The following is a 72,089-nucleotide window of genomic DNA, read 5'->3' as shown; positions in this document are numbered from 1 at the left end:
TGGGTACAGATGATATCATCCAAGGAGAATGAAAAGAAGTTGTAGTCAAGAGTAGGGATGTAGGTGACACCCATGTTAAGGACCTGGGAAGCAGGAGCTGCCAAAGCAGGCAGAGAAGATGGAGGGAAAGAGGACCATCTCAGAAACCAGAGTGGCAGAAATCTTCTAGAAGGAGGAAGAGAGCAAAAACTTGTGATGAAATTCTCATGTTGAATCACTCATTATCAGAGAAATGCAAATCAAAGCCACAATGAGGTACCATCTCACGCTGGTCAGAATGGCTGCTATCCAAAAGTTTACAAACAATTAATGCTGGAGAGGGTGCGGAGAAAAAGGAACCCTCTTACACTGTTGGTGGGAATGCAAACTAGTACAGCCACGATGGAGAACAATGTGGAGATTCCTTACAAAACTGGAAATAGAATTGCCTTATGACCCAGCAATCCCACTGCTGGGCATATACACCGAGGAAACCAAAATTGAAAGAGACACGTGTACCCCAGTGTTCATCGCAGCACTGTTTACAGCAGCCAGGACATGGAAGCAACCTAGATGTCCATCAGCAGACGAATGGATAAGAAAGCTGTGGTACATATACACAATGGAATATTACTCGGCTATTAAAAAGAATGCATTTGAATCAGTTCTAATGAGGTGGATGAAACTGGAGCCTATTATACAGAGTGAAGTAAGTCAGAAAGAAAAACACCAATACAGTATATTAACGCAAACACATGGAATTTAGAAAGATGGTAACAATGACCCTATATGCGAGACAGCGAAAGAGACACAGATGTAAAGAACAGACTTTTGGACTCTGTGGGAGAAAGCAAGGGTGGGATGATTCGAGAGAATAGCATTGAAACATGTATATTACCATATGTGAAACAGATCGCCAGTCCAGATTTGATGCATGAGACAGGGTGCTCAGGGCTGGTGCACTGGGATGACCCTGAAGGATGGGATGGGGAGGAAGGTGGGAGGGGGGTTCAGGATGGGGAACACATGTACACCCATGGCTGATTCATGTGAATTTATGGCAAAAACCACCACAATATTGTAAAGTAATTAGCCTCCAATTAAAATTAAAAAAACATTATGTTAAAGCTTGATCCATTTTAAAGAATATTCCATTGTGCTTTTACTGTGTTCATCATGGTAAAACTCATGTATCTTTTAAAATATCCTCTCAGGCTCCCCCAAATTCATGTACTTGAGCACTATGGGGTATTCTGAACTGGACTCCTCTAAATTGGAAATTGAGGTCATGTAATGGAATATGCTTGGCTGTGCCCAGATTCATTGGGAAAAGAAAGACTGGGAGACTGTTGCTATCTCTCAAAGATGGAATCTACTTTGGGGCACCCCATCCTTTGTTGAAAAAATTAATCCATAAATAGTTTATTAAGGTTGGAAAGGCTGCCAGCGACCCTTTGAAAACAGATACAACATCTTTAAGAGATTGCAAAGGTAAATCTTATTGTCTGGGGAAATGACTTCTGCACAGTTATTTCTTTTATTGCTCTGCTGAATGTGATGGCATTACTCAGTTTAATAAATCCTAGGGTATCTCTCAGTCCATGTAGGTTGATATAAATATCTCCAGTTATGTCACATTACCACCTTTGTACAGCTATACTGGGCCCTGATGACTGGGGTCTGATAAATGCAAAACCTCATTTGGTTTGTGAGTGATTGAGCGCTAACACTGTTTAGATTTCTTAATATACTTGTATTAGCATGAATAAGTAATGAGCATGCCAGGCTTTTTTGAATATTTGATTGTATCTTTGTAATGGATTTGTGTCTCTCTCTTTGTGCTAATGTCATTGTAACTTTGTTGGTGTCATAACTCCAAGCCCTGGCAATTGATCTTTATCGCCCCATCTTAAGTCAATCACCCTCTCCTTGCTGAATTGCAGCATGCTTGTGCCTTTCTCTCCTGCACAATTCTGCATATTATCTCTTTGAGAAGAGGGGCTGGTCACCAACTTACCCTCAGGGAATGCCTTTCCTGCTTCACATAGAGCAGGTTTTAGATTTTTCACAAGAGGTCAGTGGAGCCAAGTCTTGAAAGTTGACCATGTTGATGTTGTTCAGTTGTCCAGTCATGTCTGACTTTGCAACCCCATGGACTGCAGCACGCCAGGCCTCCCTGTCCCTCACCATCTCCCAGAGTTTGCCCAAGTTCATGTCCATTGCATTGGTGATGCCTTCCAGCCATGTCATCCTCTGATGCCCTCTTCTCCTTCTGCCCTCAATCTTTCCCAGCATCAGGGACTTTTCCAATAGTTGGCTGTTATCAACAGGTCATGCTTAGTCAGTTAGTCAGTTCAGTCACTCAGTCGTGTCTGACTCTTTGTGACACCATGAATTGTAGCACGCCAGGCCTCCCTGTCCATCACCAACTCCTGGAGTTCACCCAAACCCACGTCCATCGAGTTGGTGATGCCATCCAGCTGTCTCATCCTCTGTCGTCCTCTTTTCCTCCTGCCCCAAATCCCTCCCAGCATCAGTCTTTTCCAATGAGTTAACTCTTCGCATCAGGTGGCTAAAGTACTGGAGTTTCAGCTTTAGCATCATTCCTTCCAAAGAAATCCCAGGGCTGATCTCCTTTAAAATGGACTGGTTGGATCTCCTTGCAGTCCAAGGGACTCTCAAGAGTCTTCTCCAACACCACAGTTCAAAAGCATCAATTCTTCGGTGCTCAGCTTTCTTCACAGTCCAACTCTCACATCCATACATGACCACTGGAAAAACCATAGCCTTGACTAGATGGACCTTTGTTGGCAAAGTAATGTCTCTGCTTTTGAATATGCTATCTAGGTTGGTCATAACTTTCCTTCCAAGGAGTAAGCATCTTTTAATTTCATGGCTGCAATCAGCAGCGGCAGTGATTTTGGAGACCCCAAAAAATAAAGTCTGATACTGTTTCCACTGTTTCCCCATCTATTTCCCGTGAAGTGATGGGACCAGATGCCATGATCTTCATTTTCTGAATGTTGAGCTTTAAGCCAACTTTTTCACTCTCCACTTTCACTTTCATCAAGAGCCTTTTTAGTTCCTCTTCACTTTCTGCCATAAGGGTAGTGTCATCTGCATATCTGAGGTTATTGATATTTCTCCCAGCAATCTTGATTCCAGCTTGTGCTTCTTCCAGGCCAGCGTTTCTCATGATGTACTCTGCATATAAGTTAAGGTCATGCTTTAAGTAAGGTCATGCTTAAAATCTTGCATGCTAGGATTCAGCATTATGTGAACCAAGAACTTCCAGACATCTAAGCTGGGTTTAGAAAAGGCAGAGGAGATCAAATTGCCAACATTCGCAGGATCACAGAAAAAATTTACCATGCCCTCATGTAAAACCACCAAATAGGAGTCATGTCCATACTTTACCTCCAGAAAAATTCTATCAACCTGTTCATTACTGTGGGGTTGATGGGTCCACCATTGTACAAGCAGCTTCTATAACCTGGAGGCTCTGAGGCAGAGAGGATTCCTTTTTAAATATAGGAAGGGCCTATAACACTTATTAAAACCTGCTCTTTTGATCAGCACTTTCCTGCCTGAATAGAGAAAAAAAAATTGTCCTTATATGAAATGGCCAATATTTTATGCATGTGGGAGTCACCTTCTTATGGAAGATTAGATAATTTGTTTGACCTGTTAGCAACCGATATCCCAGGTCAAACACCTAGCAAGCCAGTTCACATATTTCAAACTTGAACCGATTTGCAAGTGTGCCTACCTGGATTACCAGTTCCCTGAGTGCCCTCCAAGAATGTCAGTGATACAGCAGTGCCATGCACCCATGGAGCAGGGAAGTGGCATGGAGATAGTGACCTGAATTTGGGAAGAACCATGAGCACATTTCAAGTACAGAGACCTGCTTGTATTTCCATTGTCCTGCTAAGTCACTTAGTTAAGTGGAAGTGGTGGCTCGAACCAAGCCCATTAGTGCTGATGAGGACATAAAATGTGTTTGGGGTATTCCTATCCTCTAAGACAAAGCAGAAATCCAGGGAGAGATGGTACTTTCATGAAATGGTAACTGTAATGTGCTCATTGAATCTCTAATAAACAAGTCACGATTATTATTATAGTGATCATTCTAATAAACCTGGTTTGAACTTCTAATTGCTTTGCTCTACACTAATATTTTTTGGTTTCTAGACTCAGTGCATATGAATTGAATAAATAATATTAGTTTGGCTTTTTATTTTGTTTCTTCTGGAACAATTATCCTCTCTCACCCCAATACTCAGTATCCTCGACCTGACCCTCTCCATTGGCCTCCTTTTATTTTGATCATTCAGGCCTCTGTTTTCCCCTCCTGTTAGCCACTGAGACCACAGTAATCCACCTTCTGTGTCCACACTGCTGACTCCACTTTGCAGAGGTACCAGGGCCAAGTACAGGGGAAGCTTGATTGCCGGGTCTCAGGCTTTCCTCTCTGCTCTCACTCAGCTTGTCTGCCTCATAGCGCTAGTTGCTAGGGATCAGCCTCCCCTGCTTGACACACTCCAGTCTTGGCTTTGGGAACCCAATCTCCTTTGCTCCTCTTCCCAGACTGCTGGGATTCCCCAGGACCTCCTGCTTTCCTTTTCACACTAGTTGCATGCAGTTTGCACTACCTCAACTGCAAGAATGGGCTGAATTGTGTCCTCACAAATTCACATGTTGAAGTCCCCAATATTTCAGGATGCAAGTGTATATAAAGGACTTTAAAGAGGTCATTAAGTTAAAATGAGGTCATTAGCTTGGGTCCTAAACTGACTGCTGTCCTTATAAAGGAAGAAAATCTGGACACACACAGAGACACCAGGGCTGTGCACACACGGAGGAAAGACCCAGATGAATAAGATGGTCACTTGCAAACTGAAGAGAGAAGCCTCAGGAGAAACCAAACCTGCTGACACCTGGATCTTGAACTTCCAGATTCCAGAGCTGTGAGAAGATAAATACCTGTTGTTAAAGCCGCCCAGTGGATGTATTTTGATATGACAGCTCTGGAAGACTAATACACCTGTCTTCTGAGCTCTCAGGTTCTGGGAGGCATGTGAACTGCAGGTGTCTCTCTTGGATCCTGTCCTGAATATCCAGTGGATTGTTGGGCCTCTAAGATGCTGAGCTGAGGGAATTTTTATTCCTTTTGAAGACAGAATTAATCTGAGCATGCCAAGAGACAGGAGAAGGAACTAGTAGGAAGAAGGAGATTGAAGCTGCAGGGAAGAGGGGGCATTTAGAGATTTGGAGAAAGGCTCAGAGAGGGGATGGAGTATAAGGGCAAGAGATTTTGACTGGTAAGGTAGAAAACACCTTTTTCTTTAGGATGGGAGCTTCTTCTTGGACTGATTCTGTTAGTGATGAAGAGAACATAAAAATGAGTTTGGAAGTTTCCCAAGGCTTCCAATTTACAGCAGAAATCCAGGTAGAGAAGGGACACCTGTATAGAGTATAGGTGACAGGGTGTGGTAGGAAGGAGCTTGATGCCTTTGCTCTTTCCAGGAAGTAAGGTTGGAGTCTTGGGAGACACAGGGGATAGATGTGTGGTCTCTGGGTACTGTTCATAGCCCCCTCTGGCTGGGGGGATGGATGCGACTCAGCTGGAAAGAGAGTCAGGATGGTGTTGTATAACATAGATGTGCAGAGGGCATGAGTCAGCTCTGAGAACTTACAAAATGCTTGTGGCCCAAGGCCAGAATAGGGTGGCAGGTGCCTTGGGTCAAAGAAGAACTAATACCCTTAGTGCAATCGGGGGTCCCAGAGGAGAACTTCGGCATCAGAATAAACCAGCTATCCCTTCCCTGATGAATGAAAGGAGTTAAAGGGACCCTGACCCCAGGAGGGGCTGAGTCATCGGAGGTCCCAAGGGAGTAAATAAAAAGTAGCTTGGTCTGGGGGAGGGGCAGAGGTGAACAGTGATAAGTCCTTTGTGAGAAAAGAGGCAAATAAGCTGAATGTCAGAGGAGAAATTATAGGATGACAAAGTTCAAGGAGAAAGATCAAAGCAGGATGAACGGGAACTTTCTGGAGTGGATCAGGAATTCCACAGAAAAACAGCCAGCGATGGGGACTCAACAGGGCAATCCTACTTCATCTCCTCAAGATTCCAAACAAGGAGGGTGATAAGACCCCGCCGTTAAGAGTCATTTATGTCAATAGACCCCAAATGCTGCTGTCTGGAGCCTGAACGCTGCTTTCCAAAAAAGTGACAGCGGCTGAAATTCATCTCTTCTTTCTCCTTCAAACCACACAGTGAGTTTTCTAGCAAAATAGTCAAGGATCGTTTGAGACCAACAGGAAACTGTCCATGCATAGTTCATTTTTTTAAAAAAAGCACGTAACGGCATGACTCAAGTCCCATGTTTTGGTGTCATCATTTCTGCTTTGCTTGGGGTAGGAGTAACTTCCCCCGCCATTTTCATTTTTACCATGTAAGTGAATTAGTCACCCTGAACCTTGGTGTCATCCTTTTCTCTTTTTCTCTGTTTCTAAATAGTCTTTTCCTCTGGTGCAGTAGAGGAAATGCACACACACACACACACCCCACACACCTCACACCTCACACACATACACACGCACACAACACAGCCTGATGCATTCTGATTTCTTCTTTTACTGAAATCAGGTCTCTCCCACTATATGTCATGTGATGATGGGGAAGAATGTGTTAAAACAAACTACCATTTGTGTGTATCTCCTTCTCTCTGAACCATCAGTAGAGTTGAATGCCTATGGCAAGCCAATTGCTCTGTAGATTTTGTCCTGATTATTAAACACTGGATGTGAAAAGCTAAGCATACAGAAGAAGAGTTATCCTCTAGTTTATGTAAAGTCAGCAGTGAAAATAAAAATTGTGGCGTGTACGTAGATGTTTCTATCCTTTACCTTATAGTCTTACCGCAGAGCTTTGTCTTCTGCGCCAAAGTTTTTTTTTTCCCCCAGCGATGACAATGGATTATTTCTGTAAGCAAGTGCTCTATCCATTATTAAATTGATTATTCAAATCTCATTTAAAAAAAGAAGCCAGATGGCAATTTTCCATTATTTGTTGCTACTGACAACCACCAACACTAAACTGAAAGATTTTCCTTTTTTCTTTCTTCTGCTGGCTAAAGACCCTCCTGCATTTCCACGCAGACCAAATGTAGATCCCATATTGGAAACAAATAGCCAATTACCGAACAAGATTGTCGTTATTGATTATTTTAGAATCATCTTTGCATTGACAGAGCTGTTGTTCTTTTGATGATTCCATAATTAACTTATCTATATTCAGGCAGAATAACTTTGTTCCCTGTAGTCATTCGGATGTGAGCATTATTGTTGTTATTTAGTTGTCATGACAGCAAGAAACATGTTTTTACATGTCCAGCATCCTGGTTATTTTAAGATCCTAATAAGTATGCCTTGCTAATGAATCAGAATAATGGCGATCTTGCAAAATAATGATTTTTAAAATTCTAAGGGAGGCTTAAAATCTAAATGCGAGATAATTGCTTGCACTTGTGATAATCATGAAGTATGTTCCTTTCACTATGCTGACTCGGTTGCGTGCTCACACACGTGACCCCTTCTTTTTTTCTAGGTGAATGCATTTGTATATTTCTGTTTGGGGGTTAGCATCTTTTGTGGCGATGGGACTTCCACTGAAGTATCTTTCAAAACCAGAGTTTGTCAGATCATCTTATGGCTGGGGCCACGCTTAGTGTGTTTATTCTCTTAGAAACCTACCGTGGGAATCTATCTCCAAACTCGAATGGCTAATTTTTAACACTTTGTGTGTGTGTGTGTGTGTGTGTGTGTGTGTGTTTGTGTCAATTTACCTCTGTAGGTGTCTTCTGCATGTGTACAAGTTGCTTGTTTTAAATCACTGAAACTAAGAAGACTGTGCTCTGATTGAGTGGATTCTTGCAGGTCAACATGTGGTCTCTCTCATGACTCCAGCCCCAGCCAATGTTTTGGGTCTCTTGAAGAAGAACATTCTAGTTACATAAAAGAGACTGGCCTTCGATATGAAATATATGGATGCAAAAGTCCTTGGATGCATCCTCAGGATTAAAACTGTGGCCTTTGTAAGTTCAAGAGGATTTTTGAAACTTTCCAATTCACAGCCAGCTAATTCCCTAGGTATGGGGAGGAAACTGATAAACACTGGCCAGTACTGCTAAATCCAAATTCTGGCCAAAAGAATAAGAAAACTCTGCCCCTTTCTGCCTTCATAACATCGGGATTGTTCTGTCTTTTTGGAGAATGTCTAGTTATTAGAGGAGGGCCAGGCAGGGAGATGGACTGCCCCCTTTCCTGGTGGCTTCTGGAGAACTCCCCAATAATTTGATAGCTAACAACCAGTACCATACTGAACGTAAACCGTGGGCTATCTCCCTTCACCCCCCAAAAGTGAAACACCTCTTTAGCATCAAAAAATACTTCCTGGTAGAAATATTGTTTATGTATTGCTCACCAGAAACACATTTTGGATCTGCATTTCAGGATCTCAATTCTGGCAATTGTAAGAAACAGCATCTAAACATGTAAATGCTGTAATGGTAAAAATATGCTAGCATACATGTTAAGTTTCTAATCAAACATTGCAAAAATGCATTAATCAGTATTTCATAGTTCATTACAGTCTGACTAATTTTAAAATCCCTCATGTAAATTGATTAAATGTCTTCTGCAGGCAGATAAATGGGCTTTTGTTTTAAGCAACCTTTACTGAGAAAACCATAATTCTCAATGACTTGAATTTTTCCACATTTGTGACCAGGCTTGCTCTAGACAGTCTAGAATTTTCCTGTTTGCAACTGGACCTAGAAGCCCATTGTAACATACTTTACAGGCTTAAGTATCTAGTGTGTGTCTACTTGGTGCCCAAGCTTGTGCTAAGTGCCAAGAGAGGTGAGGGACTCATGAGACATGATTTTTCCCTTATGGAAAGAGATGACGTATATATGTGCACAAGTAAAAGCAAAAAATATACAACCTAATCAAGATTGGCTATGGAGCACAGCCTATAAGCTTTCTCTACTTTATAAAACTATAAACCAACTCTGGATAGCTTTAAAAAAGAAGACTCTTTGTGACCCTTATGGACTGTAGTGCACCCAGGCTCCTCTGTCCATGGGATTCTCCAGGCAAGAATACTGGAATGGGTAGCCATTCCTTTCTTCAAGGGTTCTTCCTGACCCAGGGATCAAACCCAGGTCTCCTGCATTGCAGGCAGATTTTTTACCATCTGAGACACTGAAGAAACCCCCAAAATAAGCAGGGTTATTGGCAGGATTTTGGAGGCTTTTTCAAGCTAAAGCGTAGAGAGGGAAGGAACCAGAGAGTCAAAACTCTCAGCACTTTGTTTATATCTTTGACCTGTTTCCATGAGTGCCAGACTCTCCACAAGGCTGGTAAATCCTCCCAGTGAGTTTTGAGCTTGCCTTCCCAGTGGAAAAAAGTTTTCCCCATCAGTTCCAGTTAGAAACTCCCCATAAATGACTCTGATTTGTTCAGTTAACTCATTTGGACCAATCCCCTGTGGTCTCTAGAAGGATTCTGACTGGTTCACCTGAATTACTTGGACCAATCACTGAGGTTGCCCAAAGACTGTGGTTGGTTTATCTAGGTCTTTTTTCCACAACCTCAGGCAAAGAGGCAGGGACAGTTAATGAATCTAGGTATCCTGCCAACTTCCTGGCCCAGGTGGGGAGCAGTGGGAGACAGATGTGCTACTTGAATAGGAGGACTTGGTCTTATAACTATGAAGGGATCTGTAGAGCAGACAGTGGTGAGAGCAATGAAGGATGTACAGAGGTGGTCTAAGCATATCCATTTTTGGAGCAGGAGAAAGATCTGTCCAAGGAAGACAGTGTATTGGGGGACATTACGAGATGCAGGACACAGGACTATGTGAGACCAAATATAACTGGACTTGAAAGTCTTTCAGAGAGCTTGTTCTTGAGTAGCCAGGGAATGCATGTAATAATTAAAGATTTTAAAATTAAAAAAATAAAAAACTAATAAAAAATAAAAAAATAAAATAAAATAAAATATGGGCTATTCCAGAGCAGAGGAACAGAAAGTTGATGTAGATTAAATGGATGGGTGGGGTAAGAGACACATTTTGCTGGAGGCTGATACTGAGACCTAGTGATATGAACAGAGACGGGTCCAAGTGTGGCAGGAAGTTGGAAATCAGAGGGTGATGTGTATATGGCAATCCCAGTCTCCCAGTTTATCTCTCCCCCCCTTTTCCCAGGTAACCATAAAATTGTTTCATATATCTGTAACTCTATTTCTGTTTTGTTAATAAATTCCTTTGTATAGTTTTTCTAGATTCCGCATATAAGGAATATCATACAATATTTGTCCTTCTCTGTTTGACTTTCTTCACTCAGAATGACAATCTCTAGGTCCATTCATATTGTTGCAAATGACGTTATTTCATTCTTTTTTATGGCTGAATAATAATATTCCATTGTATATACGTATCACATCTTCTACACATTACTGTATGTAAAATAGATAATTAATGAGACCTACTGTATAGCACAGGGAACTCTATGTAATACTCTATAATGACCTATGTGGAAAAAGAATCTGAAAAAGAATAGATAGGTGGATATGCATGAGTGTGCTGTGCAGCAGAAACTAGTACAACACTGTAAATCAACTATACTCCGAGAAGAAATTTTTAAAATGTCACATGACAATCATTTCTCAATAAAACTGATAAAATATAATAATGAAAAAACAAAAAGAGAGGATAGGTCCAGTGGCCTCCTCCCAGGAAGAGATAGCAGAGCTGGGTAGAAGACAGGAGGATGGGGATTGAATTTGAGACCTTTGAAGAATGGGGTGCTTCAGAAAGAGATTTAATGTAGTGGGGTATAATAATAAATCATAGCTGTAGTGATAGCTCACATATATTGAGAATGTTTATGTTCCACATACTGTTCTAAATGTTTACATGCGGGAACTCATTTCTTCAACCCTATCAGGAAGATGGGGCTTCCCAGGTGGAAAGAACACTACTGCCAATGCAGGAGACACAAGAGACATGGGTGCGGTCTCTGGGTCAGGAAGATCCCCTGGAGGAGGGCATGGCAACCCACTCCAGTACTCTTGCCTGGAGAATCCCATGGTCAGAGGATCCTGGGGCTACAGTCCATAGACTCACAAAGAACAGACACACTGAAATGACTTAGAACGCACACACACATCAGGTGGGTAGTATTAGTATCTCCATTTTGCAGATTATGAAGTGGGACATGGAGGAGCTAAGCAGCCTGCCTGCAAGCACATGGGTACAAAGGTTGGGGCTGGCTTGTGAGTCCAGCAGTCTGGCCCACAGTCGACTAAGAGTGGGTTCAGTTGTTGCTAGGTTGAGCTTCAGGTGATATTGGCCAACCCTACTCATCATGCTCCAGTCAATAGGGAGAGGCTGGAAGAAGTCAAGGAGAGATGGAAGAATGGATTAGAAGAATGAACACAATTTGGGACTCGGTGGGACCGAGACGGGAAGAGTCCAAAAGGATTCTAAGTCTCAAACTTGGAGAACTGAGAAAGGGATCCCGATTCATCAAGGCTGACTGCTTCCTCCCAAAGATGGGCTTCATTCGAGTGAAATCTTTGTTACAGTCTTGCTTTTTAAGAAAATAGACAAAGGGATGATGCCCAGTGTAGAGCTTGGCTCCCCAGGTCAGTGAATTAAATACTTTAAGGTGGTATCACAGATGTTTTGGGATAATATTTTTATTTTAATGTATTTCAGAGGATGTGTAACTAGCATGTGAAAATCACGAATTTGATGGAGTTCATTTCTTAGGATGAGAATAGATTTTTTTTTAGGTTAAGCAAAATTTTAAAAGTAAGTTTTAGAACAGATGGCATGCAGATATGACAAAAGTTGCCAAGATGGATAGTTGGCAACTATCCCCCCAAATGATAGTTTGGGGCCAAGGTCAGATTCCTGCTGTCCTGGCCCCAGAGAGCAGGTCCCATCTTGCCTCTGTGTCTAACCAGACTCTCACCTTCTCACTCATGCACTTCCTTTTCTTTACAGAGGCTATGGCGGACTCCTCACCATTCCTACACACCCCAAACAATGCCCCATACTCATTATTTCATTCTTGCTTTCCTGCCATCTACACTGCCTCTGGATTCATTTCTTCTTATCAGAATCCTACCTTTCATTTCGGTATCCTCCGGCTTTATTCATGTATGCCAAAGCTAGCAAATGGAGATGCCTACCAGGGCCATTCAGCTCATGTAAACTGAATGAAGCAGCTGGACCACTTGAAGACTACAGGGTGTGGCAAGGATTGTGGGGAACTTGAGAGAGGGTGCCTCACCAAAGGCAGCCAACTGTGACCTATGAAAGGACAGGCTCTCCAGAGAGAATGCAAAGCTGGGCTAGATTTGTTTCTCAAGCTATGTTCTATCTATCATGTGTTATGAGACGTGCACTAAGTGTTAAGACACAGCTGACAAAGGAGGTGCGTTTGCTTGGCTGGAGGGGTGAGCACATGCTTTGCAGAGCGTGCAACCTGTGGACATGGGCACCCATGCTGTGGAATCAAAACTCAGACAAGCTCTGTCACCTCCTCCGTGAAGCCTTTCCTGATTGCTATTCTCTCCTTCTGCACTGGGGCTGATTTCTTTCGTTTCTGTATGCAACCAGGTCCCTAGTGAAGAGGACCCTTGGGGATAACAGCATCTGAGATAGTAGGAGAGATCTCCAGGGCAATTTACAATCTCTACATCACTTGCTGAGACAAAGGAAATCTACCAGCTTGGATGTCAAGAAAGGATCAGGAAAATCAAACTTCACAGTCCTGAAAAAGCCCTCTGTTCAAGGACTTCCCTGATAGCTCAGTTGGTAAAGAAGGTGCCTGCAATATGGGAGACCTGGGTTGGGAAGATCCCCTGGAGAAGGGATAGGAAAGGCTACCCACTCCATTATTCTTACCTGGAGAATTCCATGGACTGTGTAGGCCGTGGTGTCACGAAGAGTCGGACATGGCTGAGTGACTTCCACTTTCACTTTCAAGGCAAAACCCGCTACAGAACCCTGCAAGGTGACTCTGACCTGCCTGTGGAACACCCCTCCCAGCTGCCCAGGCTGGAGTTTCCTGGCTCTCCTCCTGAGCTAGCCCCCTGTGATAACATGTGAAAGTAGCTGGTAACTCCTCCTGTGCCTGTCATCCTGGCCTGGGGCTGCTCCCAGTGGCCTACCACATCCCAGGAATGCAACCATCCTAGGCAGGTGCTGGAGATGGAGATCTCAGAGCCCTGGAGCCCAGGAGCTTGCAGGCTGGTGGGGGGAGCAGCGCTCCACACAGGGTGGACAATGAAGGGAGTTGTAATAGATGCTGTTCCCAGGGCCAGGCATCCCAGGGGAGAGCAATAGACAAGAAAGCGGAAAGCAAGGGTGGAAAGGGGAGGAGAGGGAGGTCTTTCTGGAAGAAGATTTCTGATCCAGGCTTTCCAGTGGGTAGGACTGTCCTCTGAGAGAGATCTGGGGAGAGAAACACCCAGGGACTCAGTGACCCCAGGCTTACATTCCAGACCAAACTATAAAATGCAATTGAAATGTATGTATGAAAGTGAAAGTCTGAATAGTGTCAGATATTCTCCTTAACATATTATCCTTAATAAGGCACCTTTTTTTTTTTTCTTAGCTGACAGCCTGGCGGTAGATAATCTCTGAAGGCCCTCAAAGATCTTAAATGGTTCTGCTAGTCAGATGAAAAAGCCAGTTAAAGAAAGGCAGGGCAAACTGATTCTTAATCTGACTGCTTTAGTGCCTGAGTTTTCACTCCTTTTGGCTAACATTATTGAAGTTCTGATGGATTTTTTTTTTTTCTTTTCTTTTCATTCATCATGAGGCTCAAGTAACTGGTGGGGTTGGAAGAGGCAGCCTTAAGTGACTTTTGTTCTTATCATCTGGATTGACTGGTGTGATGGTTACCAGCAGCACCAACCATCTCTGCAGGGGCAAGGGGAAGGGATCAGTTTCCTTTGAACAGATCGCAGGGTCTTCTGGAGCTGGAATCTGTTCACAAATGACCTCTGATTTTTTGTTTATTTTATTTTTATTTCTATTTCAGATTCATCTGAGAAGGAAAAGATCTATGTGGAGAACAGAGTGTCCTAGGTTCACTTTTTTCTGCTTCGACTTTTCTGTCTGATCTCTTCCTTGCCAAATTCTGAGTCTATGGAAAAATTGACCCAATCCTTTGTGTGTCATTAATAAAATTATGATTTAAGTTTTGTCCCCAAGGATGTTATGATGGAGAAACCACAGACACATAGCTAAGCCCTTTCATCCTTTTGTCTGAAAGATATGGCTTTTATCTGAGTAATTAGCTCATCATCTTTATCTGATGAAGGAACAACAATGCAAAGGTGAGGCTTTTGTTTTTAATGATGTTGTGAATTTGTTTACCTGGATTCTTCCTCAGCAAGCCATGAGTCAGCCCTGGAACGCATGCCTTCCACATCTAAAATATTAATAAATCTCAGGTGCCAAGTTGCTCTCTCTGCGTGTCTAACATTTCCCTTATCCTGCCATCTAAGGGAAGCTTTCATGCCATGCTTTAGTGCCAAGAGCATCTTCCGGCCTAAATGGTAACCTCAGCAGAAAGGATGCCTCTCAGGTTGGGTTTCGCGTCTTGACAAATCAATAGCTCCAAACCTGCCAGCCCTCCCTCTCGCTCGGCTCAATACTCAGCTTCAACCCCACGGAGGCCATGTTCATTCCTGTGCTTCTCCGTGGGTTGATTTAATAAAGGAGGCTCTCAATTAATTAGCTCCAGGGACTTACATCCAGATGTGGTTGTATCAAGCCCACATTCATGTTCGGAGGCAAGAATCAAACATGTGTGGGGATGGGGTGGCGATGGGGAAGGCTGAGTGAAGAGGCCAGATTCTGTCTCTCTGGGGAAGGTGAGGAAGTGCAGACTGGAGGAGGGTCTGGGCACAGGTCTAAGTGCACAGAGGATGGAGTGATGCTGGGAGGTGCTCCTGGCCAGAGGACAAAGTGCCCCAGCCTTGTTAGGAGGAAATGAAAGCCTTGTCACCTTCTCCAACCATGGTGGACTTCTTCTTTTGTGGGGATGTCAGAACTGCCTAAAGGATTGGCATCTTCTCTGAGAGGTTGTGATCAAGTACAGTGGGGTACTTTTGTATTCTGTGCTAAAGCAACACACAGCAATGGTCCCAGCAAAGGGAAGACAGGTGCATTTTGGGGTACAGAGCATTTGTGGATAGTGCCCATTCAGCCTCCTTTTTGCAGGGGGTGGGGAGCGGCAGTTAGTGATACTTCATTTTTCTATTAGAAAAGGTCCTTTCCCAGACTTCCCTGATAGTCCAGTGGTTAAGAATCTGCCGTGCAATGCAGGGGACATAGATTTGATCTTTGGTCAGGGAACTAAGATGCCATATGCTGTGGAGCAACCAAACTCATGAGCCACAGCTAGAGAGCCCTCACTCCAATTAGAGAGTCTGTGCGCTGCAACGAAAGGTCCCACATGGTGCAAAGAAGATCCTGTGTACTGCAACTAAGACCAGACACAGCCAAATAAATAAATTAATTAAAGCAAACAGCCATAATAAAAACAAAAAGGACCTTTTACCCTGCCTTGTGGGGGAACAGCCTTAGGAAGACTGTCAAAGTGCCCTACCATCCCACCCTGGCCAGGAGTGAGCATGTGGCCTCAGCTTGGTCAATCACAATCTCTACTGGGATTTCAGTCTTGTACAGGGTTATGCAATAACAGAAACACAGCAATTGGCACTTTAATTCCAGAGGCTGTGTTCAGACAGGAACATGGATTAACCCCCACAACTAAGTCTCAGATTTGCCTTGGTTCTGCCATTTGCTGACTCTAGTTTCACAGCTTTCCTTTTGGATTCTGGAGCCTGGAGCTGCCCCATAGTACTCAAGATATTTTTCTTCTGTTTAAGACTAGATTCCAGTCGCTTACAACCAGTCCTAACTCATACAAGTGATTTAAAGGTCTGTAGCAGGACTTCCTGAAATATGACTTTTTACTGGGGAGGGTTGTTGTTACTAATCAATCACACAACAAATGCTTCTTATGATGGAGGACAACTGGTTAGAGGGATTGGAAAATGTATGTTAAGTTGTGACAGAGACCGTTTTGCTGATAATAAATATAACAGTGATAAGGTGATATCTGATTTCTTATTATGTGGTGTTTTATACCAAGGACACGATATGAATAATGTTTTAATGCTGACAAAACCTTATGTGGTTGGTGTGGGAAGTATCATCCTACTTTACAGATGAGAAAATTGAGATCCAGATGGAAAGTAATTTGACCAACATCACCATAAAGGTGGTGGAACTGGTACTTGAACCAGAGTTGCTTCTCTCTAAGGCTCTAGACCTCTGCTATTTCTTTTGCATTGATTCTCAAGTCCATCTCTGTGTCTAATTCAGTGGTTCTCAGAAGAGCAGTGATTCTGCTTCCCCGGGGGATGTTTTTTCATATCTATAGACATGTTTGTTCATATCTATAGACGTATCTGTAGACATGTTCGCATCTATAGACGTATCTACAGACATGTTCGCATCTATAGATGTATCTATAGACATGTTCGCATCTATAGACGTATCTATAGACATGTTCATATCTATAGACAGGTGGTTCTCACACCAGGATAGGAGGCTGCTCCTGGCATCTAGTGGGTGGAGACCAGGGAGGCTCAAAGCATCCTACAACCCACAGTACAGCCCCTGTCAACCAAGATTTTCTAGCCCCCAAGTATCAATAGTGTTAAGCCTGAGGGAGCCTTTCTCTGCAAAATTTGAACCAAAAATTTGGACCTACGAAGCACAGGCCAGAAACCAAGGCAGCCTAAACCCAAGAGGGAAGGATTCCATCTTGTTCATCTTTCTGTTACCTTTGGTTTCCTTCCTGCTGTTTGGAGGACAAGCCATTTCCTCCTCCCTTCTTCCACCCCTTCCCTTTAGCCGTTAGCCACTCTAGAAATGTTTTTGCTGGCTTGGAGTCATCCAGCCTCTGCTAATTAATAATCTCCCTTGGCACCTGCTGCCGCCTTCCTGTTAATGGCTCAGATCAGACCGAGGCCCACTGCAAGCAGGACCCCATCATGTCAGGCGCCTGTTCGTCCAAGGGGTTAACACCATTTTCTGTTGCTCAGAAAGTGGCCTAACTAAGTGAAAGGGAGCTAAGTGCTTGACTAAAGGAGGCTAAAGGCACTGAAGGAGCTGTTATGATCTATCGGATAAATAAACATGTTTTTCTGAAATTGTCTACAGCTTTATTTATAGAAGGGGCCCAAATGGCTTGGAAGGAATCTGCTTAAGAAGCTCTTAGCTCTTCTGGCAATTCTCACAGAGTTGAATGAAACACTTTAGGGTTGTTTTCTGCGCCTTAATGAGGCTGTGAGGAAAGCCAAGATGTCCCCACCCACAGAGGATGCGTGAGAAGGAAGCCTTGTCTCTTCCTGGGAAATGAAGAGCAAGATGGCCCCCCATTCTACCCAACCTATGACATCTTCCCACTCCCAGGCCACAGCAGGTGTGCTGTGGGAAAGGTGGGCACCTGGTACCCACAAAAATCTGCCCTCCATCTCCTGGGAGGGAACACACAGCCTATAGGCCTAAGGTATGGTCACCAGTGCTCCGATACTTTGGCACCTGATACAAAGAACTGACTCACTGGAAATGACCCTGATGCTGGAAAAGATTGAAGGAAGGAGGAGAAGGGGGTGACAGAGGATGAGATGGTTGGATGGCATCACCAACTCAATGGACATGAGTTTGAGCAATCTGGAGTTGGTGGTGGACAGGGAAGCCTGGTGTGCTGCAGTCCATGGGGTGGCAAAGAGCTGCTCATGACTTAGTGACTGAACAACAAGGCTCTAGCTGGCCAACTTGCACTTACAACGCTTACAACCGCTATTGGGCTGGCTGCTAACCCTAGGAGAGTTCACGCAAGTCATCCTCATTTCTGGCTTTCATTTTTTAAAAATAAAGGAATATTTGGCAGCACTGGTCCAATGCACGCCCACTTTAGTCCTCCTACTGAAAATTTCCTCACACAATTCCCTGCACAAAACTCCTTGAGTGATGGATGCAAGAATCCAAGCTTGTAGTCCCTGTCCTGAAGAAGCAGGATATGATCTAGTCATCATTCGGGAGTAGTTAGGGGCTTCAGGTTGGAGAAGGCAATGGCACCCCACTCTAGTACTCTTGCCTGGAAAATCCCATGGACGGAGGAGCCTGGTGGGCTGCAGTCCATGGGTTCACTAGGAGTCAGACACAACTGAGTGACTTCACTTTCATTTTTCACTTTCATGCATTGGAGAAGGAAATGGCAACCCACTCCAGTATTCTTGCCTGGAGAATCCCAGGGATGGGGGAGCCTGGTGGGCTGCCATCTGTGGGGTCGCACAGAGTCGAACATGACTGAAGCGACTCAGCAGCATCAGCAGCAGCAGCAGGGGCTTCAGGTGGCACTAGTGGTAAAGAATCCACCTGCCAATGCAGGAGACATAAGAGATAAGGGTTTGATCCCTGAGTTGCGAAGATCCCGTGGAGGAGGTCATGGCAACCCACTCCAGTGTTCTTTCTTGGAGAATCCCATGGACAGAGGAGCCTGTGGGCTACAGTCCGCAGGGTTGAAAAGAGTCTGACATGACTGAAGCGACTTAGCATGCATGCACAAGGAATGAAACCAAAAACCGAAAAGGATGGGAGAAGGAGAAGTTGTTGGAAATGACAAAGTCATAAGGAAGGGGAGGGAGCTGGCGCTTGAGGCTGTGTCCACAAGGATAGGAGGAAAGGAAGGAGGGCTCTTGGTGGAAATGGTGGGGCCAGGAAGGGGCATGAGGTGAGGAGGCAGGAATGAGCTTGGACTGCATAGGGAGAGAAGGGCAGGCTGATCTGAGGGTTCATTTGGAAGAGGATTGTGGCTGGAAGCTATATCCTGTGTGATTTTGTGGGCACCAGATTGGAGCAGGAAGGTTGGGTGCAGGAAGTACCATATGTCCTGCCAGACTTCTGCAGACAGCCATCTCCTCCCATCTTTGCTTCACATCCCTACCCAAGATTAGTCTTCTGCTTGGGAGCCCACAGCTCTGAACTCCGATATACCCAAGTGTCAGCAGGGTGGCATAGGAGACTAATGACTCATACCAAACGCCTAAGGAGAGCACCTGCTTGGTCTCAAGGCACTGAAGCCCTGGTGGCCTCAGTGTGGGTCATTTTGAGCCAAGGCCTCAGCCCTGTAACCTGGGTCTCCCAGGCCTCTGATTCCTGCTCTTCAGGGTGGCCTTCTTCTTTCTCTTCTTGGGCTGAGAAAAGACATAGGGTCCCAAGTCTCCTGCTGCTGAAGCATTGCTCCAAAGCCAAGGGTTCCTGGAGAAGAGATTTCTGTCTGGTGGCTTTACCCAGGAATGGCTAATGGAAAATCTGAGTAAGAGATAACCAGGATGTTCCCACTGACTCAATTGCAATCCCAGTGTTAATGTGCCATATAGAAACAGGTATCGATTTAAAGCTGAGTTACTTTTTGTGTGTAGGCATCACTCTGTTAGCTTAGGAATTAAGCACCACTTCCATGTAGTCTTGTGGGATCTCCCATGGAGAATGAGACCCTTCAGGTACTAGGAGTTCAAGGGCAGCATGGATATGTTCTTTTTCCCATGTCTTCTTTTTTTATGTCCTTTTTGATCCTTTTAAAAAATTGAAGTATATTTGCTGTATAATATTATATAAATTAAAGGCATACAATATAGTGATTCACATTTTAAGGGTTATAATCCATTTATAGCTACTGTAAAATACTGCCTTATTCCCTGTGTTGTACAGTAATAGCCTTGTTCTTTCTTTTATACGTAATAGTTTGTACCTCTTATTCCCTTGCCCCTCTATCGCCTCTCTCATTTCCCTCTCCTCACTGGTAACCACTAGTTTGTTCCCTATGTTTGTGAGTCTGCTTATTCTCTGTTATATTCATTCATGTGTTGTATTTTTTAGCGTGTACATAACAGTGGTATCGCACAGTATTTGACTTTCTCTGTAGGATTTACATTACTTAGCATAATGCCCTCCAAGCCCGTATAGGTTGCTACAAATGGCAAAATTTCATTCATTTTTTTCAGCTGAGTAATATTCCATTATATATATATACATGTATGTTATACATATGTATATAACACATATCTTCTTTATCCATTTATCTTGGTAGACCCTTAGGTTGCTTCCATATGTTGGCACTTGTAAATTATGCTGCTATAAACATTGGAGCACATGTACCCTTTTCAAAGTCATATATTTGTTTTTTCACATATACACTCAGGAGTGGAATTTCGATATTTTATACAGTTCTGTTTTTAGTTTTGTCAGAAACCTCCATAATTGTTCCCACGGTGGCTGCCCCAATTTACATTCCCACCAACAGTGTTCGAGGATTCCCTTTTCTCCTCATCCTCACCAACATTTGTTATTTATAGACACTTGGATGATAGCCATTCTGGCAGGTGTGAGGTGATATCTCATTGTGGTTTTGATTTGGATTTTTCTGATGATTAGTGATGTTGAGCATCTTTTCATGTGCCTGTTGGTCATCTACGTTTCCTCTAGGAAATGTCTATTCAATTCTTTTGCCCATTTTTCAATCAAATTTTTTCTTTCTTTCTTTTTTTTGATGTTAAGTTGTATGAGCTGTTTATATATGCTGGATATTAATCCCTGATTGGTCATATCATTGCAAATATTTTCTCCTATTCAGTTTGTCTTCTTGCCATTATAAATGATTTAAGTCTTTCTTTCTTTTCTTCTTCTTCCTTTTTAAATTAGCCAAACCACATGTGTGAGTCTTCGTGAAAACAGTCATTTTCTTGGCGAACTTTGTATATATATATAATTATGATAGTGTGGGAATCCAGGGGAGGGCGCTAGGAATGGATGTGGAAAGGCAGAAGGGGAACATTTTTCCTCTGATGGTTTGTGCCACAGAACAGATCTTGAAGTGACAAAAAAAGACCTTACATGTACTGGGATGGGTCGGTAATAGTCAAAAGGAGGCTCACCAACTTTCAACACTGTTCATGACGGTAGAAAAACTCAGAGCCCCAGAACCTGCCAGGCCATAGAGATGTCCTCAATCCATTTGACATGTGAACAGGTTGGGCACAGAGTCTCCTGTTGGAGGCTATGAGGAATATAGGCATGATTTCAGAGACTCTTTTTGACTGGGGGCAAACAAATTTTATGTTCCAAGATTTGAACAGATTAAAAACATTAAAAAAAATATTCTGCTTCTGCTTCTATTGTATTTTTACTTTATTGCTGGTGCTTTCTCCTTTGACTTGCTAACGGGAATGTATTTTTTTTCCCTTGGTACTGCCATTACCTCTTCCTGCTACTTTCCAGGTCACTAATTTTTCTGCTTAGAGTTCATTCTGTTTAGACCGATATGCTGTCTCTTTTAATGAGGTTATTTCTGGGTTATTAGCCTTCCTGTTATATGATACCTTATGTGGAGGCCCTAATTGATGTAAATCAAACACAGCTTGCAGAAAAAAATCAAAGTCATCCTTCAGATATTTGGTGGATCTTGGGGCATCTCAGGAGTTCAGTATTTAAAGCTACTTTTTTGAGATGAGGTTCCATGTAAGCTAATAACACAAATAAATCCTTTCTTATTCGTAAATTAGCAGGTTCAGAGAAGTGGAAATTGAAGGAGAGCATTGGCATTTTGGTTTGCTGAATAAGCTTTAGACAGAAATTAGACTGAAAAGTATCGAGTGGGAGGGTTTTATTGTACAGTTCAATAACCTTGCCAACATATTTTTATTAAGGCATTCTTACATAAACCATTAAGCTTTAGGTTAATTTTTACAGATATTTTCTGGCTGTACTTAACGAAGAGGAGTAGAATGAAGCACAAGAAAGAATTTCCTCCAGAACTCTCAGGTCTCTCTGCGTAGCTGTGCATGGGAGGGATTTCTGGGGCTCTTTGGTTGTCAGAGGGGCCTGTTGTTATGTTCACATTAGCAAGAGGAGGTTGCTATTTTCTCATTTTTGCTCCTGGACATTAGCTCTGTCATGGGAGATTCTGACGTGCAGGCATATTATTTTTATCTCGAAAGAAAGAAAAATATGGTTTGCTCTCTTTTTTTCCTTAAGGTCTTGTTCATTCATTATGTTCCCTGCCTGTCTCAGAGAGAAATTGCTCTCTGCCTGGAAAGGTGTGGCCAGTGCAAGACTCTTCAGAGGGAGAGGGTATTTCCCAGGGGAAGTAGGCTTGGGTGGGGAATGGGGAAGGTAGGGGTAGGGGGAGCCCCAGAAGCCACACCCACTCAGGGAGGTCTTGGTGCAGCAGAAGGTGTGGGAGGGTTGGGATCAGAGCCCCTGGCTTTAAAGACAACTCTATTGCTTAATAACCACATGGCACTAGAGAATGTTGTGGTAGGTATTTAGTTGCTATGTCCTGTATGACTCTTGTGCACCCAATGGACTGTAGGTCGACAGGTTCCTCTGTCCATGGCATTTCCCAGGCAAGAATACTTGAACGGGTTGCCATTTCCTACTCTAGGGGATCTTACTGACCCAGAAATTAAACCAGCCTCTCCTGCATTGCAGGCAGATTCTTTACCACTGAGCCACCTGGGAAGCCCATACCTGGCTATCAAAGCATCAGAAACTCAAAGGTGAAGTGATCTGACCCAACTCTCTGGATAACCAAAGTCACCATCACCTTAGCACTCCTGACACACACGTGTGCACACACTCACACACACACATACATGGCTCCTGATTTGGCACAATGGTCATATCCCCTGTGTTGGTTGGTTTGGTGGAAATCCACGAATGTGAATAAAAGCAATGCATTAACTGCCAGACACCATATAAAATGTTTGCTGTGGGGTCTTTTTTTTTTTTTCTATTGAAGTATAGTTGATTTCTAGTGTTGTGTTAGTTTCACATGTAGAGCAAAGTGCATCAGTGATGCATATGCATATATCCACTCTCTTTAAGGTTCTACTCCTATATAGGTGTGGGGTCTTGATGGTGATGGTCAAGGAAGTCTGAGAAGGGTCCAGGTGGATATCTCGATGGCCCGTTGTAGCTGAGAGTCAGGGATGCTCAGTCAAGGGCACCTGGGGTTCACAAGGTCCATGGGGCAGCCCTGAACCTTGTATATGTTCTCCGTGGGAAGGTGGGGAGAGAGTGAAGAGGCCAAAAGAATGGGGAGATGGGTGCTCTAGCCTCAAAATTGTGGTTTCATCCAGGAAGAAGGCCACTAGAAGTCGCCACTTAGCAGTTTTGGCGCCTGGGCTGTCTGCTTTCCAGACACAAAGCCACCTGGGTCCTCTCTGCTCTGAGTCCTGCCAGCCTGGAGACTTGCAGGCCAGTGAGAGGCCAGCCAGTTCCAGACTGGCTGGTCAGAGGGCCTCCTAATTCTGTCTTAGCTATTTATTAAGACTGAGAGTCATAGGCCTTTTAAGTTTCCAGAAGAAACACTCAGCATTTTCGTCATGGAATCCTGGAAGATGAGAAGGTTCAAAATTCCTTCAGTGCAGAGTTCCCAAACTTCTACCTAAAGGATTATCCCCTTTATGTATTTTGTTAAATAAAGTGTTAATCACTCAGTTGTGTCCAGTTCTTTGTGACCCCATGGACTGTAGCCCTCCAGGCTGCTCTGTCCATGGAATTCTCCAAGCAAGAATACTGAAGTGGGTTGCCATGCCTTTCTCCAAGGAATCTTCCTGACCCAGGGATTGAATCCAGCTCTCCTGCACTGCAAGCAGATTATTTACCATTTGAGCCACCAGGGAAGCTGTTAAATACACCTGCTTTTAAATGTTTGAATTTAGTTTTAAAGGAAAATATGTATCAATCTGGTACCTGGAACTCCATCTCATTTGCAGTAAAGAGGGACGAATTCTGAAATGGCTACAGTGCTCTTCCCAACAGCCTGCTCATCTACCCACAGGCGAGCCACACCCAGAGCCACTCACACACACAGCACACAGACCCACAATGACACCGCCTGCCCAACACTCACCCACGTCCCAGACATGCCCACACAGTACACATGATGCACAAACACAAAATAACACACGAAACACATGACTCAAGCTCATGGTACACACAATAAATACGCCACATGCATAGCAACATGATACATGTAACATACACACCATGCCTACATCTGCAGAACACTCACATAGCCACTGTACACAAACATACAGGCACTAATCCTTTTCCACGCAGAACACACAGCCACATTAATCTGCAGTGCTAACGTCCGACACAACAATGACACACAGCTCACAGCACATGCAATGTGCAGACAAAACCACACACACACACTTCACATTCTTATGAAAAAGAAATGTGGAAGGAAAACTTGAAATGTTAGCAGTAATTTTTCATTAGTTTAGTAGTAGTTTGTCGCTCAGTCGTGTCCGACTCTTTGTGACCCCATGAACTGTAGTCTACCAGGCTCCTCCCTCCATGGGATTCTCCAGGCAAGAGTACTGGAGTGGGTTGCCATTTTCCTTCTCCAGGGGATCTTCCCGACCCAGGGATCGAACCAGGGTCTCCCACATTGCAGGCAGACGCTTTAGGTGGTGGTATTTTGGGTAATTTTCATTTTCTCTGTTGCTCATTTCTATACTGTCTAAATTTCACACAATGAATGGGTATTGATTTGTAACTTTTAAAGAGAGTCACCATTTAATAACCCAGTGGTCTCTTCCTCTGGCAGCTCTGGCCTTTTGGCTCAATGGTCCGATGCCCATCACATGTGTGTTTCTGGCAGAGGAAGATGCCAGTCACCTAAGGAGTCTAGAAATTCTGAGAAGGCATTTCTCAGCCCTGAACCCTCCGTCTCCCCAGCCCCAAAGCTAATTTGGCTACAAGGATGTCAGGGTTGTGGGGGGGGCCCAGGCTCTGGATTCTGGCAGGATCTCTGGCTCACTCCCCCATCCTCCCTTAGCCCCTCTTCCCTACTGTTTCATTCTATTTAAACTACTATTGTGTCTTCCGTCCTATTGTTAGACAGAAAACGCTTCTTTACTGACCTGAAGTAGATTTCATTTCTGTGCTTAGTTGCTGTCTCCATTCAATGGACTCCTGGCTGTGGGCAGGTATCTGGCTGCAGACTCTATATTTCAGTAAATAATCAATTGCCATTATAAATCAGGCACCATGCTTGGCTCTCGGAAGGTGGAGGTAGATCTGACCCCCTCGTAAGAGGATGGCAGGCTCATAATAACTGAAATATGGTCATTGGTTACTGCAGAGAGTTGACTTGATATTCTGAGGTTTACTATTAGCCACAGTGATGCACAATAGTGAGACAGAATTACAATTATGAATGCAAATGCTTGTCTCCTGCGTTCTCATGCATCGCCCGTCTCTATCAGGCATCACGCAAAAGACTGGATGTTCAACATTCTGGGTTTACAATTTGTTCTTTTTTGTCTGTATCCCAACTAATTTTTTCTGGATTTCTAAAGCCATGCTTCTCCACCTTCTGATGGCCACCCAGGTTCCCTGAGAGGTAAGCTTTGCTTTGGTAACTCTAGACTTTCCAAGCTTTGGGGGCAGTGATATTAGGCATGGATTCTACAAGGAGCAAAGGCCCTGGGACATGTTGCAATCACAGGGCAAGAAACCAGGACAAGATAATTTACCACTATGATTTCCAAAATCTTTGCCATTTTCTGTCCCTGAGTGAGGCTTGAATATTGCGTCAATCTCTATTGGGGTGGGAAGTGTCGTATGATGAATAAAACCAAGTTTCTTATATTGCCTGTGCTCCCCTAGATCCAAGGAAGTTTTGGCCGTTAGATATGTGGTGGTGCTGTGATTTTATAAATAAACTATGAAAGTGTACACACACAGATGTATCCACCAAGTGGAGTTTAGGGATCCCAGGAAATGGGAAAGGCATCTTCGGAGTGAGACCTTTAAACTGGAGCCTGAGGTTTAAAGGTGGGCGGAGCAACGATAAAGTGAGAAAATATTTTATGCCAAAGAAACAGCAGGCATGAAAAACCCTGAGGCAGGATACAGTGGAAGATACCTAGGACCACACAGGAGCCCAGTGGTGACAAGAGAGAGACAGGGGGCTGATACTGGTTGAAACTGTGAACCTGGACTGGAATGCAGACTGGGTGGCCGTATAAAGTTTTGTTTTTTTATGAACGAGCAACTTACAAGAAGGGCACCCCCGGTGGCTCAGTGGTCAAGAATCTTTCTACAATGCAGGAGACATCTATCCCTGGATTGGGAAATGGCAACCCATTCCAGTATTCTTGCCTGGGAAATTCCATGGACAGAGAAGCCTGTTGGGCTACAGTCCATGGGGTTGTAGAGTCTGACACAACCTAGTGCCAAAATAACAAAACACCTCATGAAAGATGTATTTTGAAAATGTATTCAGTAGTATGTAAGGCATTCAGCAATACGAAAAATACTACAACCTGCACCAAAGAGATGTGCTCAACGTCTTTGTGCCTGCAGATCCTCTCTCCACCCTTCACCTGACCTGTGCCCTAGAGGCTGACTCCTCTGCGCCTCCTTCTGGCTTCCTGTTGGGTTCAAACATTGGAGCAAACAATGCATGAGGGCAGGTTTATCCCCTGGCTCCCGCCCTATAGCCAGGTTCTTCCTGAATTCACGTTCCTGGAACTGCTCCCCTGCCCTTATTGCTTTAGCCCACCTGGTGGGGAAAACCCTGAGAACCTTGTGGTCTCCCAGCACCCTATCCTTACCTTTGTAAACAGTTCCTCGATTTACCCCATTGACTGTGTCTACTGTTTCTTGCTGGTACCTACCATCATCAGGAAATGAAGGGATCATTGTATGTGTGTCCCTCCTCATTAAATCCCCTTCTTGTCTCTCAAGAGTAAGCTCTATACTTGATACAAAATGCTCATTCCTCTGCTGGGCTTATGCTCTCCATCCACTATGTATAGCAGCCAGAGTCAGCACTCTGCCCCCATCCGTTTACCCTTTCCATTTCAGGGCAGTCTTGAGATCAATTTCCTTTCCAGAAATGGCATTCTGTTTTTCCTGAAACTTTCTCTGGCCATCAGTGTCCATTTTGTCCCCATTGTGACTGGCTAGATGTCCTGGAAATTAATACCTCATCCCAGCAACCCCTCAAAAAAGATAGATAGGAATTGGTGTATCAATACACCAGCTCCCTCACCTGGTGAGATATGCTGGGACACAGAGTTTCTCTGCAGAATTCATCTCCCGCGGTGGTAACTGGCTTATACTGCACACTTATTGGTAGGAAAGTTATGACCAACCTAGACAGCATATTAAAAACCAGAGACATTACTTTGTCAACAAAGGTCCATCTAGTCAAGGCTATGGTTTTTCCAGTGGTTATGTATGAATGTGAAAGTTGGACTATAAAGAAAGCTGAGCACTGAAGAATTAATGCTTTTGAACTGTGGTGTTGGAGAAGACTCTTGAGAGTCCCTTGGACTGTAAGGAGATCCAGCCAGTCCATCCTAAAGTAGATCAGTCCTGGGTGTTCATTGGAAGGACTGATGTTGAAGCTGAAATTCCAATACTTTGGCCACCTGATGCGAAGAGCTGACTCATTTGAAAAGACCCTGATGCTGGGAAAGATTGAGGGCAGGAGGAGAAGGGGATGACGGAGGATGAGATGGTTGGATGGCGACTGAGCGACTGAACTGAGCTGAACTGATTGGCTGCCCTCTCTTCCCTCTGACTTCCCTTCTCTCCTACTGGTGTTTGCTATGATCAACTCCCAATAACTTACCTGCACTTACTCTATTACTCACCCTCCCAAATAAGATAATATGTATGTGTCTCTATGGAAACTTGTAGAGGCTTACTTTTAGGCTTCATGAAACTGATATCATACTGACTGAAATTTTCTGTATCTTGTTTCTGCTCTACATGGTGTTTGCTAGATTCATCTATAATGGTATCAATATGTATCGTCACCTTACTTATTTAACTTATATGCAGAGTACATCATGTGAAATGCTGGGCTGGAAGAAGCACAAGCTGGAATCAAGATTGCCGGGAAAACATATCAATAACCTCAGATATGCAGATGACACCACACTTAGGGCAGAAAGTGAAGAGGATCTAAACAGCCTCTTGATGAAAGTGAAAGAGGAGCATGAAAAAGCTGGCTTAAAGCTCAACATTCAAAAAATGAAAACCACAGCATCCAGTCCTATCACTTCATGGAAAATAGATGGGGAAACAATGGAAACAGTGAGAGACTTTATTTTCTTGGGCTTCAAAATCACTGCAGATGATGACTGCAGCCATGAAATTAAAAGACGCTTGCTCCTTGGAAGGGAAATTGACAAACCGAGACAGCATATTAAAAAACAGAGACATTGCTTTGCCAACAAAGGTCTGTCTAGTCATAGCTATGGTTTTTCCAGTAGTCATGTATGGATGTGAGAGTTGGACTATAAAGAAAGCTGAGCGCCAAAGAATTGATGCTTTTGAACTGTGGTGCTAGAGAAGACTCTTGAGAGTCCCTTGGACTGCAAGAAGAATCCCACCAGTCCATCCTAAAGGAAATCAATCCTGAATATTAATTAGAAGGACTGATGCTGAAGCTGAAACTCCAATTCTTTGCCCACCTGATCTGAAGAACTGACTCATTTGAAAAGACCTTGATGCTGGGAAAGATTGAAAGCAGGAAGAGAAGAGGACGACAGAAGATAAGATGGTTGGATGGCATCACCAACTCGATCAACATGAGTTTGAGCAAGCTCCAGGAGTTGGTGATGGACAGGGAGGCCTGTTGTGCTGCAGTCCATGGGGTTGCAAAGAGTTGGACATGGCTGAGCAACTGAACTGAAGTGAACTGATAATGGTATCAGTTTCTGTAATTCATTCGTTTTATTTTTCCCTTTAAAAAAATTTGTGATGTATAGATGATTTATAATGTGTTAAGTTTTAGGTGCAGAGCAAAGTGAATTAGTTGTGTGTATGTGTATATATATACTCTTTTTCATTATGGTTTATTACAGTATATATTGAGTATACTGAGATTTATATTGAGTATATCCCTGTGCGATACAGTAGGGCCTTCTTGTTTATCGATCCAAAATATATATAACAGTTGGCATCTGCTAATCTCAAACTCTCAATCTTTCCCTCCTCCACTAGCCACAAAAAAGAATGAAATAATGCCATTTTCAGGAATATGAATGGACCTAGAGATTGATATTGAGTGAAGTCACAGAAAGACAAATATCATATGCTATCTTTTATATGTGAAATCTAAAATGAGGGTACAAATAAACTTATCTACAAAACAGAGACAGAGTTACAAATGTAGAAGACAAACTTATTCTTATCAGAGTTTAAGGCGGGGGGAGATAAATTGGAAGATTGACTTATACTCACTGCTATATACAAAATAGATAACTAGTAAGGACCTACTGTATAGCACAGGGAACGCTACTGAAAACTCTGCAATGGTTTGTATGGGAAAGAATCTAAAAAAGAGTGAGTATATGTTAACTGATTCACTTTACTGTATACTTCAAACTGACACAAACATTTTAAGTCAACTATACTCAAATTAAAAATTTTTTAAAAATAACACATTTCAGATAATTTTTTGACTGCTGCTGCTGCTGCTAAGTCGATTCAGTTGTGTCCATCTCCGTGTGACCCCATAGATGGCAGCCCACCAGGCTCCCCTGTCCCTGGGGTTCTCCAGCCGAGAACACTGGAGTGGGTTGTCATTTCCTTCTCCAATGCATGAAAGTGAAAAGTGAAAGGGAAGTCGCTTACTTGCGTCTGACTCTTCACGATCCCTTGGATTGCAGCCTACCAGGCTCCTCCATCCATGGGATTTTCCAGGCAAGAGTACCAGAGTGGGTCGCCATTGCCTTCTCCAGATATGTTGCAAATATCTTCTTCCAATTTGTGGCTTATCTCCTCATGCTTTTATGGTAACTTTAAATAAGCAGAAACATTATGAGGTCTTAAAGGTGGAAGAAATGATATGATGCGATTGTGCTTTTATAAAAGTTTCCTTGGTAATCAGATGAATAGAATAGGGCGTGGTTCAGACAAGTGAAAAGAGGTATAGCAAATCAGGAGGAGAAGTGGGTGGTTTAAAACTACAGAGAATTCAGTGATAATGGGGAGAAATAATTACATCCAAGAGATAATTTGGAGATGAATTTATGAAGCTTAATGGCAGTGGAAAAAAAGTAGATGTTTACAATGACTACTTAGATTCCACATGTAAGTGTTATCATGTAGCATTTGCCTTAATATTTCTGATTTACTCATTTTGTATAATGATCTCTAGGTCCATCCATGTAGCTGCAAATGGCATTATTTCATTCCTTTTAATGGCTGAATAGTATTTCATTGTATATATGTACCACAACGTCTTTATCCATTCATTGGTTGGTAGACATTTTGGTCGCTTCCATGTCTTGGCTATAGGGCTGTTGAGAACATAGGGGTGCATGTACCTTTTCAAATTATAGTTTTGCTTGAATATATGTCAAGGAGTGGGATTGCTGGGTCAAAGGAGGGGGTGATGGATTGGGAGTTTGGGATTAGCAGATGCAAATATTATTAAGGGCTTCCCTGATAGCTCAGTTGGTAAAGAATCCCGGTTTGACTTGTGGGTCAGGAAGATCTACTGGAGAACGGATAGGTTACCCACTCCAGTAGTCTTGGGCTTCCCTTGTGGCTCAGCTGGTAAAGAATCCACCTGCAATGTGGGAGACCTGGGTTCTATCCCTGTGTTGGGAAGATCCCCTGGAGAAGGGCAAGGCTACCCACTCCAGTATTCTGGCCTGGAGAATTGCATGGACTCTATAGTCCATGCAGTCACAAAGAGTCAGACACGACTGAGTGACTTTCACTCACACAATATTTTTAAGGAATAAACAAGTTCCCATTGTAGAGAATGGAAATTATGTTCAAAATCCTATAATATACAAAAATGAGAAAATATATATATATATAAACTAAATCACTTTGCTGTATAGCAGAAACTAACACATTGTAAATCAACCATACTTCAATTAAAAGTACATTACATAAGTTAAAAAAACATCTGCTTAAAATTAGGTTCCAGTAAAGACTGGCTTCCCTGATGGCGCAGACAGTAAGACTCTGCCTGCAGTGCAGGAGACCCAGGTTCAATCCCTGCTGAACAACACTATAAACCAACTTTACCTGGTTGACATTTATAGAACATTGCCATCCAACAATAGAGTACACTTTTTAAAAAGTGTACACTGGATGTTATCAATATAAACACATTCTGGATCACAAAAATAAACTCAATAAATGTAGAAGGATTCAGATCATATAGAATATATGTTATCTAACAACAGTGGAAGAAAATTAGAAATAAATAACGGATAAAGATGTTAAAATCCTCAAATATCTGGAAAATAAATAACAAATAACACATTTCTAAATGACCTGTTTGTCAAAAAATAAATAAAAATTGAAATTTGAAAATATTTTGAACTGGATGAAATGAAAACACAATATATTAATATTTATGAGATGCTGATCAAAGCAGCATTTAGAGGGAAATGCATAGCACCAAATATCTATATTAGAAAAGAAGATCTTAAACCAATGGCCTCAGGTTCCAGCTTAAGAAACTAGAAAAAGATGAGGAAATGTCAGTAAGCAGAATAAATGAAATGATATAGTTCAGACTAGAAATCAGTGAGCTAGAAAACAGGAAAAAAAAATGAAACCAAAACAAAGTTATTTGAGAAATTTAATAAAATCAGTAAATCTTTAGATTTTTTTATCTGAACAAATAGAGTAAAGGTAATAATTACCAATATCAGTACTGAGAGTGTGATTTCTACAGGTATCAAGAGGATAATGAGGCAATATTATAAATTACTTTATGAAACCAAATTAACCAACTTAACTGGCAAAATTCCATAAAAGACACCAACTACTAAGTATTTCTCAAGAAGAATTAGATAACCTATAGCCTTATATCTATGGTAAAGAATCTGCCTGCAATGCAGGAGATCTGAGTTCAATCCCTGGGCCGGGAAGAAGCCCTGCAGAAAAGAATGGCTACCCACTCCAATATTCTCACCTGGAGAATTCCATAGACAGGGGAATCTAGTGGGCTGCAGTCCATGAGGTTTCATACAGTCGGACATGACTGAGCAACTAATCTTTTCGTTTTCCCAAGAAAACTCCCAGCCTTCCAGTTTCATCAGTCAGTTCTGCCAAGTACTTGAAGAAGAAATAATACCAATTCTACAAAACTCCTGCAGAAAGTGGAAGAGACAAGAATATCTCGCATCTCATTCTATAGACCAGAACAATCCTGATACTAAAATTCAGAGAAAGACAGAATTAAAAATCCCGATATTTCTCATGCAAAGATTCTTTAATTTTTTTTAGTAAATCAAATTCAACAAGTAAAACAGTCATATCATGAGAAGAGAGTTGGGAGATAGCTGGGGATGGGGAGAGTTGAAAGAGGAATTTTCATAGTGGATGACTTAATTGTGTCTAAATACTTAGTAGGAAGGAATCAGCACCCACAGAGCAATTATGGATCACATAATCTTTTCTAGATCAGAGTTTCTCAGCTATGGTTATGCATTTAAATTGCCTTAAGAACTTTGAAAAAATGCTGATGCCTCAGCCACTATCTTTATCCTCCAAACCTTCCTTCTGGGATGAGGTTGGTAGATATTAAAAAAAAGAATAAAAGTTCACAAAGTGATTTAATGTGCACTTATGATTAAGAACCATTTCCTAGAAGATGGGGACCGTGATCCCAAGCATAGGTCAAACAGTTGATCTTAGGTAGAGGAAAACTGCTCACTCTCATGGGGAGAAAGGAAGGAAGATAGAAAGAGTTGCAGGTAAATTTGAGAGTTTGATGGGAAAGCATTAAGGTAGATCCTCTTGGTTTATATGAAACTTTACACAAAGTGACTCTGTAATTCTAGACCCACCAACTAAAGATTGTCAGATGAGGAGAATGCAGGAGAATGAGAGTAAAGGTCTTACTCATGGTTACACAATGGTTGAGTGGGAACAGGATCTCCTGGATCTGGAGACACCATGACATCCCCATGTCTAAAGGGACCCCAACCCTATCAGTGAAGCAGCTGAGTTTGGGATAAGTTTGGGAAAGAGGCAGTTAAGAGTATGATTTGTCAGTCTCTGGAATTTTCTCCTTTAGTAAACTCATATGTCTCAGATCTTAATTCATTTCAAAGTAGCAAGGATTGATGAAGGCTAATGGATGCCCAGGAGACAAATAATGGCTGAAAACACAGGAAGGACTTACCTGAGACAACAGGTAAGTTTATTTTTTATCGCTATCTCTTCATGTTGGTTTTACCATGAAATTAATAATTTGTGTTCAACTCATTCTAGAGTTGGAGGATAGTGCAACTTCTGGGTCTAGAAGATAGGCTGATGTGTGCTGCTTATGTTTGTGTTTTGAGAATAAGAAGTGATTTTCACTGAAATTCCCACACAAGCAGAACATCATTGGTTGCACTTTGCTTTTCTTGTTTAGCAACTTAGAAATAGACTTCTTCATTAAAAAAAAATATTGATTAGCATGATTTGAGAACTTGTTTCAAAGAGAAATTTGATGTTACGAATTCAAAAAAAATAGGACTGTCCAGCTCCTTTTCACTCCGAGAATTTTTCATGTTTTCAGAGTCAGGAAGATGAATAGGGTATAGGAAACTGAAACCTCAGACCTAAAGGTAGTGAGTTTCTTGGAACATTTCTAACTCTGCTTAGAGATTTCTCTGCCCAGGGACCACGGAGTTTGGGACTTCAAAGAGGATTTGATTGGGACTGGGGGAAAGATGAAGGGACTCTTGCTGATCAGATATTTTGAACCTTTTTAGCATTTGCTATTTCAAGTGTATGAACTAGCTAGCACTCACTGACAGGACAAAATAAAAAATTAATGAAACCTTGATAAACTTTCAAATCCAAGAGGTCTTTGAACTATTCAGAAAGAGGTATTTAAACTGTTGCATCTGCCTACCTATGGAAGAGAGATGCTACTGTTGTTCACCTGGGAACTATCTTCGGTAATACATTTGGGTGAAATTCTACCTGGCTGTCTTATCTATTCTTCTTATACTGTAGCAGTGCTGTAGGTGCAGGGGAATATGATTGGAAGAAGAAATGCATGTGGAACTATTAATATGTTAGACTGGAGTTTGCCCTTTCTTTTGGCAGGTTCAGTCAAACAGTTCAGTCGCTCAGTCATGTCTGACTCTTTGGGACCTCATGGACTGCAGCACAGCAGGCTTCCCTGTCCATCACCAACTCCAGGAGCTTATTCAAACTCATGTCCATTGAGTCAGTGATGCCATCCAACCATCTCATCCTCTGCCATCGCCTTCTCCTCCTGCTCCCAACCTTGCCCAGCATCAGGGTCTTTTCCAGTGAGTCAGTTTTTCACATCAGGTGGCCAAAGTATTGAAGTTTCAGCTTCAGCATCAGTCCTTCTAATGAATATTCAGGACTAATTTCCTTTAGGATGGACTGGTTGGATTCTCTTTGCAGTCCAAGAGACTCTCAAGAATCTTCTCCAACACCGCAGTTCAAAAGCCTCAATTCTTTGGTGCTCAGCTTTCCTTATAGTCCAACTCTCACATCCATACATGACTTTTTAATATGTTGTCTAGGTTTGTCATAGCTTTTCTTCCAAGGAGCAAGCATCTTTTAATTTCATGGCTGCAGTCACCATCCATAGTGATTTTGAAGCCCAAGAAAATAAAGTCTGTCACTGTTTCCATTGTTGCCCCATCTATTTGCCATAAAGTGATGGGACCAGATGCCATGATCTTAGTTTTCTGAATGTTGAATTTTAAGCCAACTTTTTCACTCTCCTCTTTCACTTTCATCAAGAGGATCTTTAGTTCTTCTTAGCTTTCTGCCATAAGGGTGGTATCACCCTCATATTTGGCAGGTTAGCAGATGCAAAATGAGACTGTGGGATTTTGAAGGGGTTCATTTTGATGACTTCAACTAATGAGCAAGAGTTTACCAAGAAGAGATAGGGTTATCAGTTAAGTTTTTACTAATATTATTGGTACATCATTAACATAGAGTTAAATGCATAGATTTTAAATGTGAAGTTTGATTAGTTTTGAAAAATATGTTCATCCCCATGAACATATAGAGCATTTAACACACTCCAAAGAGTTCCTTCATGACTTTACCCCATAAATTCTGGCTGCCTCTCTCCAGAGAAAACCACAGTTCTGATTTCTAACACCATCGATTAGTTTTATCTGTTTCATATAAGTGGAATCACCGCATTCTTTTTGCTCAGAAAAATGCTTTTGAGATTCTTCAGCATTGTTGCATGTATTAGTAGTCTTCTTTTATTATATTTATTCATACATCACGTATGAAAACACCACTATTTATTTGTCTATTCTATTAGTGGACATTTTGGTCCTTTTTTCTTTCTCCTTCTTTCTTTCTCCCTCCCTCTCTCTTTCTTTCTTTATTTGGGTCATATGTATAATTTTATAAGAAATTGCCACACTAATTTCCTAAGTATTAGCTTTACCACTTTCCTCTACCATCATTAGTGTATAAGAGTTCTAGGTGCTCCACATCCTCAGCAACATTTGGTGTGGTCACTCTTTTTGATTTCAACCACTTTAAAGTTTGAAGTGATATCTCATTAGGGCTTTAGTATGCATGTCCCTGATGATTAATAATGTTGAGCCCTTTGGCATGTGCATACTAGCCATCCATATATCTTTCTTTGTGAAGCATATGTTCAAGCTTTTTGCCCAGTAGTTCTGGGGCATCTTATTAGTACAGTATAGGATATATTTGTATGTTTTAAGTACAGTCATTTGACATATTTCTCCTGTCTTTGTCTTGCATATTCATTTATTTATCAATATTTGTTGATGAATGTTTTTAATTTTTATGAAGTTAAATTGATCAATATTTTTTGTCTTATTTATTTAATGCTTTTGAGTTCTTCACTAAGACATCTTTGCCTGCCCTGAGAATGTGAAGATATTCTCCTATCTTTTCTAACAGGAGCTTTCAGGTTTAGGTCTACAGTTTACACTGAATTAAATATTGTCAGTGCTGCTGCTGCTGCTGCTAAGTCGCTTCAGTCGTGTCCGACTCTGTGCGACCCCATAGACGGCAGCTCACCAGGCTCCCCCGTCCCTGGGATTCTCCAGGCAAGAACTGGAGTGGGTTGCCATTTCCTTCTCCAATGCATGAAAGTGAAACGGGAAAGTGAAGTCGCTCAGTCGTGTCTGACTCTTAGCGACCCCAAGGGCTGCAGCCTACCAGGCTGCTCCATCCATGGGATTTTCCAGGCAAGAGTACTGGAGTGGGGTGCCATTGCCTTCTCCGGTCAGTGGTGTGAGGTGGGTATTAAAGATCATCTTGTTTCATATGGATATTGAGATCTTTCAGAACTTTTTATTGAAAATACTATTATTTCCCCTGTTGAATTGCTTTGGTGACTTTGTCAAACATCTTTGCCTCTACAGATGTGGATCTATTTCTAGACTCTTATACTATTTTCTTCTTTTTTTTTTTTTTCACTTTAAGCCTTTTCATTTTTCTAATATAAGCAGTTAATGCTATAACGTTACCTCAAATGCTGCTTTCATTGTAGAATTTTAAAGTGCTTTGTTTTCATTATTATTCCCTTCAAAATAACTTATAATTTGCATTATGATTTTTCTCTGATTCATGGCATATTTAAAATATTTTGTGTAATTTCCAATCACTGTATATTAAAAATCTTTAATATTTGCTAATTTTGTCATTAATAATTTTAACAATTTAATTCTATTATATTCACAAAATACTCTGTATTTCAATGTATGATATTTATTGAGTCTTCTTTAATCTCTCAACAGATGGTCTATTTTGGTGAATTTTCCATATGTACTTGAAATAAATATGCATTTTGATTTTGAATGTTGTGTTTTATGGAGCTCAGTTAGGTTAAGTTGGTTGAGAATATTCAAATATCCTTTTTTCTTATTTATTTTTTCTATCAACTACTGGAGAGAGGATAAAAGTCTCCCATTATAATTCTAAGTTGGTCTGTTTCTCCCACTACTTTATCTATTTCTGCCTTATGTGTTTTGAAGATCTGTCGTCACGTGTACATTCACTCAGCATGTCTTCTTGAACAATTAACCCTTTGTCAGTAGGAAATGTTTCTTTTTATCTTTAGAAATATTTTTATCTTGAAATCTTCTTTGTATGATTGTAATATAGCTGTATCACCTTTCTCATTCTTACTTTTAATATATCTTTTTTTAACCATCCTTTTATATTTATCTTATTTGTGTCTTTGTATTTCAAGAGTGTTTCTTATAGTCAGCATATAGTTATGTCTTTATGCTTTAGTCTAATATGAATAAGGTTTAATATTATTATTATTGAGTCACATTGGTTTTCTATTTTCTTATTTTTCTATTTTCTTATTGTTCCTTTTCTTCTACTCTTAGACCAATCAAAAATTTTTAGTATTTCATTTTTTTATTCTTTATTTTTATATCTAGGCCTCTTTGTTGGTTTTAGTATTTAGTATACGTTGGACACGACTGAGCGACTTCACTTTCCCTTTTCACTTTCATGCATTGGAGAAGGAAATGGCAACCCACTTCAATGTTCTTGCCTGGAGAATCCCAGGGACTGGGGAGCCTGGTGGGCTGCCGTCTCTGGGGTCGCACAGAGTCGGCCACGACTGACGACTTAGCAGCAGCAGCAGCAGCAGCAGCAGCATACGTCCAGTAATCACCTTCCTGCTCTTGTTGACATACATTTTACTTCTACATATAAAGAAAATCTACAATACAGTGTTAATTTCTTTGTTCCAATAATCAAATATTGTTTAAAGAAATTAATAAATGAGGAAAATGTATTTCATATTCACTCCATGTTTTTGCCATTTCTAGGGCTCTTCATTCATGTAGGCTTAAGTTTCCATCTTGTATCATTTCTCTTTAGCCTGAAGAAATTCCTTCATTTCTCATGTAATAGGTCAACCAATGATGATTTTTTTTGGTTTTGCTTATCTTAAAATGTCTCTATTTTACTTTCAGTTTTGATTAGTATTTTCACTGGATATATAATTTTAGGTTGACAATTTTTCCCCCAGTATTTTAAAGGGATTATTCTATTGTCTTCTGACTTTCAGTATTTCTGATAAGAGATAAACAGTCATTTTTATACTTTGTTTCTCAGAATCATTTTCTTCCTGGTTTAATATTTCTCTTTTAACCATAGTTTTCTAGCAATTATGATTAAGTATTCATTGGTATGACTTTCATTTTACCTACTGTAAGATCCTTGAGCTTTTGGATTTGAAGTTTATATTTTTTGAGTTAACTTGAAAAATTATCAGCCTTGATCAGATATTTTTCCATCTAATATTTTTCTCATCTTCCCCTTGGGCTCCAGTTCAGCATATCTTTGAATATTTGATATTGAATCACAAGTCACTAAGGTTTTTTTCATTACTGATGACAGCAATACCATACACTATGTAATTACTGTAGAAAATTCAATGGATTCACAACATTGAGTTGTATATGTATAAACATAAAATGTAGCTATTTACTTATTATGGTAGGCAATTTCTGATATAGATTGCCAAATCTCTGCCTCCTTGTATTCCCACTCATATCATTCCCCTTACCTTGAGTATGCTGGATCTAGGAATTTGCTTCCAGTGAATTGAATACAGCAAAATCAATTAGAAGTCACTCCTGTGATTAGGTGACAATAGACTCCTCCACTGGCTTGCATTCATTCTCCTTGTTCATTACAGTAAAGCAAGTTATAACATGGAGGAGCCCACAAGTCAATAAACTAAAGATAGTTCAGTTCAGTTCATTACAGTCACTTAGTCGTGTCTGACTCTTTGTGACCCCATGAACTGCAGCACGCCAGGCCTCCCTGTCCATCACTAACTCCTGGAGTTCAGTCAAACTTATGTCCATTGAGTTGGTGATTCCATCCAACCATCTCATCCTCTGTCATCCCCTTCTCCTCCTGCCTGCAATCTTTCCCAGCATCAGAGTCTTTTCAAATGAGTCAGCTCTTCGCAACAGGTGGTCTAAGTATTGGAGTTTCAGCTTCAACATCAGTCCTTCCAATGATAGGCTCTAACCAAAAACCAAAGAGGAACTGATGCCCTCTGTCCAGAAGCCTACAAGGAACTGAAAACTGCCAGCAACTACACGAGTAAGCCTGGACATGGATCCTTTCCCAGTTGAACTTTCAGAGAAAAACTTGAGCCTCAGCTGCCATCTGAAAGCAGTCTTTCTCATTTAGAGGGCCCAGATAAGTCATGAGTAGATACCAGAGACATTATGACATAAGCTGTTGTTTTAAGTTGCTAAATTTTGGGGCAATTTGTTACACAGCAATGGATGACTAATACACTTTTCCTGTGTAGCATTTTTGGACTTATTACCTTCTTCCTTTATTAGCTTTTATAAATAATGCTGTATAAATAGCTGTGGGCACAGACTGCATCTTTAGAAAGGAATTTTCATAAGTAAAAATGATGAGTCAAAACATATGAGCAGTATGCATTCTAATAGTGCATATAAAAAGTTTGGGAATGATAAGAGAAGATTAACATGGATATGCATAAGAATGAGACACAAATTCATGAAGTATTCCATGTTTTTTAAAACTCAATTTATCTCTATTATTAAAAATTATTTGCTTTCTGGTGATTTACTGTCTAAACACACAATCATATATTATCTACATGATATATATTTTTATTTATACACTTATTTATACACTTGTATATGTAGATATTTTTTTCTCATTTATGTCACCATGGATTTATTTATTATAAAAAGTTACTTCTAGTGTTTTACAGTTTATAAACAATGTTATTGTTCAGTTGATAAGTTGTGACCAACTCTTTGTGACCCCATGAATCGCAGCATGTTAGGCTTCCCTGTCCTTCCCTATCGCCCAGAGTTTGCTCACATTAGTGTCCATTGAGTTGGTGATGCTATCTAACTGTCTCATCTTTTGCTGTCCTCTTTTCCTTTTGGCTTCAATCTTACTGTACATTTTTTAAAAAAGATTATTAGGATTATTTCTGCTCTAAAAGTAGTACTCCTTGGAGAACATTCTCATTACAGAAAATACAATAAATCAGAGAAAAATCCATTATACAGGGATCTAGTCTCTGTTAACATTTTTAAAAAAATAAATATGCTTTTTTTTGTGGATTTTTTTTAAATTTTAATTTTTTTACTTTACAATACTGTATTGGTTTTGCCATACATTGACATGAATCCACCACAGGTGTACATGAGTTCCCAACCCTGAACCCCCCTCCCATCATCCTCCCCACATCATCTCTCTGGGTCATCCCAGTGCACTAGCCCCAAGCATCCTGTATCCTGCATTGAACCTAGACTAGCGATTCATTTCTTACATGATAGTATACATGTTTCAATGCCATTCTCCCAAATCATCCCACCCTCTCCCTCTCCTACAGAGTCCAAAAGTCTGTTCTTTACATCTGCATCTTTTTTGCTGTCTTGCATATAGGGTTATCATTTCCATCTTTCTAAATTCCATATATATGTGTTAGTATACTGTATTAGTGTTTTTCTTTCTGGCTTACTTCACTCTGTATAATAGGCTCCAGTTTCATCCATCTCATTAGAACTGATTCAAATGTATTCTTTTTAATGGCCGAGTAATAGTCCATTGTGTATATGTACCACAGCTTTCTTATCCATTCATCTGCTGAGGGACATCTAGGTTGCTTCCATGTCCTGGCTATTATAAACAGTGTTGCGATGAACATTGGGGTACATGTGTCTCTTTCAATTCTGGTTTCCTCAGTGTGTATGCCCAGCAGTGGGATTGCTGGGTCATAAGGCAGTTCTATTTGTAGTTTTTAAAGGAATCTCCACACTGTTCTCCATCGTGGCTGTACTAGTTTGCATTCCCATCAACAGTGTAAGAGGGTTCCCTTTTCTCCACACCCTCTCCAGCATTTATTGCTTGTAGACTTTTGGATCGCAGCCATTCTGACTGGTGTGAAATGATACCTCATTGTGGTCTTGATTTGCATTTCTCTAATAATGAGTGATGTTGAGCATCTTTTCATGTGTTTGTTAGCCATCCGTATGTCTTCTTTGGAGAAATGTCTATTTGATTCTTTGGCCCATTTTTTTATTGGGTCATTTATTTTTCTAGAATTGAGCTGTATAAGTTGCTTGTATATTTTTGAGATTAGTTGTTTGTCAGTTGCTTCATTTGCTATTATTTTCTCCCATTCCAAAGGCTGTCTTTTCACCTTGCTTATAGTTTCCTTTGTTGTGCAGAAGTTTTAAATTTTAATTAGACCCCATTTGTTTATTTTTGCTTTTATTTCCAGTATTGTGGGGGGTGGATGGATCATAGAGGATCCTGCTCTGATTTATGTCAGAGAGTGTTTTGCCTATGTTCTCCTCTAGGAGTTTTATAGTTTCTGGTCTTATGTTTAGATCTTTAATCCATTTTGAGTTTATTTTTGTGAATAGTGTTAGAAAGTGTTCTAGTTTCATTCTTTTACAAGTGGTTGACCAGTTTTCCCAGCACCACTTGTTAAAGAGCTTGTCTTTAATCCATTGTATATTCTTGCCTCCTTTGTCAAAGATAAGGTGTCCATAGGTGTGTGGATTTATCTCTGGGCTTTCTATTTTGTTCATTTTTAAAAATATAAATTCCATATTCTTTTTACAAAGGAGTGAAAGCAGTTCAATGAAGGAAGGATAGCCTTTTCAACAAATGGTGCTAGAATAGGGGCCATCTACAGGTAAGAAAATTAAACGCAAGTTAAACCTCAAATTAACTCAAAATTGACTATAGACTTAAATCATAGCTCAGTCAGTAAAGAATCTGTCTGTAATGCAGGAGACCTGGGTTTGATTCCTGGGTCAGGAAGATCCCCTGGAGAAGGAAATGGCAACCCACTCCAGTATTCTTGCCTGGAGAATCCCATAGACAGAGGAGCCTGGCAGGCTACAGTTCATGGGGTTGCAAAAGTCAGACATGACTTAGCGACTAAACCACCACATAAAACGTTTAGGAAAAACAGAAAGAAAAGATTTTGACATCTAAGTTTAGGCAGAGTCCTTAGATCTGGCACCAAAACACAATCCATAAAAGAAAAATATGATAAATTAGACTTCATCAAAGTTAAAAGATTTTCCTCTGTGAAAGTCCAGGTTGAAGAAGATGAATGATAAGCAATAAACCGTGTGGAAATATTTGTAAACCACATATTCAACAAAGGATAGTATCCTGAATATATAAAGAACACTCAAAACTCAATAGCAAAGCAAAACAGACACTCAAGTTAGAAAATGTGCAAAAGACACAGATTTTTCAATGAAGATGATATGCAGATGGCAAATAAGCACATGAAATGATATTTAACTTAATGAACCAGCAGGAAAGTGTATATTAAAACCATAATGAGATATCACTACATACGGATCAGAATGGTGACAATAAAAAATAGTAACATTATCAAGGGCTAGCAAGGATGTGGAAAAACTAACTCACTAATACTTTATTGATAGAAATATAAGATGAAATAGCCATCCCTGAAAACAGGTGGTCAGTTTCTTATAAAACTTAACATGAAATTGCCTTGCTGCTGCGACTGCTGTCGCTTCAGTCGTGTCCAACTCTGTGCGACCCCATAGACGGCAGCCCATGAGGCTCCCCTGTCCCTGAGATTCTCCAGGCAAGAATACTGGAGTGGGTTGCCATTTCCTTCTCCAATGCATGAAAGTGAAAAGTGAAAGTGAAGTCGCTCAGTCGTGTCTGACTCTTAGCGACCCCATGGACTGCAGCCCACCTGGCTCCTCCACCCATGGGATTTTCCAGGCAAGAGTACTGGAGTGGGGTGCCATTGCCTTCTCCGTGAAATTGCCTTAGAAACCCCAAATTGTACTCCTGAATATTTATTTCAGAGATATTGAAACTATGTTCCCATAAGTGCTTACAAGTGAATGCTATAGTCACTTTATTCATAATAGCCCCAATACTAGAAACAGCTCAGATGAATTCAGCAGGTGAATGGTTAAATTGTGGTACATATGTGCAATACAAGAAATAATCACTCAGCAATAAAAATTAAGAAAGCTATTGATACATGCAGTAACTTGAATGGATCTTCAGCAAATAATCTGAGTGAAAAAAATCTAATCTCCAAATGTTACACACTATTTAATATTTTATATAACATATTTCTAATGACAAAATGCTATAAATGCAGGAATTAGGGACAAGTGATGGAAAATGGAAGGGAGGAAGGTATGATTGTAAAAGTAATGAGGGAATTTTGCGATGATGGAAGGTCCTGTATTTAGACTATGGTGGCATATATGCAAACCTATACACATGATTAAATTGTATAGAACTGAATACATATAACATAACACATACATATACATAACATGTACATATACATAACAGTATAATTGTGTACAAGTAAAATTGGAGACATTGGGGTGAAAATGTGGCTTGTATCAATATCATCGTCTTGGTTGTGATATTATACTCTCATTTTGCAAAATGTTATCAGCAGTGAAAACTAGAAAAAGGTACATGGAATTTATCTGTATCTTTCCTTTCAACTGAATATGAATCTATAATTATCTCAATAAAATTTCAATTTTAAAATAGGATGAGCATTTTTATACTTTTAAATATATTAGCAAATTTTACTGTAAAGAAAGCACACTAATTCATAATTATACTCACTCGATAAATGAGCTAGTAAATCAGCACCTTTACTATTAATGGCTCTATCAATTCTTGGCCCATGTCAATAGGACATGAAACTCTACACAGCAAACATAAAGCAGGATAAAGGAGTTATTTTTATCCTGATTAAAATTTACTTCACCAGGAGTATAAAAATTACATGATTCTTATATAATTATTTACTTCCTGTCCAATCTTGCACAAACATATATCAAATAAAAACCCATGAAAACAACATGATGTTTTCCTTTCAGAAATGAACAGGTCAGGCAGATAATAACAGTAGAGAAAATTTTAAAATACTAACAAGGTTGATCCTATATCCAAATATAACTTACATTTACTTGTAACTGCATACCTGCATCAAACAAACACATACACTTTTCAAATATCCACGGTATACTGAAAATTAAACACAACTTATGGCTTTAGGAAGAGCTAAAGAAGAGGAAATAAGCCAAATTTTGAAACCAAAACATAGTGAAAGTAGAAAAAAGTCAAAAAATCGATCTAATTGTAACATAAAAATTTTTTCCTAAATATTGTGTGCTAAATAGAGAATCAAAGCTGAACTTTTTTTTGTATGTTTTTATTCCCAAGCATGTTTGTGTACGTGTGTGTCCCATGTGTCATATGTGTTATACAATATACACGGCATACACACTTTAACAATAAGCTCATACAGTGTGCATGTATAATTGTCAGTTTCCTTTTTTAATTCACTTCATATATCAGAATATTTTTCCACATTAGGACATTAGGACATAAATATCCTGCACACAGCAGGTCTTCAGCATGTGTGTGGATGAAGGTATACACAGTTCATTTCTAGAAGTCTACTGAGCTAGCAGAAATATATAAAGCTATATCAGTGATTAAAAAAATATCATTGAAAAGGCAAGTTCAAAGTAAACTCTCTACTAATAGAGTCTGAGTACTTAGTTGGCATACAGTAGTTCTTTTGAGCAAGCAACTGGGTATTGCAAAGCTGAACTTGTACATCATTTATAAACACTTAGTGTTGAAAATAAATGATCCAGTCATTGAATGAAAAAGACTAGAAAATGAAAAATAAACAAGAGACGACTGTAATGGATGCAAAAATGGTGACAAATTCCTCCTGTTCTGGCATCCAAACTCTTAAGCAGTGCTTCCACACTGATTCGGATCTTGGCTATGGGACTTGCTTTAGCCAATGGGACATGGAAAAGAAGCCATGGGCAGAGATTCGAATGCACATTTGGCCTCACTCTCTTGCTGTGACCACCATGGGAGGAAGCCAGGGCTGGGCTGCTGCATGATGAAAGCCATGTGGCCCAGTCACCCTCCTCATCCTGGCCAACAGCCTGCCAGAGGCCAGAAGTCTCACCAAGGGCATCTAAGAACACCCAGTCTTGAGCCTACTCACCAGCTGACCACAGATGCACAAGCAAGCCTAGTCGTGATTATCTGAGCCAGCCTGAACCGAAAGCGCCACCCAACCAACTCATAGAAGCATGAGCTAAACGTGATTGTTTTTAAGCCACCAAATTTTAGAGTGGCTTATTATACAGCAAAAGCTGTGGCCTAAAGTTTAAGAAAAAGAGGCAGTTGTTACACAAAGTCACAAGTTGTGTCATTGCCCTTCCATCACCCTTGCCAATGAAATAAATTATTAGGCAAATGGTCTTTAATGGTATGTATGGGGCTGTGGGATTCTAAGGTGCCTGGAGTCAAGCTGAGAACAGGGGACACCCCATAGTCCCAGCTCTGCTTAGAAGTATTTTTTTTTTTAATTTTTTATGACTACTTTTTTTAAAATTTTACTTTACAATACTGTATTGGTTTTGCTATACATCGACATGAATCCTCAGGGGTAGGATTCACTCTGGAGGCTTCCATGTTGGTTTTCCACATGAGCCACTTCATCTGAAACCAGAAGAAACAATACAGGGGTGGTCAGAGGCCTTACAGTCCTCACTGGCTACTGGGGGCTCTGCTCTCAAAGCCAAGGCTAAGGGGATACAGGCCAGATAACAGGAGCAGCCTGTGTGATGGGGAGTTGGGCTGAACCAAGAGTCAGCCACAGACCTCAAGGCCAAGCGGCACACAGCAGGTCTTCAGCACGTGTGTGGATGTAGGTGTACACAGTGTAAAGATCACATGCACAGAAGGTGTGGTGATGCTCTGCACCTGCGATTGTTCTGAGGATGATTCTTTGAGTTCCTCCAGGTCTAGAGCAGACATGTGCAGACGGACCCAGAGTCATTTGCAGATGGGTGTGCCGAGCTGGCTGGTGTAGTCTCGGGCCATCTGAGTGGAGGTCAAGCATTTCTGCAGGAACCCGTTCTTCCACAGGTGCTCCTGCAGCCTTGTAAACAAGAAGAAGGGACAAGCTACCTCTGTCTGTTTTCAGGGTTTTTTTCCTTTTTTTAAGCCTTAAGAGCAAACAAGATGGTATAGAGGCACCACATCTGTTGCAGTGGGACCAGCGGTCGCTAGCCGTTTTTATTTGGCTTTGTTTTTGCAACTGAGAGGCGGGACTGGTGGGAGGTTGCTGTGCTTTCTTTCTGAGTGCTCTCAGCCCAGGAACAATTAGAGACATCTCTGGTCCTGCAGGATCAAGAGCTATACTGTCCCTTTCTGATCGGGCTTGGGACCCCTCCCATGCATGTGGTGATCACTGTCTCCAGGGAACCATCATCCTTGCCTTCATATCATGCATGTGCTTACCAGGTGGGTAAACTCCCCGGAATCTGAAAACATGACGGCACATGAAAATTCACAATAAAATTTTCTTTTCCAAACACAAAAATTTAATTATAAGTGGAAATTCACATGTCTTCCTTCTTGATTTTTGAAATCTGGGTTTCAAAAGTTTTTGGACTTTTGGAAGTTCTGGGTTTGTTCCCTGAAGCTGGGTTTTCCTTCCAAGTTGGTCCCCAGCTCTCAGTTTCACCTACCAAGTGGGTCTAGCAGCCCCACCTAACCCAGTTATATAAATGAAAGTGAAGTCGCTCAGTCACGTCTGACTCTTTGCGACTCCATGGACTGTAGCCTACAACGCTCCTCCATCCATGGGATTTTCCAGGCAAGAGTACTGGAGTGGGTTGCCATGTCCTTCTCCGGGGGATCTTCCCGACCCAGGGATTGAACCCGGGTCTCCCGCATTGTAGGCAGACGCTTTACCATCTGAGCCACCAGGGAAGTCAAATGAAAGCAGTTATAAATGAAATTATAAATGGAAGAAATGAAAGCTCTATGGTGCAAGACCTTAGCCTGCTTCATTGTCATACGGTCCTTGGCCCCAGAAGAGGTCTGAAACCATAACCCTCAAGTTGTTCACTCACAGGAATTCGCTGGTCAGGAAATCCAATCCCACGATATTTCCAGAGATTCCTCAGAATGATCAGTCTCCCTCGCAAGATCTTTGGATTCTTCAAAGATCTGCCATCATGCATCTCTGTGGCTTGGGCACTAAAATGGATGACTCAGATGCTGACTTGGCAGTCAGCATGTGCCAATTTTTATGACTGTTTTTGAGACCTGTGTTGACTTGGAATTAAAAGACTTAGAAATTAGGATGGGCAATTGTAGGAAAGAAAGACAGAGAGGGAGGGAGGAAGAAGGAAAGCAGAAAGGGAAAGAAAAAAGAAGAAAGAAGAAAGGAAGGAAGAAAGAGTAGGCAAGCAAAATAAAAGCGTATGGGGCAGGTTGAGTGGGCATGTCGCTGCCACTTTGTCAGGGACACATGTGCACTGCCTCACCCAGGAACATCACAGCTTCCCTTTGCAAACCTTGGTCCTTCTACTTCCAAGCTTTGTTGTTAAACCTGAACAGTGACTTCATCTTACTGTGTCTTCTCCAATTTTCAACCAACCAAATGGCTCTTGGAGATGTGGTAAATCATCCGTTCATCTGCCCAGCTTTCCTCTGCCCCTGACATTCTGCATTTTTGTGGATGGCCATTTTTATCCTGGGATAGACTGGGCGGCCACTGGCACAGCAAGTTTCAAGGGTGTTTTTCCCAAACCACAGTGTCTGTGAACTCTGACATTGTCAAGGTGGTCCCCGTCGACACATCTGCTCCTGAGAAGGGGAGAGAAAGCATTTCCCCTTAGCTGTGGGTTGATTTTACTTTTGTTCCACGAGACTGCAAAGTCCAGACTCATGATGCCTATCTAAAAATCTACCCATATCAAAAGAAAACCTTTGCTCTATAAATGAGATTAGCTATCTCCCGATTTCGGTGTATAAATTGGCTCTCCATTTAGACTTCTTCCCCTGCAGTACTGCTTCATTACAAACCATCATTGTATCAGGATAACATTGGGAAAAAGAAAAGCAACACAACAAAATACTTAATTTCATTAATCTGTTTGGCAATACCAATATAATGAGGCATAATATTGATTTTCTTACTTGGGTTTTAAAATCTCTACTTCTTTCCACAGAATTAAATGCTTCAAACTGATATTCCACCTCTTTACAGTCGCATCTTTAATTTAGTTGTTATAATTAGGCATTAACGGGTGTCAGTAGGATAGCCAGTTAGAGACCATTCTGTTCTGCTTGTCTTGATTATCACAGTTTAGATGTAAAGTAAATTAGAATGAAAGACTATACAGTCCAATTACAGATAAAAGCAGCAAACTGCACTGTTGTAATTAGATGCCAGGACTATTTTTCTTAGATTTTGTATCTCTGAGGGCCCTTCTTGTAGCTACTTGGCTGAAGCCACCGCTGAAAGATTTCACGATGGATCTGAGTCGTTGCAGCCATATTGTCTCTATGCAAAACTTGAACTTCTGACTGGGCTTTCTTCCTGGGAACCTTTCTCAGCCAGAGGCCATGAGGACTTGCTGGAGCGTTTCTCCCTTGGGGCCAGGGATCTGCGTGCATCCCTGCCTCTCTCTGCCTGGGAAGCTGGGTAGTTGGATGAGACAGGGGCAAAGGTTAGCTTCTTTATGAATTTATCCAGCTGTTTCTAACCTCATCCTCCTATATTTCCTATTTCCCCCCTCCTCTTCTTCCTCACTGATGTCAACTCTTGGGTGTTGCACTAACGTCTGGGTCCAGAATGCTGGTCAAAACCATACCTTTAGCCCTGGTGTGGAATTTTCTGGAAGTGAGCATATGCTAGGTGTGCTTCCCTGTAAGTGCTGTTTATTTTTGACAACTGACCAAGGAGAACTTGACATGGCCCCTGAAGAGTGACCTGTAGGCAGCATGACCCATTCATTCATTTCACAAGCACTTATCGACTGCTTCCCCCCACCCCACTTCCAGGCATGAGGCTGGATGCTGGGTTCACAGATGCGCCTGCTAGGAATGGGGACTCAAGGCCTGGTGAAGGTGGGGCTCTCATGGAGTAGGTAATTGATGATGATGATACAGCATGAAAAGTGCTTTGGGGGATGAAAACTCCGCATTCTATACAAGACAGAGCGGGAATACCCATCCCACATGAGAGATGGGACCCCCTCATCCATTAGGCTGTGCTACCTGACTTGTTTTGAAGGATGAGCGGCAGCTATGTAGGTGGGTGGAGAAGTTGCAGGAAGGGAGAAGGAGCAGGAACGCCACGTTTAGGTCAAAGGCACAGAGCGATCTCAGGTGGGTGGAGTGTGGCAGGCAATACAGCTGCAGGAGCTTGTGAAATAAGCCAAAGGAGGCAATGCAGGATCTGTCACAGCAAAAAGTCCACAGGGACCCCCCTGCCCTGGAATAGAATCCCCAGGTCACAGTTCTACTAAAGTCCTGACACGGACTGGCATCTCCGACCACCATTGCCTCATCATTATTTTGAGTTTACCCCTGGGCTGACCTGGAAAGATCCTCCACTTACATCCCTAGACCTTGGAGTGTGACTATTAGAGGGAGCCGTACTGTCTTGATAGGGTGTGGATGCTCAGATAATGGCTTGTCAGGAACCAGAGGGCTGAGAAAAGTGAGGACATCCTTTCATTACAGGTAAAAGGTTACTGAGTGCCCAGATGATACTCCCTGTGAAGAGGACTTGTGAGCTTCCTGTCACTGGACACATTCTGTGACTGGCTGGATGACCCTTCCTTGGGACCCAAATAGTAAAGGGAACACATGGCCTAATGGGGCATCTGCTGGACCTCTTTTCTCGCCACATGGATACAGGACATCACTGGACACATGTGCAGAAGCTATGGCTATCTCAGTCCCCAAGCACTGATGGCCAGTTGGAGGACCGCTAACATCTATTGTGCATGTGTACGGGAGAGGCGCCTAATTTTCGTCCTCCTGGAAATTCAAGTATCCCAATACTTCTGGGTGTATTTTGTAAAGTACTCCTCCATTATAGTGAGGTGGCAACAACGATCCTATCAAGGAGAGAAGGATTGAGCTGGATGAGGTCCCATCACAAGCTCTGAGAGCACTGCTGCTGCTGCTGCTGCTAAGTCGCTTCAGTTGCGTCTGACTCTGTGCGACCCCAGAGACGGCAGCCCACCAGGCTCCCCCGTCCCTGGGATTCTCCAGGCAAGAACACTGGAGTTGGTTGCCTTTTTTTTCTCTAGTGCATGAAAGTGAAAAGTGAAAGTGAAGTCGCTCAGTCGTGTCTGACTCTTCAAGACCCCGTGGACTGCAGCCTACCAGGCTCCTCCGCCCATGGGATTTTCCAGGCAAGAGTACTGGAGTGGGCACTAGGAGGTACTAAGTCTTCTGATGTCTAGGTCACACTCTGCGCTCCACCAAGGAGGTGTTTAGTTATCTGGACTGGTGCTGTGAAAACCTACGATCCAATCCAGTGTGCATGTGCAACACACACACAAAGACACACAGGCAGATACACACACACACACACACACACACACACACACACACACACATGCATACACTAGATATCTAACAAAAACCCAAACCAAAGAGGAAATCTTATTCCCTGTAATTGTTCTTGGAGAGACTACTGTTAATTTAGGAAGATTCCTTTCTTTCTGTGATGAATTAGTTTCCAAGAGATCATTTAAGGTGTGATCCAAGCATATATTTTCTTTTGCGACCAAACGGATCTGACCTCTTACTAATTTTGCCTACAATTAGTTTGGTGTAATTACCGCCACTTACAATTTAGTCTGCTTTCACTAAAAAAAATTATTGTTCACGGGGTCATAAAACTCTTTAAAAATTGCTTAATGAAAAATGGAGCCTTGGGAATGTTGCACAAGATAAGCCCAGCCATTAAATCCAGGACTTCCTGTGTGCATGAGGTGGTAGTTTGTGCGGGAGGCTCTCCAGCAGTGTGTGTGTGTGTGTGTGTGTGTGTGTAGCAGCAGTGTTTGTGAGAGAAGCTCTTTTTATAGGTTGCCTCTTTGGCCCAGTGTGTGTGCTGTGTAACTTGGCAGGGCCTGAGATAGTACTCAAAACAGAGGCTACTCAGGATGGTCTGTATCCACCTCCTGCATTTCTCCTGCTGGGTCCGAAGGTACAGAAAGGAAATAATGAGGGAGTGGTCCAGAGAAACAAATACTAGCCTTCCAGCCAATTTTGACATTCACAGGTAGATGCTGTCTGAGCTAGGCCCACTCTGGCACATTCTCGTGATGGAAACCTCACAGTTGAGGTGTCCACAGCCTGGTAGGCGCACATCCCCATGACAAGTCTCCTCCCAAAAGCCATCTCGGATGGTGTGCAGTGACAGCTCACTCTTCATTATCTCAAAGGGACTCAGTCCCTCCCCCTTGCTCATTCTTCTCTTTCCCCTCATTACTGGGCTGGAAAAAAGTGAAACCAACAATCCTTGAATGCTCTCCCACAGCACACGTATCTCAAGTCTGATGAATGTGCTAGCCTGCTTTGTTCTGATGTCCTGGGCATGCAGATGCATGTTCTGATGTTCACATGCTCGTGTGTGATGAGTGGGCACACCTGAGTCAGGAGAGTCTCATAGAAATCCTTCAAATTGGAACAGAGCGAGGGGCAGAGAGTGAGGAGACGCTAAGAGTGAAGATGAGAAGTGTGCAGAGGATGAGGGCTCCAGCCTAGAGCACTGTTTGGGAAGTCAGTCATGGCTGGGTCTTCAGAACTAAATGTCTGGGCACATGGAAGACAGAGACGGACTCCCTCTGAGACTGAGCTTGTGGCTCCTGCCCCTTGATATCAAGGCTGCAGTCCAGCTTTGCTTTTCCTTTTAGCACCAAATGGAAACAGTTTCGGTGTAAAAGGTGATAAATGGAGTAAAATGAGTGAGAAATGGAAGGTGAGACTCAGCTCTTATGGCCAAGAGCAAAAACTCTGGCAGAATTAGAATGCTGAGCATTTGGGAAAACAGCTTTTCTCAGTTCATTTCACATAAACCCAACAAGCACCACCATTACCCACAAGGAAACTGAAGTTGAATAATTATGGTCCCCAAAGCATGCTGTAGGTTTTCAATCTCTGAATTCAAATCTAGCGAAGATCTAAAGGTTGTTTTAACACCCTTCTCAAAAGGCTTCCCATACATTCAAAACAAAATCTTAATTCCTTGCAGACCCCATGAGGCCACTGTGATCTGAGCCTTCATGTCCCCTGGGCTCATCTGTGCATATCTGAACAGCAACACCTGCCACCCCTTGAAGGAGCCCAGGTAGCCTTCTGCCTGGAGGCTCCCCGAAAACCTCTTCATGACCCTATTCCAGGAGGGATTCTCAGAGAGTCCAGCCTGCTCACACTCTGCCTTCCCTATCGCTCCCTGGGCCCTCACCTGCCCTCATTTTCATCGTGGCATCTCGGACCAGAGCTCAAAGGGGACATTGCTATTTACCAGCTCCATGATCTTGACGAAGCCACCTAAGCTGTGTACCCCACAGTCTTTATCTAAGATGAGAGATCATAATATTGCCCAGTACCATGCATGTGAGAAGTCAACAAGGCAGCACCTGTAAAGGGCTTAGAATGGCATTTGGTAGAGAAAAAGCAGTGAAGAAGTATTGACTGTTATCACTTTTATGATTATATAATGTTTAATTACATAATTTATATCAGTTCAGTTCAGCTCAGTCGCTCAGTCGTGCCCAACTCTTTGCAACCCCATGAATCGCAGCACGCCAGGCCTCCCTGTCCATCACCAACTCCCGGAGTTCACTCAGACTCATGTCCATCGAGTCAGTGATGCCATCCAGCCATCTCATCCTCTGTCGTCCCCTTCTCCTCCTGCCCCCAATCCCTCCCAGCATCACAGTCTTTTCCAATGAGTCAACTCTTCGCATGAGGTGGCCAAAGTACTGGAGTTTCAGCTTTAGCATCATTTCCTCCAAAGAAATCCCAGGGCTGATCTCCTTCAGAATGGACTGGTTGGATCTCCTTGCAGTCCAGGGGACTCTCATGAGTCTTCTCCAACACCACAGTTCAAAAGCATCAATTCCTCGGCACTCAGCTTTCTTCACAGTCCAACTCTCACATCCATACATGACCACTGGAAAAACCATAGCCTTGACTAGACGGACCTTTATTGGCAAAGTAATGTCTCTGCTTTTGAATATACTATCTAGGTTGGTCATAACTTTTCTTCCAAGGAGTAAGCGTCTTTTAATTTCATGGCTGTAATCACCATCTGCAGTGATTTTGGAGCCCAAAAAAATAGTCTGACACTGTTTCCACTGTTTCCCCATCTATTTCCCATGAAGTGATGGGACCAGATGCCATGATTTTCGTTTTCTGAATGTTGAACTTTAAGCCAACTTTTTCACTCTCCTCTTTCACTTTCATCAAGAGGCTTTTTAGCTCCTCTTCACTTTCTGCCATAAGGATGGTGTCATCTGCATATCTGAGGTTATTGATATTTCTCCCAGCAATCTTGATTCCAGCTTGTGCTTCTTCCAGCCCAGCGGTTCTCATGATGTACCCTGCATATAAGTTAAATAAGCAGGGTGACAATATACAGCCTTAATGTACTCCTTTTCCTATTTGGAACCAGTCTGTTGTTCCATGTCCAGTTCTAACTATTGCTTCCTGACCTGCATATAGGTTTCTCAAGAGGCAGGTCAGGTGGTCTGGTATTAGTGAATTAGTTATATGTATACATATCTCCTCTTACATTGCCCTCCCTTGCCTACCCATCCCATCCATCCAGGTCACCATATAACACTGAGCTGAGCTCTTTGTGCTACACAGCAGGTCCCCACTAGCTGTCTGTTTTACTCGTGGTAATGTGTAAAATCAGTCTCCTAATTCTTCCCACCACTGTCCTGTGTCCACGCACACATTCTCTATGTCTGCTCTCATATTCCTGCCTTGCAAATAGGCTTACCTATACCATTTTTCTAAATTACACATATATACTTTAATATACATTTTTTTTCTTTCTGACTTATTTCACTCTGTATGAAAAACTCTAGGTCCATCCGCATCACTACAATTTCATTCCTTTTTATGGCTGAGTAATATTGCCAAGAGACACATGAAAAGATGCTCATCACTAGTTATTAGAGAAATCCAGATCAAAACTACAATGAGGAATCACTTCACACCAGTCAGAATGGCCATCATCAAGAAATCTACAAACAATAAATGCTGGAGAAGGTGTGGAGAAAGGGGAGCCCTCTTGCATCATTGTTGGGAATGTAAATTGATACAGCCACTATATGGAGAAACAATGTGGAGGTTCCTTAAAAAAAATAATAGAGCTAACATATGATCCAGCAATCCCACTAGCTGTCTAGTGGAAGTACTTTGACTGGGCTTATACCGTGAGAGAACCATAATTCAAAAAGACACATATACTCAAATGTTCATTGCAGTATTTACAGTAGCCAGGACGTGGAAACAATCTAGATGTCCATTGACAGGCGAATGGATAAAGGAGAGCACTTTTTAAAGGTAAAGTGTATTTGGCAGAAGTAACTAACAACAGTCTGCCTAACAAGTCAAGAGTTCCTTGCCTGACTGACACCCCATTGTTCCAAAATTCTAGGTTAAATATAATTTTATTTGCTATGGAATTTACAAGGGCATTATGGAAGGACAATTTACCAGTCCATGGAGCTGGTAACTTCATGCCCCTTGCCCAGCATCCCACAGAGCCCTAGCACTTGAGAGTGGGTCATGATAAATAGACCTCTTTTATTTTATGTAGCTTAAATCTAGACATTCTCTCCAGGGTAGAAGAACTCATTCCAAATTATCTTTAGGAAAAAAAAATAGTTTTCTAGATGCAGTGTTCACCTCTCTTAAGGGAATAGGATCTTTTTTAAGTGGAATTTGTTTCCAGAAATTAGTGCTGAGACTCTGTTAAACTGAATTCAACATTCTGCTTCAATCCTTATGTAAAATACTAATTTAGAAAGAATATGTTTTATGAAATGAGGCATGCATGACTCAAAGGATGCAATAAATTGAGTTAGTGATTCAACATTCATAAGGAAGAAATTTGTGTGGGGTTTTAATGCCTTAGATATCTTATCTTTGTTTAGAAACAAAATTAATAGGTCTCAGCAATATTCCATTGGTTTGGGGAGGGCTGGAAGGAGGAAGCTGAGTCCTGGGTTCACCTCCAGAAGTTCCTGATATATCCATTGGAACCCAGTTGACAACAAACAAGTCTTTGCCACCTCTGGGTATTGACATGTTTAGTGTTTTTTGGTTTGTCCCTGTATACTAAGCATGTACTGATTACCATGTACTATGTACTAACACACAGAGAACTAGGTGCCTTCTAAGAAATATTTCTTGAATTTCCAAGTGCCCAAGGCTGCTGTGTGGGGCCCAGGGATACAGCACTTTCCCTCACTCTGCTCAATCCCAGGTGGATGGACCACCAGTAAAAGTATACGTGATATAAGGTCACTAGTGACAGGTGCCAGGATGAAAACAAAGACATATGAGGGCCCCAGAAGTGATGGGGGCAGGCAGGGAGGCTTCTCTGAGAATCCCCTCTGGAGACAAAGTCATGAAGAAGTGCACTGGGGTTGGGGCGCAGTCCAGGCAGAGGCTGTCTGGGCTCCTTCAAGGTGGCTGGAGTGAGATGGGTGGGACAGAGATGGGTGGATGAGCCTAGAGGACAGGAAAGCTCAGACGACAGTGGCCTTGTGGGGTCTACAAGAGGAAATGTGATGGGAAGTCCTTTGAAAAGTGTACTAGCATGATCTTTAGATCTTTGCTAGATTGAAACTCAGGCCAAACAGTTTGAGAGCCGATAGCATCTTTTAAGGACCACTCCTGCACAAATGGGAGCCAGGCAGGCAGGGGAATCAGGAAAGAAAAGGGAGTATGAAGCCAGGGAGGGGGAGAGGCATCAGCAGATGCGAGCTCTGGCTCAGGCTTTCTGTAGAAGGTGGCCTTTCTCTCGAATCACAGAGGAGGGCAGCCCCAGAGAGAGTGTGTCCACACACACATGGCATCAGATGAGGCTTCCTCAGATCATTACGGGCATGTATGTGTTTGACATTTTTTTCAGCTTTTCCCTGGACAGCAAATTCACATGCTCAATTTTTGGTGCTAAATAAGAACTCTAGAAATCCTGCCTGCTCAAGCAGATTGGATATCTGGACTTACTGGACAGCCTCTGTGGTCTTCCCTTCCCTTCGTGGGCAGGGAACACACGTCCAGTCCAGCTGAGTGTCTCTGCATGTTGAATCCATGAGTTTTCATATGCATCCCATTGGTAACTGGGCATCAGGGGAGCAACACTGGCTGTGGGTGAGTAACATGCCCCTTGGCTTATCCACCCACCTTTTCCTTTTCCAGTGAGTCAGGCTGGCTCAGAGCAGGAGCAGAAGGGGGTCGTGTCCTTCTGCATCAGTAGGGTAGTGCTGTGGGGCTGGGTGGCCTCTGGATTCTGACAATATCAGTGTGCTGGCACTCTTCCTGTTTCTTGGCCTCTAGCAGATGCCGACCACCGAGGGGATGCTGACTGGAGGCCTCCCAGCACCCTGCACCCGTGTTATTACGGCAAACTTAAGAGTAGTAAATAAAAGGAACAAACGAAATAAAAACACAAAATGAAAAAATAATTAAAACAATAACTATTCCATTCATTCTGAGCACATCATCCAAGATTGCATTAGAAAAAACTACAATAAAAACATGCTTTTAATCTGATAGTAAAAAAGCCCAATAAAATAAAAATGAGCTCCATTAATGAAAATAATGGCTCCTACCCCAGCCAGTTAAAATGCTGAGCTTATGTGTTTTGGGGTTTGGGGGAGCTGAGGACTGTTGTTTTTTTCTCTGCTGCTGGTGATAGATTTGCTTTTGTTACATACTGAGATGGCCCCAGCTAATTAGTATTGCTTAATATGGAATCTTACCTTTTGTATGAGGCCCAAAGAAATTGTGTAGGAAGACAACCAATTCCTGGGGAAATGAGTGAAAAAACTGTGCTCTATTTAAGGTTTGGACTTCAGTAAGGAACTCAGATAGGTAGCTCTGTGTGTGTGTGTGTGTGTGTGTGTGTGTGTGTGTGTGTGTGTGTGTGTTTCTGCCTCTTCTCTTTTTCCCTTAATCCCCCCCACCCACTCTCCTCATTACTTCAATTTGCTTCTGTCCTTTTTAGGGAATGACTTTAATTTTCTTGCACATGACAGGTAAGCCCCACCTCAGACTCTTTTGGGGTGAAATGGAAGTATAAATAGATAAGTCCATGATAATAGGAGACCTCAGCAAGACCCTTTTCCTTTCTAGAAAATTGAGCGGCTTTGCTCAGAACTTCCTCCCACGCTGTGCCTCCGTGAATCCCTGAATCTGTGTATCCACCGTCCTGAATGGCCACCTCACAGTGGCCTTCTCCTGGACTCTCTCCTCCATTCCTCTCTAGCATGCATTATGTGCTATAATTTGTAATTGCTTGTATGTTTACTTGCTTCCTTCTGAATCTGTTGACAGTAGCTGCAAAATAAATGACACCACTCACAGGCCACGTCTTGACCTCTAAAGACTTCGCTGAGGGCCAACCTCACCAAACACAGAATAGAACTCGTTCAAAGAAACTCTCGTCCATTTAATCAACTCCTCTGCTGCCCTCCCAAGCCCCTGATGCGATGACTACAAGTACTTATTTGTTCAAATGAATATTAACATTGTAATTTAGTACCTAATTATGCTTCTCTAGTCATAACTGGAAATGTGGTATTAAAATCCTTACATGCTCTTTGGCTATCAGCATGTACCTTTGTCAATATTCTGGAATTGCTGGAGATTTCTTTAATGTACAATCTTTGCGCTCATATCTCTCCCTGTCTCCGATCCTCCCTCGCCGCTACAGATTTACTTTCTGTCGTTGCTGGCTATGTCGAGCTCTGTGGTCTTGCTTGAATAAAATAGGATGTCTTAGAGTTCAGCTCCTTCCTAAAGAAGTGTGTGCATAGCTGCTATTCGAATGGCTTCGTCTTTCATTTGATAATAGTACCAGCCCCAGAGTGTAAGATTTTAGGATGCTATCATGGGGAAAACCCCACCAGCATTCAAGCATCATGCCTGCCACATAATAAGTGCTCAATAAAGTTTGCTTAATTAATAATTCTCATCTTGTCTCTTATTTCTAGCCCAGTACTGCTCAGTCTTGGCTGCACATAAGAAAACATGTATCTTTAAAAAAAATCCTCATGCCTCATCTCATGTCAGAACGATGAAATCCGTGCCTCTACGAATGGGGCTTCCAGATGGTTCCAACAGGCAGGGAGGATTGAGATCCCTGCTCCAGGCAGAGCCAACATATGTATGCTTTAAAGAGCCACTGTTCTGTCTATGATCAGTTCCAGTGTATAGCAGCCATTGGCAAATGATGGAAAACTTAGTTTCTGCTTGGAACTGTTCTATGAACGGATTAGACATCTCCCTTTGAGTGGTGGGGGAGGAAGTGATGGAGGCTTTATATTCAAAAAATTATTTTTGAAAAGAGATTGTTGTATTTAAAAAGAATGTCCTGGTAGGAATTATTTGTGTCTGCAAAGATGTTTGCTCTAACTTTCTAGTGTTTTGTGCAAATTTTCCCATAAGAGAGTCTTGTTGGCAGGACTAGGTGTCCACTCACCAGGATGCACATGGCTCATAACCAACAGCCTTACTGTTAAGCGTACCATCCAGGGCTTCTGCTTTGAAAACATCTATTTGCAAATGGGAAAAAAAGAAACACAACAACTGATATGTCTAAGTCACCTTCTAAAAAACACATGCATTTTTTTGACAGTCGTGTTTAGAAATAGATTTGTTGAGCAAAGAGGACCCAAGTGCCGGAGGATCACATGGTAGCATGCGGGTTGCATGGACCTCCTTTAGCCAGATTCCTTGCCTTACCAAGAATCTTCACCCATGTCCTTGTATGCCCTAGATAGCCATCTTACCATGGCAGAGTGAAATTCCCCAAATGCTGGACGCAGCCTTGTTATCTTTAGCCATGAGCTCTAACACCAGATCAAGTCAGGAAAACACCACTAAGTGGATTTGGTTAAAGGCATCCCATGCATGAACCTTTGCACAATTTGAGCTGATTCTGCCCAGGACCATACTTTAGGAACAGTTTTACTTCTTCCTCTATCTGTATGACATTTCTTGCCTTATTGCCATGGCTACAACTTTCAGTACTCAATTGGATGAGTGGTAAGGGGGAAACGTGCTGCCTTTGTTCCCTGTCTTAGAGTATAAGCATTCCATATTTCTCCAGAAGTATGGTGTTAGCTGTTGTGGATGCTCTTGATAAAGTTGGGAAAGTTCCCTTCTGTTTCTGCTTTGCTGAAAGTGTTGTGTGTTGAATTTTGTCAAATGTGTTATTTGCATCAATTGATATGATTATGCAATTTTTTTCTTTAGCATGTTGATATGGCATATTCATTGATAGATTTTTGAATGTGGAACCATCTTGCATAACTTAAATCAATCCAACATGCTCATGTGTCTAATTTCTTTTTTTATAACGCTGGGTTCATTTGCTCATATTTTGTTGAAGATTTTGGTGCTTAAAGTCATAAGAAACAATAGTCTATCATTGCCTTATTTTTACTTATTTATTTGGCCACACTGGGTCTTAATTTTAACACATGGGATCTTAGATCTTCATTGTGGCATGCCGGATCTTCAGTCGTAGCATGCAAATTCTTAGTTGTAGCATGCAAATTCTTAGTTGTGGCATGAGGAATCTAGCTTCCTGACCTGTGATTGAACCCAAGCCCCCTGTATTGGGAGCACAGAGTCTTAGTCACAATGACTAAGTCAAAATAATTGTCTTATTTTGCACTGTATCTGTATAGTTCTAGTATTAAGGTAAATAAAATAACTTTGGAGGTACTTCTTCCTCTTCTATGTTCTGGAAAAGATTGTATCAATTTTTGTTAATTCCTTTAAAAAAATTTTTTTATTTTACTTTACAATACTGTATTGGTTTTCCGTACATCAACATGAATCCATCACGGGTGCACATGAGTTCCCAATCCTGAACCCCCTCCCACCTCCCTCCCTATACCATCTCTCTGGGTCATCCCAGTGCACCAGCCCCAAGCATCCTGTATCCTGCATCTAACCTAGACTGGTGATTCATTTCTTACATGATATTATACATGTTTCAATGCCATTCTCCCAAATCATCCCACCCTCTTCCTCTTCCACAGAGTCCAAAAGTCTGTCTATACATCTGTGTCTCTTTTGCTGTCTCTCATACAGGGTTATCATTACCATTTTTCTAAATTCCATATATATGTGTTAGTATACTGCATTGGTGTTTTTCTTTCTGGCCTACTTCACTCTGTATAATTGGCTCCAGTTTCATCCACCTCATTAGAACTGATTCAAATGTATTCTTTTTAATGGCTGAGTAATACTCCATTGTGTATATATATACCACAGCTTTCTTATCCATTCGTCCACTGATGGACATCTAGGTTGCTTCCATGTTAATTCCTTTTTAAATATTTGATAGAATTTTTCCATTGAAACCAAATATTTCTGTTTAAAAATATTTGTAATGACAAATTCAATCTAGTTAATCATTATAGAACTAATTGGGTTATCTATTTCACTTGGTTTTGGTAGTTTGTGGTTTTCAAATATCAGTCCATTTCTTTCAAGTTGCTAAATTTCTGAGTAATAAGTTGTTCCTTCTACTCCACACTTAATCTTTTAATGGCTGTGGGATCTGTTGTAATATTCCTTTTCATCCTTGATTTCGATGATTTGTGTCTTTTCTCTTTTCATCTTGGTTAGTCTTGAAAGAGGTTTATGATTAAAAGAAAAAAAAATTTAAGGGCCAGCTTTGTGTTTTACTGATGTTTTTTCCTACTGTTTCTGGTTTTCAGTTTCATTGATTTCCGCTGTAATCTTCATTATTTTCTCCTTATTGCTTGCTTTGTGTTTACTTTGCTCTTCTTTTTCTGTTTTCTTGAGGTAAGAACTTAGATTACAGATTTGAGAATTTTCCTCTTTTCTAATGTATTTAGTGCTATAAATTTCTCTCGCAGCACTGTTTTAGCTGCACACCACATATCTTGATATGCTATAGTTTCATTTTTATTCAACTGTACATATTTTAAATTTCTGTTGCAATTTCATCTTTGGCCCATGCAATGTTTAGACGTGTGTGGTTTAATTTTGAAGTGTGAGGTTAAGGGAGAATTTTGTTGGTTTCTTGAAATAGAAAATTGCCAGGTTGGCTTCTGAGCAGGTAATATGAAATGAGTGTTCAGGTGTTTTTTATAACTTTTGAGAAATATAGAAAAATATAAGAGACGTAACTATCTGAGTTATATCCACAGCCCAAACACAGGCAGTTATTAAGTAAGGTTATGGTTACACCATCCTTTGCTGAAAGTGGTCTCTTTTGGCTATTGATGTTTAGATAATTGCCTCTGCTTCTCACTTTGTGGGAGGGTGACAACATTCGGAGGAGGAGGAGGAGGAAGAGGAAGATGAAGATGTTCCGAGACACTTAGTTCGTTCCCTGCCCTTATCCATTATCTATCCATCCACCTGTCCACTGATTTTTCTATCTATCTGTTTTTATCACACTTGCCAAGCTCATTATCACATGAGGATCTTTACATTTGCTCTTCCTCTTTTTAGAAAGCTCTTTCTCTGAAGTTTTATTTGGCTATCTTCTTTTTGTCCTCTCTTCAACAAAGTCTTTCCTAATCATTCTAACTAAGGTAATTCCCTCTTATTTACTATTAACATCATCTTTTAAGATACTCTTCCCTCTTTGAAATCATCTTCTTTATTTTTATCCACTTATTTATTTTCAATCTTCCGTGCCAGAATACAAGTTTCCTGAGGGCAGAGACATTATTTATTTTGTTTCCCAGTGTATTATCAAGACATAGACTGACATATATACAGCTGACAGTTCATATGCAACTCTTTATTAATAAAATTAATAAAGGTTACTTTTCTGACTATGTAAGGTAGTGAGTAAAAGTACAGACTCTGCAACCAGACGGCCTGCATTTAATTCTACTTATGCAAACTTGGGAATAGCATGCAACGACCTTGGGCAAGATATTTATCATTTCTGTGCCTCAGTGGTCTCATGAAACGGAAATGGTAGGAATAGCATGAAATGAGAATAGTACACAACTCATAGAATTATCATTGTCAGGAGGATTAATAAATTAGAATTTGAAAAAGGTACAGTGCCTAAAATAGCATCTGGCAACTTTATGCATTTTAAAACAATAACAGCTACTAAATAATACCTAAGGGCCAGTGTTTGAAAATAAAATAAAAAATAATAAATGCAACTACAACCAAAGAAAGCAATTCTTACCTTGAATTTCAAGTGTAGTGAGTACTTCTGAGAGATTCTCAAATCCTAGTTAGGTACTCATGAAGAAAAGAAGCCAATGGACTTGACCGTATCACTAACTGTCTTGATGATCTTGAGCTGATTCAGAACCTTCTCTGAATCTTTTTTTTTTTAATTGAAGTATAACTGAGTTTAATGTGTTAATTTTTCTGTACAGTAGAGTGATTCAGTTATATTATATATACATTCTTTCTTATATTCTTTGCCATTATGATTTAGCACAGGATATTGAATTCCCTGTGCTACACAGTAAGACCTTGTTGTTCATCCATCCTATATATAATAGTTGGCATTTGCTAACTCCAAACTCCCAGTCCTTCCCTCTCCCACCCCGCTTCCCCCTTTGCAAGCATAAGTCTGCAGAACCTTCTCTGAGTCTTAATCCCTCATCTAGGAAAATTAAGGTTTGTACTAGAGCATCCCTAAGGAGCTCTCAGATTTAACTTTTGCAATCTCCACTTTCCAGGATGTGAGTGGTTGAAGAGTCCCCACTGTCTTGTGTCTGGCTCCAGGCTGGTCATGTGTAGGAAGGAGAGTCTGGGCTGTACTGGAGGCTCCTGGAGGCAGGATACTTGCCTCTGCATGGGACCTCCCTAAAGCAGGACTTCCCAACTTGCTGCTTTGCCAGACCCCATGATTGCAGACAACCACAGCATTGAAAGTGGCCTCAGCCTTCTGACAGTCTGGTCGGAAGGCTCACAGCCATGACCCAGAAGCCAGTCTCTGGGAGCCACCCTACAGTTTCAACCTTTGTTTTGATGAGTGAGTCGGGGCAAAAGGCATTCCTGTGTACACACACAAGGCATTAATGATAATAAATACTAAGCTCCTGGCAATTATACCCAGTGAGGTGTAAGGTCAGGATGACGATGGTGGTACTGGAGAGAAGGTGAGTGGCAGAGCCAGGAGTGAGTACCACTTACTGCAAGATTAATTGCCTGTCAGAGCAGAGCTGTCACTCACTCTCACTGGGCCCAGGGTGTAGAATTGTGAGGCCTGTCAGTTTCCTTGGACAGGGAAGTGGGAGGTGTCTGATGGGGACAACCTGCCCAACCCTCCACTTGAGGCCCCGTGTCCCTAAGCTTGAGCTTGTGGAACAGCACATCTGCCCATGGGACAAGCAGAAGCCTCCTTTCTGCCTTTGATGACACAGACTGGGTCAGAAGTGCCTCCCCTGGAGGGCTCGCCAGGGTGGCCAGGGAGACAGAGGCATGAGTTGCTAAGGATGTGGCCCAGCCCACACAGACCCCTAGTTCTGTGTCAGGAGCCCTAAGTCCTGGCCCAGATTCCTCCACTTGCTCATCCTGAGACCTTAGAAACTCACATAATCTCACTGTGGTAGATTCTATTGCCAAGCATTGACTAATTTCTTTTACTAACAATTAGAACCAGAAATCTCTTCCATTCCCCATCACAGGTCCTTCACCACTCCCACCCCACATGTATATCCACAATGGGAATTCTAAGGCACACACAAGCAGTCATATTTTTAGTATTTGAGCTTCCAAGGGTCAATGAATGTGTACTCAGTTGCTCATTAGTGTCTGACTCTTTGCAACCTCAGGGACGGTAGCCTACCAGGCTATTCTGTCCAAGGGATTACTCACTTAAGAATACTGGAATGGGTTGCCATTTCCTACTCCAGGGGATCTTCCTAACCCAGGGATTGAACTTGCATTTCCTGCATCTGCTGCATTGGCAGGCAGATTCTTTACCACTGAGCAACCTGGGAAGCCTCCAAGGGTCCATATTTTGACCTAAAAATAAGTGTAGAAGACTACTTGCTGACTCAACTCTCAGTTGAGTGGAGGAGGTGACCACTCTCCCTGGGATGAGCAAGAGTGCTCTGACAAACAGCCATGACATCCACCCACTTTCGGGCTGAGTAGAACCCCAGAGGGATTGGGGCAAACAGCCACGGCATCCAGCCACTTCCGGGCTGAGTATTGGGGGATCTAAGAACAGATGATCTCTGGGCCTTACTTCCTGAGCAGGGTCTCCAAAGTGGAAGGCCCAAACTGGCCCTGCACCTTGACAAGTGTTGATTGCAGTGAAACAAGGCTGGTAACTACGTGATTTCAGCAGAGCAGGAGAACCCCAGCTTCCTGCCTTTCCCTAGGCGTGTGGGGAGTAGCCACCTTTCCAGAACCCCAAGAAGGTCTCAGATGATAGTGGAGAGCTGGCTCTTGATCCTGTTGGGTGAGGGGATCCTACAATGTACTGCAACAGTGTGGACATGGCATCGGGCAGAAGATGGGAGATGTAGATGTCTGTGCATTGGTGTTTGAGTGAGTGAGACATCAACAAAGAGCAGAGCAAGGCAGTTCAACAAATGTGCATGGGCAGAGGCTGACCAAAGTCTAAAAGCTGCCATCTCCCTCCACCCTAATGCCCAGGAAGAAAGAGAAACGGGAAATCCTAAGTGGCTGAACTTAAGTCTGAACTGACAACTGACTCAGAATTTAGGATCACGGAAGAATGAAGTTGAGTTAAACATTATCAACTAACCAGGAAGGACCATGATAGAGAGCCGGATGGACTTTCCAGTCCAGATCAAAGTGTGTTGGTGACTTTCTGAACATACCTGTGTTTGAGCTCCTCTGGCCAGGTGAGGATCAGAATCACCTGGGGCATTCTGAAGTACCATGCCTGGGCAACGTCTCAGGGAGTCTGATGAAGTGGATCTGGGTTACCGTGTCTCACCTGAGTGCAGTGGCCTGGCAAGGTCACTCCTGGCAAAGTCAGAAGCCACTTCTCAGTGTGATTGCAACATAGCAATGGCCACTCCTGAGGGACAGGTGAGGTCTTGACATGGCTGAAACTCACTTCTATTTCTGCTCAGAGGGATGGACAAAGATGCTTTCCCCACTGACCTGGCTGTTTCACAGACTTCAGTAGAATGAAACACCTTCATTGTGCTTGGGAAGCGATGGGGGTTCAGAATAAAGACTTCCTTTCAGCTCCAGCAGAAGAATTTAGCTTCTTTGGATAGACTGAGCTCCCTGTTAGTTGAGGCTGATTGTCTAATCTTGAGGTAAGGGGTTCAAGCAGAAGCAGAAGAAGTTGGACCCACGCCCCCTTGAAGCCTGAATTTCTAAGGCTCTATGACCAGAGGTTCAGTGATAGGCTTGAGGGAATCTGGCAGTGGTCAACGGTGTCCAACAGTGTCATCCCTCCTTGCCTGGACTGTAGTATTTGGAGCATCTGCTGGGACAGGTATGTTTACACCTGGGTGTGGTAGTTGCTTGCCTTGTCTTTTGCTTTTGATTTTTTGATAGAAGGTTTTAAAATTATATGAAGTAGAACCTATCATCGGAGAAGGTGATGGCATCCCACTCCAGTACTCTTGCCTGGAAAATCCCATGGACTGTAGCCTACCAGGCTTTTCAGTCCATGGCGTCGCGAAGAGTCGTACACGACTGAGCGACCTCACTTTCACTTTTCATTTTCATGCATTGGAGAAGGAAATGGTAACCCACTCCAGTGTTCTTGCCTGGAGAATCCCAGAGACGGCAGAGCCTGGTGGGCTGTCGTCTATGGGGTCGCACAGAGTCGGACACGACTGAAGAGACTTAGCTTAGCAGAACCTATCATATTTGCCTCAGGAGTTTGCTGTTGTGGGGGCAGTGGTAGTGATTGACCCTGTATTCTGAGAAACTCCCCAGAAGTACAGGGAGACAGAACAGAACACAGGGCTTCTACCAGAGTTGACTCATGCATCTGCTCAAATGTTGTTTATTATCTTCTGCAAATTTTCTCTTCATGATTCCTCCTTATTTTTTTCCCCCAAATTGGCCTGTTTGTCTTTTTCTAATTAGTTTGCATGAATTTTTGTATGTATGGAAATTAACCTTATTACAAATATTATTTTCTAGCTTTATCATTTGTATGTTGACTTGTATTTTGCCAAACAAATGCCTTATATTTTTATAGGGTTAGATATAACTCTCAACTTTTTAAATAAAACATAAAGAAGAATATTTTATTTATTTATTTTAGAAAAAATAAATAAGATATTAGAAATAAATAAGAATGAGTTCTATGACAAACTAGAGGGCTGAGATGGGGGTGGGAGGTGGGAGGGAGGTTCAAAAGGCAGGGAACACATATACCTATGGCTGATTCAAGTTGATATATGGCGGAAACCAACATAATATTGTAAAGAAATTATCCTCCAATTAAAAATAAATAAAAAATGAATTTCCATTCTTATTATTTAGAAAGGTGATAGTAACACCTGGATTGTATGAATCATCTTCTGATTTTCTGGTAAAACTTCTTTGTTTTATTTGAACCTTTAAGCTGGTTGAAATTTATTTTTTGCCTCTGATTGTGGGATGTGAAGTTGCTCAGTTGTGTCCGACTCTCTGCCACCCCATAGACTGTAGCCTGCCAGGCTCCTCAGTTCATGGGATTTTCCACGCAAGAATACTGAAGTAGGTTGCCATTTCCTTCTCCAGGGGATCTTCCCGACCCAGGGATCAAACCCGGGTCTCCCGCACTGCAGGCAGACTCTTTGCCATCTGAGCCACTGGGATAAAAGTCTTTTAAATTTTATTTCATTTGGATAACCAGTTTTTCCAGCATTATTGAGTAAATGCTTCCTTGATAACTCAGTTTGTAGAGAATCTGCCTGCAATTCAGGAGACCCTGCTTTAATTCCTGGGTGGGGAAGAGCCACTGGAGAAGGGATAGGCTACCCACTCCAGTATTTTGGGGCTTCCCTTGTGGCTCAGCTGGTAAAGAATCCTCCTGCAATGTGGGAGACCTGGATTCGACCCCTGGGTTGGGAAGATCCCCTGAAGAAGGGAAAGGCTACCCACTCTAGTATTTTGGCCTGGAGAACTCCATGGACTGTATAGCCTATGGGGTTGTGAAGAGTCAGACATGTCTGAGTGACTTTCACATTGCTTAAATGGTCCATTTTTCACATTGAATAAAACACTGTCTTTGTCCGATATGAATTTCACACCAATGGGGATCAAATTCTGGCTTTTTAATTAATTTCCAAGAATCTATTTTCCTATTCATATGTCAAGATTATGTTGATTTTCATTATAATGGCTTTTGAGAAGATTCTGAGAAGTCATAAAGTAAGTCTCCACACACCTTTTCCCCCTACATTTTTGGAGCAAGTTTTAGGCATATTCATCTATTAATATGTGAATTCAAAAATAAGTTAGCCTTTTAAAATTCCAGTTGGAATTGCATTAAGTTTATAGATTAATTTTAAAAGAATATATATATATATATATATATATATACACACACACACATACATATATAATATCATCTCATCCAAGAGCCTGGTACACTTTTCTAGGCATTTGGCTTTGTTTTCCTCTTTTCATGACAACTTAATATTTGAGTCATATGCATCCTGTGACTGTCCTGTTAAATTTATTCTTTAATGTTTTTCATTTTTGTTGTAAATGGAATGATTTTTCCTAATTCCATTTGAAGTACTTAATACTAAGTAAAATTGCTATTGACTTTTACATATTTAGCTTATATATAGTTACCTTACAATTGTTTCATTACTTGTAGTGGGGTTTTTTCTTCTTGCCTGTTGAAATATTGCAGGTTGTCTAGGTATACAACAGCAAAAAGATAAATTTGCTTGTATATTTTGATGTTTGTAGCCATCATTTCCACTTTGTGCTTTGCATCGTCTAGAACTGCCCTATCCAGTATCGTAGCCATTGACCACATCTGGTTATTAGAATTTAAATTAAGCAAAAGTAAAATTCAGTCCCTCTGTCACACTAGCCACATTTCAATTGCTCAGTAGTCACATATGACTAGGGGTTATCATACTGGATAGCACAGAATAGAGAATATTTCCACCAGTGCAGAAATTTCTATTAGACAGCACAATGCTAGAGCATTCAAGAAAATTGTATGATGATAATAGTTGTAGTGGTGACTTCTGGATAATCCTTGATTTTAATTGAAATGTCTCATTATTTTTCTTCTTAAAGTCATTCAATAGTCAAGGAAATATAACTTAGATTAATCATGAGATTTTATATTTTAAAAAAAGACCTATTATCAACTAATATTGGTAGGCATGGGGAAAAAGGATGGTCTCAAAGTTGCTGGTGAAAATGTAGTATTATAACCCTTTGGGCAAGCAGTCTGGTAACATTTAGGAATATACATGTTATTCCTGTGATTATCCTTCAGTAAAATGACCCCTTAGAAATGAAATGACTAATACATAAGGACAGACTCGTGTACAAGGGTGTTTACTACAGTGTTGTTTGCATGGGTCAGAAATTGAAAACAGAGTAAATTTTGCAACCAGAATGGCTAAAGAAGGTGAGGTATGGCTCTACCATGGCATAGCATGCCGCAATTGACAAGGAGGAGTTGGAGCTATATTCAGTGACTTTGAGGAATTGGTGAGTAGGAAAAATAAAATGCAGAAAAGTGTGTAAGATACATCATTTTTGTAAGTCAAACAATGAAAAATACTCCAAAGAGTAGCTGCATATGAATGACATAAATATGTAAATAAGATTATATAGAGTTCTTTGTATAGGTGTGTATAGGATGTATGAATATGGGGAAACTTACAGGTTGTTAACATGGGTTATCCGGCAGAGCAGATATGGGATGTGGTTTTGTAAGAGAATGAGTGCAGGGAGGGCATGGTAATATTATTTATGCAAAAAAATATGCATATATGTGCATGAATAAAAAAATCTATAAATGAAGAGATGGCTCCATTGATTAATAATACTCATTTCAAGGTTGTGTGACTTCAGATGACTCCTACCTTTTTTGGTGATTTTAATATATTGTTGAATTCTATGCAGAGAGCAAGTAAGCCAAGTTAGAAACAGCAGAACTCTTTTATTATAGAACCCTTCACCCAAATGCTTAGCACAATGCCCGGCAATCACTATGTGCAGAGAAAATAAAAAAAACTAAAAACCCCAAAACCCAAAGGTTTTAGTTTTGACACTATTCTTTGAAATTGATCTACATCCCAAAGTTAGACACTTACTTTATTTCCTGATATTAAAAATTATATATATCATATTATTTAATTCAGTTCACTTCAGTAGAGATTTAAAAAAATTAAGCCCATCATTTTCCTTCTCAGATGAAAAAAAAAATCTCATTTAATGTATGATTTTAAAATACATTAATTTTTGAAAATTAAATAGGATTTTAAATTAGATTTGAATTGCATTCTCTTTTCTGAGAAGTTCTTGTAAAATTCCGTACTCCTTTCTTCAAAACATGCCCAGCACCCCCAACAAAATAAATGCACACATACGTGCACAGACACACAATCCAGACTGGAAATTATTAGCCAAACTTGTGGAGTAAAAGCAATTTCCCCTCATTATTTTCTTCTTCTTAACTTTTTCTGGCATTATCAGTCATTTATCTTTCCAGATAAATTTTAAAAACATTTTGTCAAGTTTCATATTTCTTCCCCTGCAAAACTTGCTAGTATTTTGTTTAGGACTGTATAAATCCAATATATTAATTTGGAAAGAATTAGCATTTTTGCAATGTTCTATCTTCTTATCCAGAAATTTGCATTTTTCCCTAAAAAAAATATCTTGCAAGCTTTCTTTATATATTTAAGACTCTTTAAAATTCAGAGTTTTTTTTTTGACAGAAAAGTAAGATGTATTGGTGGGCCTGAGTAAGGAGGAGACAATGCTGAAGCTCTCATGAATACAGGGCCTGCCATTTGTCTAGGGAGCCACCCTTAGGGGTGTATCTGACCCCATAGCCCTTGAGATGAGCTGCTTATCTGCCGCCATGTTTTCAAATTCATCCACATTAAACTTAGTAAATCCCCACTTCTCTTGGAGATGAAGATCTTCTGGAGGCCAGGAAACTTGAACTTGGCCCTCCCTGGGGCCTCAGTCACATGCTCCTTGTTCTGCAGCTTGTTATGGATGGACATTATGACTCAGCCAAAGTGGATCCTGGCCTCTGTGCCCTGAGGCTTTCTAAAGGTGCTGCCTATACCTGTCTGGAGCCTGGACTGGGGACCGCATGCTGGTCATGAGTATCTGCTGGAAAGGGCTATCTCCAAGTCTCTTAGCACAGCCGGTATAAGCAACAGGCTACATACACTACCGAGGAGCCATTGCATGTTGCAGTACGTTGGGCCTCCACGGGGAAATGAACATGGTTGGCTTAATTGGCTGCAAAGAAAATTCATGTTTATTGAGTGTACATACGGCAAAATTCACCCTTTATAGGTGAACCATTCTTCAGCTTTTGACAAATATATGCATTTATGTAACCATCACTGCAGTCAAGATAAAGAATATTTGAAAGTGAAATTTACTCAGTCATGTCCTACTCTTTGCGACCCCATGTGGGCAGCTGTTCCCTTCTCCAGGGAATCTTCCCAACCCAGGGATCAAATCCCAGTCTCCTGCATTGTGGGTGGATTCTTTACCAGTTAAGCTACCAGGGAAGGCCAAGAATACTGGTGTGGGTAGCCTATCCCTTCTCCAGAGGATCTTTCTGACCCAAAAATTGAATGGGGTTCTCCTGCATTGCAGGTAGATTCTTTACCAGCTGAGCTACAGAGAAGCCCAAAGAATATTTGCATCACTGCATAAAATACACCCTTTCCCCTTCTAGTCAACTCATATCCTCACTCTTATCCCAAACTTTTTGCTTTTCTCCTAGAATGTCATATAAATGGAACCCTAGAGTACGTTTGCTTATGACCCCTTGATTATCCCTATAGTTTTGGTGATGCTAACCCCATCCCCCTGGCTTACAAGTAGGGGTTCAAGAATGACCCCTTGACACCAGCTGGGCCAGTGAGACTCAAGCCCAGGACTTCTGTTGCAACTAGTACAGAGATCTGTTTCCACAGGGTCACTGAACACTTGGAAGATAAGCTTAGAACTGCTGAAGGTCATCTTACAAGGATGTGGGAAGAGGCTGCTCATGAACAAAGCCAATAGTCAGAGAAAGAAGGTTTTTACATCCAACCAGGCCTGAGGATGCACCCCTGAATTTTTCAGTTACCTGAGCAAATACAATAGCTTGCCAGCTTTTGTTTGTCTGTCTTTCTGTGCCAGTCAGGATAAGCTTTCTATCATAGAAAGAGGCTTAATGAGGTTCCACATGCAAATATTTTTTGAGGCCCACTATGCACCAAGGCATAGAACACGAATTACCTGCATCAGTCTCAAGCCAGGTACACCAGAAACAGGGCTCTGATGAAGCACAAACACAGATAAATTAAGAAGTTTTAACATATATAAATACATTTAGTCTGAATATTTTGAATGTGTCTATACAGTTTCAGCTCACCAGATTATTTCCTAGACCCAGCTTCTTCATCTAACCCATCACTTCTTTTCTCAATGGGCACTGACTTTGATTTTCTCTAAGGAGCAGAAAAGGAAAGTGGAGAGGACATTGCTGTTTTGAGTAAATCCCCAGGACCAGGTCACAATTCACCTAAGTTGACCACTTATTCTACCTTTAACAAATCAGCTTCTATAACATTTTGGTGGTGTAGTATCTCTTCATATATATATG

The 72,089-nt window shown here is 41.5% G+C and overlaps 2 non-coding genes across 2 annotated transcripts; one reads left to right on the top strand and one right to left on the bottom strand.

Annotated features, from left to right (window-relative positions):
- The first annotated feature begins 39,630 nt into the window (after positions 1 to 39,630).
- LOC138097292 (U6 spliceosomal RNA) lies at positions 39,631 to 39,732 on the top strand. The gene has a single exon (XR_011146490.1). It is a non-coding gene; the product is annotated as a U6 spliceosomal RNA (small nuclear RNA).
- A 30,870-nt stretch (positions 39,733 to 70,602) lies between these two features.
- Positions 70,603 to 70,732, bottom strand: LOC138097300 (small nucleolar RNA SNORA70). The gene has a single exon (XR_011146495.1). It is a non-coding gene; the product is annotated as a small nucleolar RNA SNORA70 (small nucleolar RNA).
- Between the last annotated feature and the right edge of the window lie 1,357 nt (positions 70,733 to 72,089).

This window comes from Capricornis sumatraensis, chromosome 20 (assembly GCF_032405125.1).
Source record: "Capricornis sumatraensis isolate serow.1 chromosome 20, serow.2, whole genome shotgun sequence".
Classification (NCBI taxonomy): domain Eukaryota; kingdom Metazoa; phylum Chordata; class Mammalia; order Artiodactyla; family Bovidae; genus Capricornis; species Capricornis sumatraensis.
This window is presented reverse-complemented; position numbering and strand designations above follow the sequence as displayed.